At 44.8% G+C, this 70,202-nt stretch overlaps 5 protein-coding genes and 1 long non-coding RNA gene across 10 annotated transcripts in view; 2 read left to right on the forward strand and 4 right to left on the reverse strand.

Annotated features, from left to right (window-relative positions):
* The window catches only part of nek11 (NIMA-related kinase 11), a 43,747-nt gene extending 42,394 nt beyond the window's left edge, over positions 1-1,353 (reverse strand). The window contains exon 1 of the mRNA XM_080308656.1: positions 1,036-1,353. The gene's annotated coding sequence lies outside the window, so the exon portion shown is untranslated. The remainder of the gene's footprint in view (positions 1-1,035) is intronic.
* Positions 1,354-8,942: 7,589 nt separating this feature from the next.
* On the forward strand, positions 8,943-10,292 carry LOC113032663 (uncharacterized). The gene is made up of 2 exons (XR_003273917.2): positions 8,943-9,071; positions 9,659-10,292. It is a non-coding gene; the product is annotated as an uncharacterized LOC113032663 (long non-coding RNA).
* Positions 10,293-12,980: 2,688 nt separating this feature from the next.
* Positions 12,981-23,762, reverse strand: cmtm7 (CKLF-like MARVEL transmembrane domain containing 7). Its single transcript, XM_026185436.2, has 5 exons — positions 23,535-23,762; positions 20,411-20,587; positions 19,295-19,393; positions 18,980-19,058; positions 12,981-18,173 (listed from the first exon to the last, which is right to left on the reverse strand). Exons 1-5 carry the CDS (start codon positions 23,643-23,645, stop codon positions 18,166-18,168), a joined length of 474 nt encoding a protein of 157 aa, XP_026041221.1. The 5' UTR covers positions 23,646-23,762; the 3' UTR covers positions 12,981-18,165.
* A 6,964-nt stretch (positions 23,763-30,726) lies between these two features.
* On the reverse strand, positions 30,727-39,816 carry LOC113031359 (sialic acid-binding Ig-like lectin 15). 4 transcript variants are annotated; one of them, XM_026183368.2, is made up of 8 exons: positions 39,388-39,815; positions 38,568-38,939; positions 36,119-36,514; positions 35,925-36,020; positions 33,163-33,255; positions 31,894-31,974; positions 31,385-31,424; positions 30,727-31,294 (listed from the first exon to the last, which is right to left on the reverse strand). In XM_026183368.2, the coding sequence occupies exons 1-7, from the start codon at positions 39,431-39,433 to the stop codon at positions 31,414-31,416; spliced, it is 1,095 nt and encodes a 364-aa protein (XP_026039153.2). In that variant the 5' UTR covers positions 39,434-39,815; the 3' UTR covers positions 30,727-31,294; positions 31,385-31,413. The 4 variants fall into 4 exon arrangements, 2 of the variants coding, with proteins under 2 accessions (XP_026039153.2, XP_026039152.2); XR_013912192.1 differs by having other exon boundaries at positions 31,385-31,974; positions 39,388-39,816; XM_026183367.2 differs by having other exon boundaries at positions 35,925-36,514; positions 39,388-39,816.
* A 4,105-nt stretch (positions 39,817-43,921) lies between these two features.
* LOC113032307 (sialic acid-binding Ig-like lectin 15) lies at positions 43,922-48,960 on the reverse strand. Of its 2 annotated transcripts, none has more exons than XM_080308602.1 (6): positions 48,886-48,960; positions 48,066-48,437; positions 45,387-45,813; positions 45,179-45,268; positions 44,827-44,885; positions 43,922-44,440 (listed from the first exon to the last, which is right to left on the reverse strand). In XM_080308602.1, exons 1-5 carry the CDS (start codon positions 48,929-48,931, stop codon positions 44,858-44,860), a joined length of 963 nt encoding a protein of 320 aa, XP_080164728.1. In that variant the 5' UTR covers positions 48,932-48,960; the 3' UTR covers positions 43,922-44,440; positions 44,827-44,857. The 2 variants fall into 2 exon arrangements, with proteins under 2 accessions (XP_080164728.1, XP_026040934.2); XM_026185149.2 differs by having other exon boundaries at positions 45,418-45,813; positions 48,886-48,959.
* A 5,980-nt stretch (positions 48,961-54,940) lies between these two features.
* LOC113032736 (sialic acid-binding Ig-like lectin 15) lies at positions 54,941-57,263 on the forward strand. The gene is made up of 3 exons (XM_026185807.2): positions 54,941-55,109; positions 55,847-56,236; positions 56,452-57,263. The coding sequence occupies exons 1-3, from the start codon at positions 55,055-55,057 to the stop codon at positions 56,874-56,876; spliced, it is 870 nt and encodes a 289-aa protein (XP_026041592.1). The 5' UTR covers positions 54,941-55,054; the 3' UTR covers positions 56,877-57,263.
* Positions 57,264-70,202: the final 12,939 nt, after the last annotated feature.

Raw genomic sequence — 70,202 nt, forward strand, 5'->3', positions numbered from 1 at the left:
ATGTCTCGATAGCCGGGCATTGGTCTACCAGGATCTCCACCCTTGGTCGCCACCCAGCACACTGCATGCAACCCCTAAGCCACCTTCTGAGGGTGGTGGGCCTACAGGATTGTGAGCCCAAGTCCTTTCCTGCCTGGCTCCAGGGCGGGACCCCGGCAACCCTATCTCAGACACGTTGAACTGTTTCCTAGGCTTTTCACTCATGAGGGTTTCTGAATAGCTCTTTGTCTGGTCCTTCACCCAGGACCAATTTGTCATTTGACAACATAGCCCCTGGGATTCCTGGGATACACAAAACCCTCCACCATGATAAGGTAGCGATTCACAGAGGGGATCATAGATTAATTTCTAAAGACAGAGTAAAATAAAATCACAGATGTGGTATTTCTTTCATTCTGAAAAGAAGAAGAAACCAAAAAAGTCTAAGAAACAATCAAATCCATCCCAGAGTGAGAGAAGTGAAGCAGAAAACTGTTAAGGCTTTCATCAGAGGAGTTATTTTATTTTGAAAACATTTCAGGAAATTGGTTTTATTTTGAAAATGTGACCGGACCCATAAATGCACACACTCAATCGCTTTGTCCGTTAATGGAACTCGGGTACCAGTATCATGTCTTTTTAAACAACTGTTTTCTCGAGCTTAGAGCATGCGCGGGTGGAGGATACGACAACCGGAAGCTTATCAGCTGTTTGTATCCGCTGCTTTAATCAGCTCGTTTGTTCCCGTAAAACCGACGGCGGAGACGAAAAAAGGAGAAAAAGAGCTAAAAGTGTCCGATAGTGAAGTTCTGAGGATCTCGAGTAGCGGAAAAGCTGCCGCGTCATCTCGCGATATTTGGGTTTTTAAATGAACCATTTAACCAGGTAAATAAACTGGAGCGATGATTTGTTGCTCGTTTGTGTTGTTGTGTTTGCACATCTCTGTTGCTTGTGGGGCTCGCACACAAGAATTTCACTCGCATGTGCTGTGCCAGTGTGCCTGCACATGTGATGTGACAATAAAAGTGATTTGATTTGATTTGTTGTGTTGTTTACCTGCAGCAACTCTGGATGGCGGACTTCCGTGTTTCCATGGAAACTAAAAACAACGAACGCGCAGGCGCACTGACAAATGCAGGGGAGGAGCTTACGTCAGGAGCTCTCACCAGGTGTTCTCACCTTGTTTACTTCCTGCGACCAATCTGCTGCTTCCTCTGTGGTCACATGAAGCTGAGGCGACACAAACTGAATATATTGCATACTGTTACTTCTTGCTGTCAGTAGCATTTAAGCTGACAAAGCAACAAGCTGTGTTGAAAGACCTTCAAACTATACGTCAGTTTTCACATTTTATTTTATTAGAATAAAAAAATATATAAGCGATGCTTTTCTCTGAATTCTATCGATACGTTTGTGCTGCAAGAAATTGTTAAAAAATGAAGCATTTTCTAAGGACAGCATGAAAAACAGTAAAGAAAGAAAAATGCTGCCTCTTTCCTATTGGTTGAAAAATGTACCATGTCGACCAATTGAAAAAAAACCCCCGACAACACGTGGTTGTTTAGGAAGAGAGAGAGAGGGCGGGATTTGTGATGTTTAGTGTGTTGGGAGTGTGTTGTGTGTCAGTGAGGGCACTAATGAATGTGACAAAGGCTGCAGTGCAAACACTGTCTCCAGGTGGAAACAGGAGCAGTGATGCACGTCCTGCTGTCAGGCCTGCAGCTTTGTCCCTGTGCTGTTCTCTGTCTCGTGGCCACAAACTCATTTTCTTCACTGACACCAATGATTCGTGCGGCATCTTATTGTGACACCTGCTTGTTCTCTCCAGTGGCGGTCCTAGCCTGTTTGGCGCCCCGGGCGAACCCCCCCCCCACACACACACACACACACACACACACACACAAACAGACACATAAAACATATTAAGGATTGTACATTAACATAAAACTGTTGTCGAAATTCACCAGAGAAACACAAACACACACACACATGAAGAGAGAGAGAGTATGCATTGTATGAGAACAGGACAAATCAACAACTGACAATCACTAATTAATATTAAAATCTGTAACATAATGTGTTGTTTGGAGTTTAGTTTGTTACTGTTACTATTTTTACCATTTCTTCTTGGAGCAACTGTAACGCACATCATTTCCTCAGGGATTAATAAAGTGTTCTGATTCTGATAGTTTCAGGATGAGCTGCCATCATCCAATCACACATCTGCTTACCTGCATCTTTTGCTCGTTTCTCCTCCTCTTCTTTTCTCTTTTTCTAAACTGAGCACCTGATGGCTTTGAACTTTTCTTGTCCATCTTCCATTGGTTTTAATTTTGCACTCCAGTATGAACACCCATCCCTCAACCCGAGGATCACCACAACATGATCTAACACACCTACACCTTAGTTCACAGATTCACTTTGTCTAAGACGCATTTCTGGGATTTCACACAACCCAGGATTCAAATCATGAATACATAATGGATTTGGATTTACATCATTATGAATGAAATGTGCTCTACTTGGAAGCAGCTGGCCCCTCCCCTTTTGACAGGTTGTGTGTGAGACTTTAAATCATCAAACTATAAATTATAAATTGTCATTGATCCTTTACCCCGAGTCCTAAAGTGTACATTTATTTTCTTACTGTTCTTATGTTTATTGTTTGTTTCCTTGCACTACTGTAGTTGGAGCCTCGTCATCTCGTCTCTATATGCTGGACTGTCTGTAGCGGAGATGACAATAAAGTTTACTTTGACTTCAGCAGCGAGCAGGCGCACCGAGGGCTCTCGCGCTCACTTCAAAGAATTTTGAAAAAACATCGGTGCAAATTATAAGTCTGCATCATGATGTCTGGTGTTTTCATGTTTGTTGTTTTGTTTTTATTTTGTTTTATTTTGTGAGTTGGTTATTAGATGCTGCTCCAGCCACCAGAGAATCCCCTGTCGCCCCGCCCTCTCCTCCCTGTGCCGCAAGCAGCAGGCGCACCTTGCAAACGGAGGGCGCCCTTACTCCCAGCAAATGGGCGTAAGAACACCGATCCCCACTATACATTATATATATATACTATACATTTTACTTTGGGTGTCAGATTCAGATAATTATTTATTAAAAGCTCGACATTTTAAATGAGAATAAGAAAGAAAAGTATGTCTTTGTGCCCCCTTTTCCCTGTTACTGCCCTATCGGCCCCCCTGGCTAAACCATGCTAGACCCGCCCCTGCACAGTTACGTCAGCTGCGTAGAAAAGGATCCTGGTGTAGAAAGTAATATTAAATAAATTCTAACAGCAGCTTATCAAGCTTAAACGTGCTGCTGTTGTTCAGCTGCTGGTTTCCTCTTTCTGGTGCAAAGTGGGCCAAAAACAAACAAGAGAGACGATCAGCTGATCATTGATCATGATTGAAGCAGCAACAGGAGAGGGAGGGGGAGGCAGTCGCTCCGTATATCAGTTAAGCTTAACGTGGGAATGCTTTACAAACATTCAGAGATGAACTTACACACTTGCTTTACTTCTCTCTGCGATAACTTTGTCGGAGATGAAATGCCGGGTTGGTAGCGAGGCTCCAAATCAGGGGCGATTCTAGGATCAGAGCTTTGGGGGTGCTGAGCACCCAGACAGCTGCCCAGCCAGGCAAGATCAACTTTACTCGTCACGATGAGACGTCTTCCCCGTCTCTGTCAGTCCCTGCATCCTTAAATGTCTCCAGTTGTCCAGAGTTGTCTCTGAATGTCTCCTTGGTGCATTTAAACCCCTGCTCCTCCCTGTCCTCATCGTCTGTTGTCTTCGTCTCCATTATCAGTCATCATAATTTTACCATCTCTGTGCAAGTCTGCAAATTTCTTTATTAAATCATAAGATTCTTAAATTCATCAAGTCTCTCTGTGCCTGGGTCCTCGTCACAAAACATGACATCACTGTTTTGCACATTTGAACACAATTTAATCCACATTTGTGAAAGAAAAGAAAAACACTTTTTTGAAAAGTCTGTAACAAAACCATCAAATCTGATAAAGGTTATTTAAATGCTGCTAAAGAAGAATGGATTGGAATAGAAAACATACATATGCTAACCTTAGTTACTGGGAGAATAATGAACGATGCTCATAGTGAGTAAGAAGTAAACAGTATAATACAGATACATAAAAAAACAGAATAAATTTTTACAAATAAATTATTTCAAAATATTAATAAAAACTATAAAAATAGAGGCAACTTTGCTGTGGTAGAATGAATAAAATGTATGAAAACATCTTTACTGCAGATGCTAATTTTACTCATTTAGTAAAACTAATTTTGTGTTGTAAGAATTATGACTTTCATGCTTTCATGGTGGTGCTTGGGAGAGCTTGACCTTTTATCAGGTGGTCCACACTGTAACAAGTGTGAGAACCACTGATAAGTGTGTGTGTGCTTTTGGAAAACATTTAAAGCTGCTGTACAGAATCTTTGAAACAAGCTTAAAACGTTTTTAGAAACAGAGCATCTGCTTCTCTTTACAGCTGCTCGCTCCACCAGGGCTGTTTGGCTCTTTCTGATAGTGAGCACATGTGATGCACGTACTGCGGCAGTCATACAGACAACTGGACGGTCCAAACGTTGGCCGACCTGTTACTGGCTGAGGTTTTAGCAGAGCTGTGGCTGAACCACATAAAAATATATCATTAATGCTTCAGCACCCCCAAAAATGGGCTAAAATCGCCCTAACTCCAAATGCTCAACCAGACCGCCGTCAGGTCTCGCACGCTACAGCCGCTCTATCACGTGACACATACTGCTCCGACGTGCTCCGAGTTACGCCACGTCGCAAGTTTTGTGAGGTACTTTCATTATATTTAATGGATCGGATTACATTTTTTTATTTCTCTCCGATGTCCGATCCAGTAATTTAGGTCAGTATCGGACCGATTCCCATACGTCATGTCGGATCGGTACATCTCTAAATGAAACTGAACAGATCTAAAGAAGGTGTTCCTGAAATTTGGCTTTATTAGAACAGGACGGATGGATGAGCACAGCCCTCTCAGCACAGGGCTGACAGGACTTATAAACCATAATGTACATCAAATACACAGTGACTTAAAAGAAATCAATAAATACACAAACACTTCAACCGCTGCTTCCTCAGACTGCATGAGTAACAGGAACCACTCACTGTCGGATCTGTGAGCGCTAAAATGACTCTGTTACTAGAGCCATCCAGTCGTTCTCTAAAAGTGAACATTAACTTTCTTCAAAGTGCTTTAAAAGTCCAAACACCCACAGCTACAAACATCTGGCTGGCACTACCCCCTCTAGGTCTCCTGACCACAAGGGGGCAGTATATAACGGTATGCAACAAACATAAATCAACAAAATCACTTAAACAAAAGCTGAATTTGTGTCAAACAGTATTTGCCTGCACATAGAGCTTACATCTTTGTCTGTATATGTCATCGTTTCTGTGGTCAGTAGTAAAGTAACCGAGGTATTTCCCCTTTTTGAAAGAAAAAATGTGTAACCCCTGGACTAAAGAACAGATGCTCCAAGTGGGCGAGGTGCTAATTTTCAGATGGCAGGTCTACATCTAGAATCAAAATGAGCACAAACATCAACAACCAAAGTGAAGCATTAAGACAAAACAGAGCAATGTCACACAGGATCCACACATTTGGGCCACAAAATAGATGTAAATTGACTAAAGTAAGACACAAATCAGACAAAAACAGATGCAGCAGGATCACAAACAGACACATGTTGGCTACATGTTGATGCTAAATGACTAAAATCACACGTGCAACACTTTCTACATATTTGACAACAGAAGAAGAACACAAACAAAGTTGGAATGTATTTTTAATTATTTTAAATTTTTATTTTATGCCAAATTAGATATTTTGCATAATCAAGCACCAAATCACAAAGTCTCCTCCCTGTTTGTACTGTAAGGTCAAAACCCTACAGTACCACAGAGAACCCCAACAATCAAACGATCCCCCTCTGAGCAAGCACGAGGCGACTGTGGGGAAGAAAAACTCCCTTTTAACAGGAAGAAACTTCCAACGGAACCGGGCTCAGAAGGGACGGCCATCCGCTGCGACCGGTTGGGGGGGATGGAAATCAAAAAGGAGACGAGATGGCGTGAACTACAGTTGTTAGAATTTGGATTTGGTGCTAAAATTCTGCTTCAAGATGTTAAAAGAAGCAGGGCGGCGGGGAAAAGCCAGGATGGTCATTTCAATCATCTCTGGCTTTAGTGAACCACCTGAAGGGTTTTCGCAGAGTTTTTCCCAACGCTGAAAAAACCCTGGAAATTTTGGACTTTTTGGGAGGACCGGGGATGACTCCGAGGCGCATTTTTAGATGCTTTGTCAGAACCTCATCAAAAGACGCATCCTTTGCCATCGCAGCCTTTAACACAGTGTCTGGGGAGCCAAACTCCTTGATGAGGCATTTGGTCATTTTCTTGATGAACTTTTTCTTGTCCTTCATCAGACTTGTGACGGACTCTGTGCTGCTGAGTTCAGGCTGCATCAGATCTCTCAGACGCTTGAGGATCGCGTCAGGTTCTTTTGTAGTACATGCTGCACTGGCAAAAAAGTGTTGAGTTTCAGGGTTAGATTTTCTGATGACTCTCATCATGAGGAGAACGGCGAGGTCACTGGAAATTTTCTCAGCATCAGAAGATGACGCTGATACAGACCTCATCTCTGACATGTCAGAGGAATCCTTGGGTGAGCCTGAAACACTGGCAGAGCGTTTTTGTGGGGAAATGCTCCCAGACTTTGGTGTCTGATCAGGTGACTGATCAGGTGAGTGATCAGGTACCAGAAAGCATTTTTCTGGGGTACTGCTCCCAGACTTTGGTGACTGATCAGGTGTCTGATCAGGTGACTGATCAGGTGACTGAAAAGGTACCACAAAGCATTTTTCTGGGGTAATGCTCCCAGACTTTGGTGTCTGATCAGGTGACTGATCAGGTGACTGAAAAGGTACCAGAGAGCATTTTTCTGGGGTAATGCTCCCAGACTTTGGTGACTGATCAGGTGACTGATCAGGTGACTGAAAAGGTACCAGAGAGCATTTTTCTGGGGTACTGCTCCCAGACTTTGGTGACTGATCAGGTGACTGAAAAGGTACCAGAGAGCATGTTTCTGGGGTACTGCTCCCAGACTTTGGTGTTACAGGTGTCGGAACAGATTCTCTTCCACTTCCATCTGAATCTGTGCTGGTTTCCTTTGTTGGGATCTTCGTTCTTTTAATAATGTTCTGGATTTCTTCCACAGCCACAGAAATTTTGTCCTCAATCAGGTGATCTTCGTCTTCGTTCTCCACCCAGAGTAAAAGTTTTTGTACAAACTTTTCTACTGCGTCTTCTACGAGCACATAGAGGACTTCAGCAGAAAAGGGAGGCTTGGATCCATGTGCTGGTTGTGGAGTCCTGCAGATGACGGTGTCAGACAGGGATCTACCCATTACAGGTTCGGGGACTTGATACAGTCGATCCGTCATAAGTAGATCAAACATTTTTGCCGTTAACTCCACAGTGAAATCTCTGGTTGCTCCACCAGTTCTAAAGTTTTCCACTGTTTTGTGGATGCTGAAGAGTTTTTCTTCCTTTGTTAATTTCTCATACAACTGATTAACGTCTGATCTAATCGCGTCGAAGTCGACGGGAGAGGAGCGTATGTAACGGAGCAGTGTGTTTCGGCTGGAAACCGTACTGTTATCAGAGGGCACCGTGTCACCTTTGGGGTCCTTGCAAATGTTTTTCAGACAAACAAGAAATTTTCTGTTTGCCTTTATTACTTTTCTCAGGTCTTTTTTCGTTGTTTCAAATTGTTTTCTGGCAAACATGGAAAAGCGCTGTTTGCGTGCTTTGAGCCGGGAGTGAGAGGTGGATTGCAAACATCTGGAGAAGAAGTCTCTCAGCTTGTTGGTAATTAATCCTGCATTAAAGGCAGGACTCCTCTCACAGGGCTCTTCGCTGCTTACATCCATGTCGCCAATGATCTCATTTACGATGTCAGCTGCAACCACTTCTACTGGGGTTGCAGCCCGGAAACTTTGGCTTCCTGCGGCTCGTTTTGTTTCGTCCTTTTCTGTTAGAGTTTCTTCCTCATCTTCATCTGTCATCTCTCCATCTGAGCTCCTTGATGACAGAATCACAGAAATCTCTTTGATTGCTGATTGCACGGACATCTTTGAATCCGTACTTTCTGTACCGGAATCAGAGCCGCTCGACAGCTCACGCGCGTGCCTTTTAAGGCACGAGGCAGCGTGGCAAACCATGCGGTGCAGCTTTTTAATATCACTACATTTGCCGCTGACATAAACGGCGGGGTCTTGCGGGAGATCGGGGCTTTCTCTAACGAGTTTGACCGTTGAGCTGACCTTTTCGGAGATCTCTTCCTCAACCATCCGTGTCAGCTCGTCAGTGCTCTCAGGTCGCTGTTCCAGGACGTTAAGAGCGCCGGCGATGGCAGCTGAGATGGAGTCTCCGAGGGACGGGCTTATTTTCCCCGCACCTAAAGGCTCCGGATCTTCCTTCATCATGCGATCCTGAATAACAGGAAGGGCATTTTTGAGGATTCTGCTAGAGGCGGTCTGAATGATTTCACAAATCATATCAGCGAGCACCGCTCGGACGCCTGAGTCGCATGTGCCACTTTCTATCATGCTCCACTCAGCTCCAGAGAGCCTTTGGAAGCACCTGTTGAAAGGTGGCATAATCTGGTCTGGTGTGACCACGACTGTATTTTCGTTTTCGCTGCGTGTTGACATGGTTGTATCGCACATTAGATTTTCTGGGTTTGAGAGAACAGCTGGATAATTTCCTTGTTGGGAGAACGCCGACTGTTGAACATTTGCAAACAGGTGAGCAGTGATGTTTCTGTGTGAGCGCTCCTATTTAAAGCTTTCCCTGCCTGTGACGTGGCTGTGACGATCAAAGCAGAAGCTGATTCCTTTGATCTGCCAGTGACGCCACACAGAACGCACGAGCGCACGGATAGAAGCCGCGCCCTCACCATATCCCAGGATTCACTGCGAGTCAGCGGTTGAAGAAAAATGGCGGACGGCCGAAGTGAAGCGCAGAAATACCGTCTTCAAAGTGAGCGCGGCGCTTTTGTCCCACTGCAAATATACCGCGGAACAAATGTTAGCATAATGAAAAGTCTTAAAGTCGCATTTAGCGACCCTTCGGCTAAGTTACGTGACGTTAGTGAGGTCGCGTTTAACGCGCTCTTTCTCCGTTAGTTCGTTCAGGTTTCTGCCGAAGCTCCGTCTGTTTGTCGCCGTGAAGCCAAACGTACTTAAACGGTTCAGGAAACACCGAGCAGACGGTTGAGCAAATATGTGGCCCGCGAACTGCGGTGAGGACGCAGACTCAAGCATGCTGTGCTGCAGTTTGTCCTTAAAGAGCTCTCATCCTGTTTAAAGCGCTAACAATGAGACAGACAGTAGATGGAGAAGTCCTCCTGCTGTTTCCGTCAGGCTTATATCAAACAACCCGAGTCTGTCACCTTTGTTATAAAGACCAACACTCTGCAGGATCCTGTTTCTCTCTGATTCAAACACATAAAGTGTGTCTTTGTGACGATAAGAGGAAACGGTGTTTTCATCCTGCAAGTTCACACAGATTTGATAAACTTCTGCTGCTTTTGTTGCTGACTGCTGTGGTTGATTTCCTTCTGCAAGTGTCCAGAGTCAGAAGAGCCTGAGAAGGTGAGAGGAGACGGAGGCTCTCCACCCCTGATGAGACACCAGGACAGATCCAGGACAGTGTGAGGAGGAGGAGCCAGCAGCAGCTGAGAGATGCAGAGGAGAGCAGACAGCTCTCTGTAGTTGAGGGACTGCTAAAAACACTGAAAACACTTTTATATTTGCTTCCTGTATCTGCAGAAGCATCTCCAACACAACCTGTAACAGCTGCATACAGGAACCACTCACTGCTGTTCGTCCTGCAGGATCTGACAGGGAACCAAGGAAAAATAAGGGAACCACAGACAACTTTGATAATGCTTTGATTTATCCAGAATATATGTAGTTCAAATGTTGTTTTCATCAGTGGGATTGTGCTGGTTTCAGTGGGGAAAGTGTGCAGCTCATTTAGACACAAAGTTGTCCCTTCATAAGATAAGATAAGATAACCTTTATTAGTCCCACACGTGGGAAATTTGTAAAGTGTGTCAGTATTTTCTAAAGATGTTTCTGTATCATCTCTCTGCTGTTAGAGCCTCCAAACATCAGCCTGCTTATGCTCTCACATCTGCAACATCTGAAGTAAATTATGCTGCACAGTTTTGTCATCAATAAGAGAAGATTTACTGCATCAGTTTGTCTTCATTTCATCTGAAACACACACGGATCAAATCTCTGACTTTATTTTTGGGATATTGCCCTTAAATGTAACTAAAGCTTTCACACAGGGCTCGTAAATGATATGAAATAGAAACAAATACCTTGAATTTTGACTGAAATGTCATATTTGATTCCACCACTGAGCTTTCTTTGTGCAGAATCAGAATGGGTTTTATTTCCAAATGTTGAGCAGCTTTACAACATTAGCAAATTGCTGCTTAGTGCAAAACATACTGTCAGACAACGCTGAAAGAAAGCAAAACTGAAAAGTGCTCAGTAGATATATACATGATAGCAGGTGGTGCTCAGTGCAAGCATGGAGTGATGCAGTGAACAGTGTAGGCTCACTGTGTTCTGTATCTAGTAAATATCAATGATGTCACTCCTGATACGTTTGTACCATCAAACTGAGCATCAGTCTACACATCTGCTTTAAACACAACTGTAAAAAACACGTATCTGACATTATTCCGTCAAACTGTCACAACACGTGTTTTATTTAGGACCATTAACTCTGCTCCGACTGTATCGAGGCCTCGTCTGCAGCCTGTGAACGGTTTGTACGCTGTTTTATTGAGAAGGTCTCCTCCACCAGGGCTCAGATCTTTCATGACCTCTCAGTCTCTGCTTCCTGCTCTGCTGTCTTTGAGCCGGTGACTCTGTCCGCTTTAAAGGAGACTGTTGGTCATTTTAAGCCTGCAGGGTCTCCAAACGATGCTGCCCCTCCTCGACTCTTAAAACACGTGTTAACTGCAGTTGGACCTTTGCTTTTTGAGCAAACCACAGTTTGATGTCAGGTGTTGTCCCTAAAGATGTTAAACATGCTGTAGTCAAACCCCTGATTAAAAAACCTGCTCTTGATCCTATGACTCTTGTAAATTACAGGTCTATCTCCAAACTACCTTTTCTTTCCAAATGTCTTGAAAAGAGCTCACAGCCAATGAATGGCCTTCCTGGGAAAGCAAAATGTTTTAGATGTTTTCCAGTCAGATTTTAAACCCTTTCACTGAATCAGCCCTGTTCAAAGTTTTAAGGACATATTTTTAGCTCCTGACGCTCGGGACTGTGTTGTTCTGGTGCTTTTAGATTTGACAGCTGGCTTGATACAGTGCATCACGCCATATTACTCTCTGGTTTGGAGCACTGGGTGGGCACGAGGGGCCCTGGAGTGGTTCAGGTCCTGCTTGGCAGGGTGAACTTTTTCTGCCGTGCTGTCCTCTGTGGTGTGGTGTCCCACAGGGCTCAGTTCTCGGCCCCCTCTTGGTTCTGTACTGAGTTAACTCAGTTGCATTGTATTCCCCTTTTATGCTGATGACTGAACACATACTCCACACAGCCACTACTTCAGTGTCTTGAAATTAAGGCTTGCATGTCTCTTAACTTTTTAAAATTCAATGACAAAAAGACCGAGGTGATGGTTTTTGGTAGCCCCACTGAGACCCCCAATATTTAGATTCCTTTGCCCAGCATGTTAAACCAGCTGTCACAAACCTGGGGGTCAAAGTGACTGTGATCTGACGTTTGGCAGTCAGATTGAGGCAGCTGGCTAAAGCAGGTTTTTCACAGCTATCCACGCCTTTGTTAGCACTCGGCTGCATTACTGTAATGCACTCTATACTGGGGTCAGCGCATCATATATTACTCGTCTACAGAGGAGGCAAAATGCCGCAGCTCGTCTTTTAACTGGCACTCGACAGTTTGAGCACATTTCCCGTTTCAGCTTCACTTCACTGGCTGCCAATACTTTTAGGATTCATTTTAGAATTCTTTTATTTGCTTTTAAAGCTCTCCACGGCCTCGCCCCATCTCATCTCTCTGAGCTGCTACAGCCTCATACACCCACCTGCTCTCTCAGGCCAGCTGATCAGCTGCTCCTGCATGTACCCCGGACAGGGCGTAAACTTAGAGGAGATCGTGCTTTTGCTGTAGCAGCTCCCAAACTGTTTTTAGTTGGTTCTATGTTGTTTTTTAATACAGGGCTGTTTGAAATTTTATTTTTTTTCTTAACATATCTGCTGTACAGCACTTTGGTCCTGTGCTGGCTGTGTTAAAGTACTTTATAAATAAAGTTGGATTGGATAAAGTGTCCAAAGACATCCAGCTTGTGGGGACAGGTTGATTGGATAATCCAAATTGTCACTAGGTGTGAATGTGTGAATGAAAGTGAGCACGAATGGTTGTCTGTCCCTGTGTGTTGGCCCTGCGACAGACTGGCGACCTGTCCAGGGTGGACCCCGCCTCTCGCCCTATGACAGCTGGGATAGGCTCCAGCGCCCCCCGCGACCCTGAAAAGGATAAACGGAAGCGAATGGATGGATGGATACAGTGCTGTGGGTTTTCCACAGGGACAACTTTTAGGACTCTTTATCTTTCTAATGTTTGCTAATAATCCACACGGTTCTCTACATGCCGCTAACGCTTTCATGTGTTTTCAAAATGTGCCTCAAACATCAGATTAGCGAAAACTGAAAGCATTTATTTTACACACAGATTTTTCCACCCACAGCAAAATGCTAAACCTCTACACACACTGATGACTGTTTTACACAAAGACGTTACTAAACAGATAAATGCATCATTTTGTTAACTTTAATAATACTTTGTTTCCATTTTTCATGTGTTTGTTCCTCGTGTTCTATGAAACTAGCAGAGACAGAACTGGTGCAATGAGCCTTTAATTCACAACATGCAATAAATCACAACTTGTAGTTTGAACACATTTTAAAAATGTAGAAAAACAACTCGTGTTTGTGATGTCACTCAAACACTGTACACATCTTTTATTGTAATATAATAAAATCACAAGTCCAGCCTGATCGTGGCTCCTCACAGAAGTCAAGTGACCAATCCACACCCACAGAACATTAAGGCACTTTGGAGAAAACACTAAATGAACTACCAGGTGACCGTGTCCACTGGGCTCCTCGCTCTCATGTGTATACATTTATCCTAGTCTCGATCTCAAACATTCGATTCACAGATTCGGGAACTTTAAGAAGCAAACGTCCAATCAGAATTTAACGTTGGAGAAAGAAAACCTTTGAAACAGCTGTTAGGACGGCTGCTCCACGACCTGCTGTTACAGCTTTTCCTGGCGCCGCCCCGTGTGTCATCACAGGAAACAGCAGTGACGGGATTCAGCTCAAACAAAAAGATTTAATATGAGCTGAATAATCGACCAAATGTATGCAGGACTTTAGTCTGTAGTAGAAACACAATCAGTGGCATTAAAAATGAAAGAATAGACCTGAGACTAAAAGTTGCTGTTGAGTAAAATGTTTCCATGTGTGAAGCTTTGTTGGTCTCAAATGAAACAAACAGACTCGAGATTAAAGAAAGTCACGTTTCTCACTCACTATGTGTTCACAGACTCTCTGCATCGAATCATATCTGTTATTAATCTCTGTCTCTCCTCCACAGCATGTCTTCATCCTGTCTTCCTTCTCTCACCAACCAATCACAGTGATTGGCCCCGCCCCTCCCTGAGCCTGGTGCTGCTGTAAATGAATCTGTGGCATGTGTAGAAAACAGGGTCAAGACTTGTACAACTAGAAGACTTCCAAGTCTTGCCCAATTGCATACGAGCTTTGGCTGCTTTCCACTAAACTGGAACATTTGTACAAACAAATCTCACCTGGAGACCGAGTCGTTTCCCTCCGACAGTGAAAAATGTAATGAGCAGTAATGTATTATCAGCGGTCCAGATTCATAGCCAGTCTAATGAATGTTTCTGTCCCCCAGTGGACACGCAGCCATACATCAGGTCACTTTGCATCAGTGAGAATATCATCATCAAGCTGGAGCCAAAATAAATAATGTAAACAGTGTGGTTTGTCTATGGTGGAGCCCGGATCCATCAGAGTACTCGAGGCATGGAAATAACTGTAAACGCTCACAGCAACGCCTTCAAATAGCCTTCAGGAAAACCACATCGCTGTCCCACTCTGACTGACAAACACCTTCGTTTTGGATTCACGCAAAACATCCAGACGGAAAATTAAAGCCCAGCTTTAGGGTAAAAAAAATAAGTCCAAGGAAACAGAAACAAGAAAAGTTTGAATTTTATCCCAAACTGGAAAAACAGCATAGTAAAAGTTCAACCATAGAAATAGTAAATACATACAAAACTCAAATGTAAATCTTTTCACGTGTTGTGATTTAACACGATGATGTAACGGCCTGCTGCAGTAAGCTTATCAGTGCATAAGAAACCAAACTCTTACAAATGAAGCTGGTGCAGACAGGAAACCAAAGAGGCAGCGAGCACAGCAAGTGAGCATGGTGCACCATTACGAACAGCATCACAGCGTGAAATAAAGCTTATGAGACACGTGACGTTAATGGGACGGGAACCCCTCCACACTGTGCGACCCTCAGGGGTTCAGGCCCTGACGTACCGGACTCACTGGGAGCAGGCAGGATGTGATGTCACTGTTGTGAAGTCAGTCCCTGCAGCCTATCAAACAGGACCGTGACTGTATGAGGAACTCGCAGTCTCTACCTGCAGGGTCACATGACTTCATGACCAGCTTCAGATAACGAAGAGCTGAGTGACCGCTCTTATTCAGTGTCTCAGTCAGTGGCACGTTTTACTACTGAAACCCTGTGGGCGGGGCTTGTACCCTGGACAGGTCACCCCACCTACGTCTTTGGACTGTGAGAGGAAACCCAGACAGGGAGAACATGAAGCTCCAACCGCTGCACCGCTAAGCCACCACAACCTAATTATGCTTTTTAAAGTTAGTTTATGAAGTTGTCTGAAGCTGAAAGCATTCGTACAAAAAGCTCACATGCTTTCATCAAGTTCCTACACCAACTAGAACATCCTGACGGTTCCCACAGACCAGTCGAGCAGGAACCCGTTACGATGTCACACAGTGTGTAGAGGCTCCAGGATCAGACACTAACGGGTATTTAAATGTACTACAAAGTACTGTGTAAACCTTCCACAGTTTAACATTCAGTTTGAATCCAATTAGAGGTCAGGCCTTCATTTGGTGCTCTGAGCTACTTCAGAGGAAATTTCAGACACATTCAGTGCACAGTCAGAAGCATCGCACAGTAAGGCAGTAATCTCAGGATTATCGTTACACACCGAATGGTTTTACTCGTTTGTTAACGACAGGTGGCAGAAAAGGGTCTAACTTTGAGCCTTTTTATTCTAAGAATTAAAGCGAAACCAGTTTGGGTTCTATGAAGAACACGCAGCAGAAAAACTGGAAATGTGTTTTTCCTCCAAGACGTTCACAGCAGTTTATCTGCACACCTGTAAACTGGGATTAATCGCTAAAAACAATCAAACAATAAATGGCACTTTGTTATTAAAGACCAATAAGACAAGCAGCAGCTGTCATGTGAACACTGACATGTTAGCATGAACTCCCCTCCTGTCCAATCAGATCGGCAGTGCAGCCGAGAAAAAATGGGCGTGGCATCAACAATAGTCATGCTAGGTCACGCTTGTTAGCTAGTGCTGCTATATTAACCTCTTCATTAAATTCCATTTAATAAAATGTTAACTATGTATCAGTAATGCACAGTCAACAGAAAACATAAGCATGGTTTAACCATTTTCAACAAACTCTTAATTCTGTCTCTTCAATTTGTTTTAATAATCACTTAGCTGTAAGCTAACGTCTCGGCTAACGTTGGCTACCTGCCACATTTGGCGTCTCTGTCTCGATTCGTAACGATTGTTCACGTTAAAGTTTTTAGGTTCAGAGGTGTGACTTCATTTTCCACGTAAGTTCAACTGAGCGTTGAGTCAATCAGAGATGTTTGCAGAGCTGACAGCCCAGAGGTGCTGCATGCGGTCGGAGCTAGCAGTTAGCGGGAGTGGACGTCACCGTGTGCAGATTAATAAAAGTTTTCTGTCACTGAGTGAAAGCACAGATTAAATAACTATGATCAGAACGAACGGGCTGGGAGAGGTACGCAGAGATTGTGCTTAAACAGTCGGACGATTGTAAAACGGCTAACACGCTGCGCTCAGTGCAGCACATTGAATATTTACAGCATCTTTTCATTGTTAGCTCGTCTGTGCGTTCACTGATGTGGCGTTGCAATGACTTCTTTTGGAAAACACACATTCTCCAAAAATGTAGCTTCCAACATATAATTATAAATCCAAACACTTTTAAATGGATGATGTTTAATATTTACTACAATATGTCTTCGTCTGTCCATAGATACACACTTTTAATCTCTTTGGTTCATTTGAATCCATCTCAGCGCGTCTGAACGAAGTATCATTGATCATTAATCACGTGAATATTTGGATAATCTGAATGAATCCATGTCATTACATTTATTAATCTGCACAGATTTCCACACAGTTCATTTTTAATCCTGATATAATTTATACATCGCTCTCTTTTGGCATCCTCTAAAATAATCACAGATGTGCTTTTTAAATACAAAATTCAGACTGAATTTTAAATTCAAATGGCTAAAAGTTTGGTTCTTTTAAGCACCGAGGACAGCTGAACAAAAAGAGTAATTACAATAATCTGCAGTTCCTGCTGAAACGTCTCTAAACTGTTCAGTTACAGATTGAATCCACGTCAATGACATATTACATGTTCTTCCTCCATAACACAGACGCTGTGCTTTGGCCTTTATTTCTCTTATTGTCAGTAAATCCCACAAGCAGACATCAAACACTGGAGCTTCCCACAGAACACCTCTCGACACACAAAAACATTCAGGTTTATCTCCTGTACATGTGTCTACGGGACACACGGCTCCCAGCTGTGGTCTGATTTAACGCGACACAAACTGAACCGCGTGTTTTCTGATGTATTTGTCGGGTTTTCGAGCATCTCAAGCAGAACAGCTGGAGACGTTTGTCTTTAATGTAAGTGGGCGTGTCCATGAGTCAAACTGGTTCTTATATTTATCTGCAGCTTGTTTTGTAATATAAATGAACAATGACATCATTACTGACCCACATAATCAATGTGAGATTTTTTCAATCATTAAAACTTGCAACCTGTTTACATGCGTGTGGTTTGCACTGTTTACATGCAGCGTCTTCAGCTTCCTTGAATCTTTAAAAATGACCCAGCTGGCTAAAACAAACTGAACCTCCAGCAGGTTAGACTCCGCCCACGGGCTTCCTGACAATCAAAGAAATAACGATTTCTGCCACGTGTCTTTACTCGCCAAAAATGACGATGTTTTGTTCTTTTGCTTTGTTGGCATGCCGACGTTTTACCTGTTTCATTTGTTAGCATGCTGCTGTTTTACAGCCCCTGAGTAAATTTTTAGCATGCTAACAACAACATTAGCATGCAACTCGTGTTTGAGTGATAAAAATATTTCAACACTAATATTTTAAAGTAGAACTGCTGTAATTTTAATGCATCTGTGGTCCAAACTGCTTCTGCAGAGCTCGAGGAAGTTTCAAAGGAGCAGAAGGATGGGCGCTGTAAACCGTGAGGACACGCTCATTTATGGCACACAGCAGTGTGAGGGCGCCATCGCTTTAGAGCCCACGCCTCATTCTTAAGGACAAAGAAAGAAAACAACAGGAATGATGGGAAATATAATAAAGGTGACAATTCCAGGTGACTGTGCTGTCGTTCATGAATGAGGATTACCGATGGTTCAAATGTGACCCAGAGCACCGTTACCATGGAAACGTGACCACAGCGGTCCGATTTAACGAGGAAGTAAAAGAATGACACTGACTGCTGTCCAGCCCAGCCGGTGCTGCGTCGGCGCTCCTCTGCAGTAAGAGTTATGATCACATCGATTTATCCAGGTGGTCGCTTGGCAGAGAAGAACCAGGACACAGCAAACTGCCAACACAGCCATCTGACTCCATCATGACGGGACGCTTTTTACATGGCTGCAGAAAAGCATGATGGGAGAAACATGCGGGGAGAGAGTGTTAGAGTCTCAGGGCAGTGGAAGTAATTGCTGTCATGTGGATCGGCCTCACATCTTTGGATGTGGCTCGAAGAAAACAGTTGGCTCACTGTTTGGAAAAAAAAAAGCACTTTTAACTGATTAGCATCGTTAGCATCGTTAGCATTCCTCAGGGAAACCCTCCTCTTATCACAGGGAACTCAGCTCGAGCAGGGAGGTGCACGCTTGCATTATTTATATGATAACAATGTTTTAAATGTGGTACGCAGCCCCCTTCAGTCCAACTGTGGACAAATATGCACCAGTCAGGTGTAACATAATGACCGTGTGCCTAATGTTGTGTCGGCCCCCCTTTGGCTGCACCCATCGAGGCTGTGCTGTGGGTGGAGCCTCTGCAGATTGGACCGTTTGTGCAGCACCTCGCCCTGATGCTCTGACTGAGGTGGCCCGTGACCCCGTGCCCCCTGCTCCTTCCTTGGAGCCCCGCAGGAGCTGCAGTGTCGCAGCTGCTCTGAGCCAAACTGTCACAAATCCTCACGCTCGTCCGATTTCCTGCCTCTAACATCGACTTTGAGCACAAAACGCTTACTAGTCCCTGAATGCACTGCAATTTAACAACATGCTTCACTTGAAACGTGCTCATAAAAAGCAGATGAGGCCATGAAGGTTTGATTCTGCAGCGCGTTAAAAAGACGACACCCTCGCCCAGCGCTGGAGACGTTTAACCCAAAACCACGTGAGCAGGTAACAGGCTCAGACCAGAAGCAGGTGAAGGACAGCACCTACCAGACTGAGGCCCACAAGCCACGCTGTAAGACGTCCACAAGTTCACGGCCATCAGGAACGTCGCTATGAATCCAAACACCTGTGAACGAACACACAATGCGTTACAAACACCTTTCAAAGTAAAGCTGCTCAAGTCTACTGACGGATCGCACTCAGCTCAGAGAAGTTCAGGCAGGACCAGATTTCTGTTCTCAGGAAAGAACTTAATGTGACGTCCTGCGTGATCAGAGGGAGGACTCGGTCTGCAGGAGCCACACACAGCTGGTCTGCTGCAAAGTGACACAACGCGAGTCTCGCAGTTGTGCGCTTACGTACCGATCCGGCCACCAGCGCTGAAACTCCACCGCTATTCGCCGAGGCGATGATGGAGGCGATGAGGATGAGGATGCATCCCACAGAGTAATGGAAGAACTCCTGAAACAGCAGAGGAACAATAAACATTTCTCAGCATCTGTCAGCACCTCGTGTCCACCACAGAGGAGCTCCGAGCCTTCCTCAGAGCTCCGCTTTAGTGAAGGCTTCAAAGTCGGGTCTGCTTCTGAAACCAGGATGCAAACATTCACTCTGCCGGAGCTTCAAGTCCCGTTTCACTCACACGAGTTTTCATAGATTCATTAATAAATACCGCTGGACAGGAAGTGCTTTTAATTTCCAGCACGTCTCTCATCCTGCAGCCGGATGAGCTCGCTGAGAGTTCAGCACAGGAACCAGACCTGCACCGCAGCTGCTGGACTTTCAAAATAAGAGCAAGGGCCTGACCGCTGCTGAACAGATGTGCGTACAGATGTGCAGAGGATGCTGGGGGTCGGGTGACATGGAGGCAGGTGCTCTGCTGTGGAGCTTTATTAGTACTGCTTACAGCTGAGCAGACTGCATATATGTGCAGCGTCCACATGAAGATCAGCAATCATCTCACAATGTTTAACATTTCTCTGGATTCAACAGAACAGGAAGAGGAAGTCTCGCCATGTGTGGAAGCATAAATCTGAGCCGAGCGACTAACAGCTGCAGGGTGATGTTTCGTCTCAGGCTGAGATCTCCCAGCACGTTTGGTGCTCATGAACCTTTTCAAGGTCACAAAGCTCTCAAAAGGTTAAGGAACAATTTGCAGCAGCTGATTTGTTTCATTTTGATCAAAAGTCTGAGATTTGCTCTGAAAATCACCTCTGCTCACGGCCGACTGGTCAGGAAGGTAAACGAGGGACTGCTGGTGCACTGCAAGCATCCGCACATCAGAAGCTCTCTTCCTTCCTTGAACTCCACAGAGAAGCCAGAGGAACATTTGGGTTCTTCTGGCTTCTCTGCGTTGCATAACAGCAGCTTCCTGTTACGCTACGCTGAGAATCAAACGCTCAAGTCTTCGATGCAGAAGTTTGGCTGAAATGCAGAAGCGAGACCGACACAGACGGATGGAAGCGTCGCTCCTCTTACCGTCAGCGGCCAGTTGATGCAGGGCATCCTCGTCTGCAGCCTGCACAGGTGCATGAGGAAGAAGATGAGGAAGGCTACGAGGAACCACAGCGTCACCACCTCGAAGTACTGGAAGGCCGGCCAGCTGGGCCAGCCGCGAGTGCAGAACACACACAGGAAGGCGATGAGCAGGGAGATCTGGCAAAAGGGAAATTCAGTTTAATATGTGCTTCCTTTGCATTAGAGGCGAGCAGCGGTTTGAGGACGTGCATCACATGTTTTTGCATCTGCTTGTTTAAACAAGCAAAAGAGAAGAAAGCGATGCGCCGCGTTCACGGCCGACGGTTTTCAGAATGAGTTTTTATTTTCACACAATAGATAGATAGATCATTTGGTTCTGGCAGCTTCAGCTCAGGTAAACGCTGTGTGGGGATGTGTGCAGGCTGTGGCTCTGATTGGCTCTGTGGCTCTACACTAACTTTTTGCCACTAAATGTTTTTCTTAGGCGCATCAGCACAAAAGTTAGGCGCACCCAAAGCTTTCAACCACATCGCCTAACGCTGCAGTTTTACATGTGCACTTTTAAAGGGGAAACTGATGTCACAGACAATATTCATTTGCAAATGATTAACTAACAATCTTATGCTTGTCCTTAAAGTGCGTGGCTCTCTTTGGTAATGCTGTAGGCAACGTTAAACGTATTCGTCACATCGGCTCCTCTGACGACCTGCCTGCTGCTGAAAGGCAGCGGGGGAGGGGGGGGGGACACTTGGGCATTTATTGCTCTCATTTACTGTTTGGTGGTTGCTGAAATAGTTTGTGAGCTTTAACCTGAGATTCTGGTGTTTCTGGCAAAATACGTTTATATTTAAAAGTCCATTCAGGACTTAATGACTCGATATCCATATCAGAGAGGTCCCGCCCCTGACTGTCTCTGATTGGTTTAGACCACGATAGGGGCATGATGTGTGTCTGACCACACGGAGACGTTCAGAGTTGCAGAGACCTTTTTTTTCTTTCTAGTTGCACCATTAAAAAACTGGTGGCACTCCAGAGCCCTGCTCTGTTGCCACAGAAACTCTGATATTTAGCTCACATAAGCAGGAGTTGCTCCTGATGTGACGGCACAGCCTGAACCAACCAGGCCAAATGTGGCAGAAAGCTGTAAACATGGTTGTTCTGGGTCAAACAGCTGTTGGGTCTGAGTAATCGTTCAGCAGCCGATTTGTGTTTTTGTTTTAGTTCAAAGAATATTAGAATATTACCAAACCCTCCAGCGTCGTGGTCTCAGAGGAACACGTTTCAGACTGTTGACAGTACACGTGTTGGAGTACACGTGTTGGAGTACACATAGGAAACTGCATACAAACCACCGTGTTCAGAAATAATGAAGGAGGCGAGCTTCACTCCTGCAGGTCTGTTCTGAGACGGCGTTAAATGGTAAATGGCCTGTATTTGTACAGCGCTTTACTAGTTCCTAAGGACCCCAAAGCACTTTACATATCCAGTCACACACACATTCACACACTGGTGATGGCAGCTACATTGTAGCCACAGCCACCCTGGGGCGCACTGACAGAGGCGAGGCTGCCGGACACTGGCGCCACCGGGCCCTCTGACCACCACCAGTAGGCAACGGGTGAAGTGTCTTGCCCAAGGACACAACGACCGAGACTGTCGGAGCTGGGGCTCGAACCGGCAACCTTCCGATTACACGACGAACGCCCAACTCTTGAGCCACGATCGCCCTTTAAAGGTTTTACACAGACGGTCAGACTCACCGGACACTTTATTAGGTACACTTGTTCAGCTGCACGCCAACACAAATATCAGCCAATCACATAGCAGTGACTCACTGAGACGACCTGCTGAAGTTCAGAATGATGGAGAAAGGCGACCTGAGTGACTCTGAACATGGTTGTTGGTCTGAGTGTGTCAGAAACCAATTTCTGAGCTGACAGGAAGGCACCAGGACCTCGAATACAGCACGATCTGGCATCCTCGTGTCGGTGTTGTTCCCACATCATCATCATAAATGTTCCAGGTTCAACATTGCGAGTGACCAATCACATTGTTGTGACGTCATACTTTTGCAAGCCGAGCGATTCATTCATTTACGAAATTCCAATGTTGCAAGGACAACATGCATAAATCTTACCGTTTGTTACAGAACAGCATCCTGAAATGCAAAGATTCAAATCGCTGCATCGGAGGACAGAGGCCGTTACGCAGACTTTTTTTTACAGCGCTTTTTTTTACGAAGTCGCAAAAGTGTGACATCACAACAATGTGATTGGTCACTTGCAATGTTAAACCTGGAACAACATTTATGATGATGATGTGGGAACAACACCGACACGAGGGTGTCAGATCATCATGATGAACACTCGTTACGACCATCGCATGCAGAGCATCAATGAACGTGTGGAACATCGAGCAGATGGGCTACGGCAGCAGACGACCACACCAGGTGATCAGAGAAACGCTGCCTGGTCTGATGAGTCTCAGTTTCTGCTGCAACCGTCAATGATGGAGTCAGAGTTTGAGGAAGCAGCATGAAAGTGTGGATCCACTCTGGCCTGTTTCAGCGGTAAGAGCTTCACCGAAACGCCACAGCCTGCCTGAGTGTGGCATCCCTTTTTGACCAGAGTGTACCATCTTCTGATTGGCTGCTTCCAGCAGGATGACGCTCCATGTCACAAAATCATCTCACTGTGATCACATGACCAAAGCCCCTGAGAAATGTTTCCAGCAGCTTGTTGATTCTGAGCCATGAAGAATTAAAACATCTCTAATAAAGTTGCTTGTGAGTGGGTCTAACGGTGCTATTATAATAACACGAGGACACGTAAAACAGCTGGAGAGGTCCCCTGTAAAAGCCTGGGGGTCTGTAGCTGTCTCTGAGCCCCGGGCCCCGTTTTCTGTTCGCCCGTCCCTGTCTGGATGGAAGTTTTTACGAAAATCAATATTTCTCCATCAGGAGCCGATCACTCCGAGCATCACAGGCCGATCAATAACAACAACAGTCGTTTAAATATTTCACAGTTAAAGTTTCTCGTGTCTAAATCTTTAGAAAACCAGGCGCACACAAACCCGGGTAGAACCGGGTAAAGCCCCGGGGTTTGTCCACCGGACTGACTCTTACCAGCTGTCCGATCTTGAGCAGTCCCGGGATGGTCTGGGTGTAGCCCAGGTTCAGGCCGCTCTCCCCGGATGTCCTGGTGGTTGTTGTCGTGGTGATGACGGTGTGAGACATGATGCCGGTAAACAGCACGGTAAATGAAACGTTTAAACGAGTTTAACCGCAGCGGAAAGTCACCGTCGACCGCGCGACACGGCACAGCCCCTGTTTTTATCGCTGACGTCAACGCGCAGCAGATAAACGCGACTGCTTCCGGGATATATTTCATAATAAAAGCACCGACAAAACCCCGTCCTCTCAAAACACTTCAGTGTGTATTCATATATTTTCAGTATAATAACATTAGCATGTTTTTAATTTCATTTGTTTTTTGAGTGTATTTTTCTGAGTGTGTCTGAAATATCAATTTTTATGAGTTCCATAGACTGTATATAAAGATGGACACCACCACTTTGACGTCACCCCCTGGTTTTGGACATTTTAGAGCCTTGTTTTCTTATTAGTGTACATCCACACACACATATGTCTGCTAATCAGTGTTCAATAACATCTTATCACTCTCCTCCTTCACAGGTGAGCCACTCTGACAGAAACTTTGCGTGCACATCATTGAGATTGGGTCATTAACATTTATTTTAAATCACAGTTCGTTCGATTTTCGTGTAAATTCTGGTCATTTCATCATCCTCTGTGAATAAAATGTCGTGTTCTGCTTTTGCGTTTCTTTCATGTGTCAAGCTCAACATACATCACCCGTATATGACTCAACAATCACCAAAGCTTTGGTGTACCCTCAGTGAAATCTTTGAATTTCAGTCACTAAAAACTGGAGCTCCGCCTTCTTGAACACTCTGTTAGTATAGGACCTCACAGCAGATATGTTATTGGCCACATGATGTCATTAAAAATTCTCCAAAATGCTCCAGCGGCACAAACACCGTGCAGAGGTCCAGTTCAGGGACTCCAGCCACACCCTGTGACCATCCAGCTGTTAGTCAATGACTGGCCACGCCCATAAATTTAAGTCTCAAAACTCACAGATAAAAAAATCAATTACTCGGTTACAGTTGTTATGAAGGGGGAATCTGTAGAGACCAAGCAGTTTATATCTTTGCTGTAAAGTTTAACATGGGAGTCTATGGGGACTGACTCTCTGCTGCCCCTGCTGGACATCACAGGAACTGCAGGTTGTGGTGATTTTATCTCATTTATTTATTGTTGCTTGTTTTATAATAAATGAAATTTGATTTATAAAAATAAGTTAAAATGATCAATTAAAATTATATTAAAGCTGAACGTCAAGTTTGATGTTTGAGGTGTTTATTCTAACTCAAACACGGCTCTCGTTTTGTTGGTGAATTTGCTTCTTTTAATTTTCCATCAGATACTTCATGATCCATCATGATTCAGAAAATAATGTGGGGAGATCTCTGATAAGACCATAGTTTGTTGTTAGGATACCTAACAGGAAATTAAACAGATGCTAGAGAGTCAGTAATATCACCGAATCCCATCTTTATTTATGTCATTGTAATATTGTGGTTTCTGTTATTTCCCTTTACATGTGAGAGTCATTTATAAGATAACTTTAATCAGTCTGAGACGGCTGCAGCAGACACACACAATCATGAGTGGTGCCTGATAATGCTGGACTTGATGTTGTTTTCTGACTGAAACATGCTGTGAGTCTGCTTGTGTTTGTTTGGCCTTTATTTTGAAGCAGACATCCTGTGTGTGCAGGTTTTTGGGTGGCTGAGGTGTCAGCGTTGACCTGTGGGCTGAGTGGAGGTGTGGTCTCTGTCAGGAAGCACTGCAGCAGCAGCTTCCAGAGAGGCACGAATGTTCCCGAGCAGCAGGACAACAGAGCTGCTGTCAGGACGTTTCCCTTTAAACTGAACACACGCACACACTCACACTCACGCACACATGCACGCGCACGCGCACGCGCACACTCACGCACACATGCACGCGCACGCACACACACACACACACTCCTCCATTCAGAGCTCAGCACCATTTTCTCTGTTTTCTGTTTGAATATTTCACGTTTAAGCAGGAAACATGAGATTAAAACCTTCGTTTTAAAGAGTGTGCAGACGTGCAGACCAGCTCACGAGACAACAGTGAGATAAATATAGAGGAGTAAACTACGTCAGTCGTCTGAACACACACAGGGCGGTGATGCTCGCCTGCATCCTGAGGTAACAGAAAACGAGCTGAAGTTCATTAATCACACTCTCTCAGGCTGAGCTGCGAATACGAATTTTTCTGATTTCAACTCGATCTTCGTGGACACACAGAAGGACACGAGGTTTCTGCGCTTCTGCGATGGATGCAGCTCAGGTTCACTACATCAGCTCTGTACATGACCAGAAATGGGAGGAGCTACAGTTGAGCTGTTGTGCTTTAGAAGTACAAAATCAATCATTAAGCACATCACGCTCGCCAGCTTGTTTCTGTGCCGCGTTCACGAGTACAGATCGTGTTCCTGTGCAGGTGATAAATGCTAAACTTCTGTGCACCACAGAGCTGAGAGGTGGTGCCTGTTCCAGTCACCATCCAGAGCTCCCAGTCAAAGGTGAGGGTGGGGGCGTGGATCGACCTCTGAGTCGACAGCTTTGTTTTTACCACCACAGGCCGGTACGGCGTCCACGTCACTACAGAGGCGTCACCAACTCATCATAGAGGAGGCCCCGAGACACTTGAACTCGGATCCAGCTCAGACTGGAAGTACTAACTCTCAATCCCAACACTGCACATGTAGCTGTGAACTCTCAGTGCAAGCTGGACGCCACCCGGAGAAGCCGGGCGAGTCACAGAGATGCTCAGACCACCACAGGGAAGCACCACCCGGCTCCACGAGAACACTTGACAAGCTGCAGCATCACGAGCCGCTGATGCGACAACGTTACTGTGTGACGGCAGAACATCGCAGACAGACGTGAGAATGCTTTTCTATCGCCGGCTCTAACGAGTCCGTTTTTATCTTTCTGTTTAGTCTCAGGCTGGTTTTGTTTCAAGGACTCTGTTTGTGATCAAACGGTGACGTCTCTGTTTCAGAAGGCGGGAGCTGGAGGAGTCTTCGACTAAAATGCTCTCAGAGCATCATTCATAATTCAGACAGCGGCCTCAGAAGCAGTAAACCTGAAGGAGAAGGAGACGCACATCAGCACAGCTGAGCTGCAGACTGAAGATGCTGCTGTGGTCCGGCCTGCTGCGAGGCTGCAGTTGTTTCTGTCACTTTCATGTCCGCAGCAGCTCTTTCTTGAGTCTAATCTGACAGTAATATAAAGTTTTATGTGAGGACTATTGAATTATACTGATGGGAAAAGTCCCACACAGAGGACATGTTGAACACGGCAGGATTAGAGGATGTGTGTTTGCTGCCGACGTGATGTTGGCGTGGCCGCTGACGCTCACTTCCTCTCCCGAGCCTCATATGAGGTTTGCTTTTTGTAAATCCTAATAAGGTGTGTGACATCATACGTGGTACGGGGCGATTCTGTGGATGCTTCAAAGCTACGATATAAAAGCGCTGCTGATGCGAGCCAGCGTGTTTCCGTCTGGTCCAGCGGTCTGTAGGTGAGCAGTGGAAGCTTCTCTGTGTCTGTGGGTGGGCCGTCAGCTCCTCTGCTTCCCTTTCTGTAAATTCAGCGCACGTCACTGCAACAGAAAATGAGAATGCCCTTTCACAGGTGAAGACTTCAGGCGCTGTCTGAGATTACTCCCACGGTGGGGGTTATGTGGGGGGTTGCTGAGAAAAGGATAAACCCCCGTCGCTGTCTCAAGAGTCTTCGTGATACTTTTACCTCTAAAATACGTCATCCTTCTTGCCGCGCTGGTCAAAGTAAGCATTAAGTGACTCACTGACTGATATAGAACAGACAATGACACAATAACCACAGACAGCTTCGACTTCCTGTCTCATGTGAACATGAGCGCAGGGCTGAAGCACAGTAATGTTCACGGAGGCGCTGCTTCGACCGAGGTACGCCTGAGCAGCAACTGCAGCACCGAGCATGAAGTTTCACAAGCTGCAGTCCCTGTGATGGAGCTGCGTCTGCCTCCAGCAGCGTCCTCAGAAACGTTAAGACAGTGGTGTCCAGCTCCAGGCCTCGAGGGCCGGCGTCCTGCAGGTTTTACATCCCACCCTGGGTCAACACACCTGAATCAAATGGTTAGTTCATTAGCAGCATCTGGAGAGCTTCAGGACATGTTGAGGAGGTCATTTAGCCTTTAAATCAGCTGTGTTGGATCGAGGACACGTCTAAAACCTGCAGGACGCCGGCCCTCGAGGCCTGGAGTTGGACACCTGTGCTTTAAGACGTCCAAGTGATCGACGTACGGTCACGCCGCAGCGTCACACAGCCGGAGGGCAGAACTGTTCGTGCTCTGTAGCTCAGGGGTGTCCAACTCCCGGTCTCGAGGGCCGGCGTCCTGCAGGTGTTAGATGCGTCCTTGAATAAATCACAGCTGATTTAAAGGCTAAATTTCCTCCTCAGCATGTCTTAAAGTTCTTCAGAGGCCCAGTAATGAACTCATCATGTGATTCAGGTGTGCTGACCTGTGGGATGCCGGCGTTCGAGGCCTGGAGTTCGACACTAAATGTTAATGGACTGATTCTTATATAGCGCTTTTCTTCTTGGCAACCAGACTGGAGCAGACTGGGATCAAACCATCAACCTTCTGGTTAGTAGATGACCTGCTCCACCACCTGAGCTGCAGCCAGCCTGGAGGCAGTAGAGGCTGCTCTTGTTTTACAACAGTTTGGCTCGTTAGACCGGAGCCACTTTCATGACGGCGTTTGTGCGTTGGAGTCTTTTTCATGTAACTATCTGACCACACGTGGCTCCACAAAACCAGCACAGGCAGAATCCATCTTCATCCAAATGCAGCTGATTTTCCATTTAGGGCGCGTCACACCTGATCCTGTTTGAATGGAAGCTGCGTGCGGCCTTTTCATGAATCTCCATTTGAACGATTACAGAAAGAAGCGATGAGACTGTCGGAGCTTCACCTTAAGTAACACATACGTTTTGTGCTGTGTTTGTGGGTTTTAACACTGACGTGTGCTGTCCTGCTGGCAGCGGGCAGGTGAGCGGTGGGTTTTTGTAAGCTGGTGTTGCTGAAAGCAGCCTGCACGGAAAGCGAGGCCCAGAACAGCCCGTGTGCCCCGACCCGGCTCTGCCAACAACACGTCCTTCATCCTGGGCCTTCGGTGGTTCACGGTCTGCACCGCCATGCGCCACTGCACGAGCTGGAAAATTCAAAGAGACAAACAAGCTGCAAAAACGACAAAAACGTCTTTTCTTCAACTCCGAAAGTGTTTTTTAACACCTTTCATGTTCCCATAGCGACGTAACAACTGTTGCTTCACACTTTCAACCACATCCTGTGGCCACAAGGTGGTTAAACACATACCAACATGAACTGAAACACACACTCGTTTTCATGTCTTACTGAGGACGTTTGATTGACATAATGCCTAACCATGAAAATAAACCGAACTGTGACCCTGCAGCTAAAACCACACTTTGAATCTCAAACATGCTTCAGACTCGTGGGGACTTTGTCCCCTCCAGTATAGTGGCACGCCAATTTTCTGTCCGCACAAAGATGTCCAAACAAGTACACACACACACACACACACACACACACACACTCACACTCACACATGCAGCAGCAGGAAGTGAAGCTCAAAGCTGCAGCATCTTGTGGAGTTCAGGTTGAAAACCAGCCGGGCAGAAACTGACCGGACGATGCTGCGCGTTGGTTTCACATGACGACAGCACACATGTGCCGAGGAATCAAACCCCAACCCAGCCTCACATGAACCACAACATCCGCTCTTGTACCCACAAAGGGTTTTGGCTTTTTATCTTGAAGCTAGTTTAACCTGCTGAAACAAACCAAACTACCAAAATAAAAGCACAGCATCCGTGTCACCCCTGCAGTACCGAACTCCTCTCTCCTGCGTCACTGGATTGTTGGATTGTAGTTATGTCAAGTGGTAACGGCTCTACTTTTTATCTCCTGACCAAACGCTCAGTGTGCTTCTCCCGCTCTGCTTCCTTACTGGATCTCTCTCTGACCTCTGACCTCTGTTTGGAGGAAAGGACCTGCCCCCTCTCCCCTGTCCTCACCTTAGCTGCCTGAAACCAAACCTCAGTGTTCTTGCTCTCAGCGTTGTACTGTACTTATGTGTTGTGGGAGTGTGCACGTGCTCGTGACTCATAACTGCAGAGCAAACCTTCCTCCGCATACAAATAAGGTGACACGAACTTCCTGCAGTTTCATTCCTGCGCTGCTGTAAATAAATCATCTCTGAGTTTTCATTTGACTTCGTTAAAATATTATGAAAAGCTCACATAAAACCAGTAAAATGTGTAAAAAGATCAAACCTGAAACAAAACCAGCTAAATGACCTGTGATACCAACTAAACTGTATAGTAACGATAATGATAATATGTGCTTTGACATGAACCACAGTCACAAATGTGACATGAATTGAAAATAAATGCTGTGAAACCCAAAAGGGTTCACAAAGCTGGCCACATAAGTCTGTGTGGTGTGGGTCGTCGGTCCTCTGTGGGATGAGTTGGAGTCACAGTGGGACTTCCTGCTCTGGGCCTTTGGCTTTGTGCTGTTTCAGTGCTGCTGCAGCTCTGATCAAACACATTATTGTTATTAACACTGACGCTCAGACGCATGACGGAAAACAAAGTGAGAGAGACCTCCGACCGTTTCCACTGAGCGCTCTGAGCCCGGTGTTTAAATCGATCTCTGGCGCCCCCTGCTGGACATTTGTTGGACGCAGACAAACGCCTCCTGGTTCAGAGCTTTAAAGGACATTTAAAGCAGGAAAAAACAGTAAAATACACAAAATGAACGACTCAGATCTGTAATATCAACTTTAATCTTCTCTTTGTTATCAGCAGCTCTAACATGGTTATCAGCCTGCAGCCATGTGAGCATCACACAGGCACACCTGTGCTGTTAGCGGACATTAGCGGAAGTGCAGGCTGTGATCATGTGACCTCGCGAGGATGATCTGTTGATATTGAAAATAGTGTGAATAATAAAGATGTGTGTGAGAATAAGAACAATAAAAACAAAGGAAACGAAGAGGTGAGCACAAACTCAGCATCAAACATTAAAAGCTCTGATGGAAAATAATAAAACAAACTTCTTGTGATTCTTATTTGAACAAAACTTTATTAACGAAAAAACATGAAACCTGATGTTCAGTGTTTCACGTTTTTACACATTTGTCTAACAATGAAAGACCCCCGCTCGATCCCGGGAGGAGACACGAATCTGCCACATCTAACAGGGTTCAGCTGCGAGGCATCAGCTGCGAGGCATCAGCTGCGAGGCATCAGCTGCGAGGCATCAGCTGCGAGGCATCAGCTGCGAGGCATCAGCTGCGAGGCATCAGCTGCGAGGCATCAGCTGCGAGGCATCAGCTGCGAGGCATCAGCTGCGAGGCATCAGCTGCGAGGCGAGTAACAGTAGGTTAGCTGAAAGCAGGCGATGGGGAGCAAGAACAGGAGCGGCGTGCGAGTGTTGGGTAGTTTGAGCGGTGGAGCTGGACCAGGTGAAGCGTGAGCGACAATGACGGAGGCTGGAGACAATGTCTGAATTAAAAGCTCCACGTTGCTGAGCAACAGAACAGCTTCGTGATGTTTCCAAGTCTGGACGAACGTCGAGGTGTGACTTTCAAAATTCAGGTTGTTTGGCAAGTCTGACTTTTTCTGCTGTTCCTGAAAATAAACACACATCTGAATCACACTTGATGCTCTTTGTTTATTCATAGTATATGTTTATAAGTTAATCAGAGATGTTTTTAATACCTCGCTCAGTCGTGGATGTTCATTGGAGATTACAAGTCGCCTGAAACAAAGAACAGTTCAGCCGTTAAAGTCTGATCTCAGGTCTGTTTGACACAGCGTCCACACACCAGAATGACCACGGGTTGTGTTTCATCTGAACCACACGGTTAAACCATCTGACGCGTCTAGAGACCAGTTGGCATCTGGTTGCTGGAGATTGCCGGCTGTCACTGGGTGAGAATCGGTTGCAAACAGATTTATGCTTTTTCACCAAAAACCTCCTTGTGATTGCTTCGGTCACTGGCAGGTTGCTGTTGTCGTGTAGTTTGCATGCAGGAAGCTGATTTATCTGAAAATAGCTGCACTAAGTGAAAATTCGAAACAGTACTTTGAAGTATTGTTTCAAAGTAAAAGCTGAACTCTGCAGGAGTCACAATAAGTCTGGGAGCAGCTTGTGTGAATGAAGCTGCTTCTGTCAATGACAAATAAGGTCAGCAGAGATAATAACTTCCTGTTCTCACAGGACTCACAGGATATAGAAATGGCCTCTGAATAAACCTCCTGAAGCTCCTCTTCTCTTCCTGCTGAGACCTGCCGGTGATGATTTTCCACTTCAGGTGCAGAGACGAGAACAGAAAAAAAATCAGGTAAATATAAAAGTTATGAGTTGTTGAAGACAAACAGCAGCAATTACAGAAAGTTTAAGCTAAAGTAGAAAATGAGCAAACACTGAGCAAACTGTGTTTGTTTTTAACCTTTTCTGGAGGAAAACCACAGACTGTATATAAAAGATGGATGTTTCCACTGTGACATCACCCACTGGTTTCTGACTGGTTTTAATCGTCAGCATCAGTCTTTCGGCTTTAACCGTGCTGGTTTTTGGAAACAGAAGTGACCATGTTTGGGCGAGAAGGTGGAGTGTTAGCTTAGGGTAGCTAACTTGATGTCAGGCTGCATGCATTAACTGTGTGGATAGCCACTGATACCTGCTAATTACTGCCAGGGCAGCTTTGCATGATTCACAGTGGAAAATAATCCTCCTTTATCCCATACTGGGCTTTGGTGAAGCCCTTCAGTCGATCTCTCTGACAGCATAAAAGATGGACGTAGCTCCCGAGTATGAAAAGTGTCTGAAACATGGATTCTTTCTAATTGCCACCAGGGGGCGATACATGTATTTGGAAAAAGACTTAAATTCCTAAAGCAGACTACAGGAAAATGACCCTTTGCCTCACCAACTGTGATGAGTTTATGGGCTCAGTCGCTCATACTAAGACAGACGTTGAGTCCTTTAAATTTCTGATCATATGCAGACTAGATTATCCATTTAAATAGTTGTTTTGGCCTCTTTCAGCTTTATTTGATAGACACGGAGAATAAAGGACAGGAAAGCGTGGGCCAGAGTGGGACCTGGGCTGGCTGCTGTCAGCTGTATGGTATGTAGTCGCCCGCTCAACACACTGAGCCAGTAGCGGTTTTAGATACGGGCGACACGGGCGGTTGCCCGGGGTGGCATCGTGGTGGGGGGGGCATCACGGGCATCGGCAAAAAAAAAAAATGCTCGTACTCATGCTGCCCCGACGTCAGTGAAACATCGTTAGTATGTCACTGATATTTTCACTGAAGCAAATATATTAGTAAAACGCTCCCTCAGACTAATGTGACAGAACAACAAATATAATCATGTAATAAAGAATGAATAATAAACATAAAAAAGAAAAGGTGCAAAAATGAAGACCGTTGATAAAGTAATTAACCACATTATTAAAAGGCAGCTTTGTTTCTCGGGCAGAACTCACAGGAGGCGGGTTCGTGCACGGTGACCACTGAGTAAACCATCTGCTGCTCTCGTTCAGCTGGACAGGCTGAGACCCGCTGACCATGATTTTCCACTTCAGATACAAACACAGAGAGCAGAACAGAAGACAGAAGGTTTATTTATATAGCGCCAAGTCACAACAACGGATGGCTCAATGAGCTTTATATTGTAAGGTAAAATATTGTACCAATAATACAAACAGGTGCTAGAGCAGCTTTGCATAATTCATAGTCCAAAATAATCCTTCTGTATCTCACACTGGGCCTCAGTCATCCTCCGCGGACGATCCATCGTCCAGTTTGCATTTCTGTTTGAGCGTTCTGATAAAAAACTATGAAACCTTTAATAATCGGTGACTCGTTTGAAGTTTGTGATATTTTATATAGTCACGATTTGACTGGACTTTTACTGTGTTTTGACATCAGGTGGTTCATTTTTTAAATATTTGGGCCTTGAGATTGTGATTTTATAAACTTCTGAATAATTTTTCTAATACATTGTCAGGGGCTGCGTCTGTGTCCCAGCATTTTTTGAGTTATTTTGGTGTTTTGATTGTTTATTATATACAGAGATAATGTTAGCTTATGTTTCATCTCTGTGTTTATGAGTCTTTTCCTTTGTTCTGTGTTCGTCTGTCTTGTCCTCTTTGTTTAACATCTAGTGATTCCTGTGCGCTCGTCTCCTTTATCTGTTCCCGTGTGTCCCTCCTTGTTCCGTGTCTCCACAGTCTGTCGTGAGTTTCATGTCTGTGTCCACGTTGTCGAGCTCGTGTTGCCATGTCCATGTTTCCTGTTTAGTTTTTTTATTTTGAGGCTCTGCCGCTCATGTTCAGTGTGTTTAGTTTTACTTCCCCTGTGGCGTCATGTTTGTCAGCTGTGCTTCTCAGGTGTTTCCACTTCCATCATTACCCTTCTGTGTATTTAAGTCCTCTTTCTTACTCTGCTCAGTGTCAGGTTGTCTGTTTGTCTGGTATCATGTACTTTACGTCTCAGGATTGCTTTCGTGCTTCGGTTCATGTTCATTTTCAGTTTTCGCATGCACCTGTTCTCATTCATGTGGGAGCTCTCTTCACTCTCTTCACTCTCTTCGCTCTGATCCTGAGGCTCTCTGGTTGGATACGTCCTCTCCGTGTGGTTTAGTGCACCCTCCGCCCTGCAGGTGAGCTCCTCCTCCTCCAGGTTCGGCACACAGCTGGTCACATGGTACGGGCTGGACTGTGAGGACTTAGTTTATCCCAGTTTAGAGTTTCATTTAGTTTTTTCCCAGCTCGCCTTGCCTTGTTTTCTGTTTGATATCAGCCTTAATAAACAGCTCGCTTTTCTGTTATACTTCGTTTTCTCTCCCGTGTCTGCTTTTGGGTCCACGCCACAACACCCCGGCTGCTCAGCCATGACAGAACATCCTGATTCCAGACTGTTTCCCAATGTTGAAGGCTCAGAATCTACTCAGTGCGTCGCTACATCTCCAGGATCTGCATCTGAAAGTACAGTCTCAAATCTACCTGTGAAAGGCTTGTACTCTCTGTCCCGGGTTAGTAGACCTCAGAATGGCGATGTTAGTCCAGAACTCTTGTTGCAATTCATACGACTGGAATTTCTGACAAGACGGCTTAACAACTGCATAACAACTCGTGTTGTTGAGCCAGCCATGACCATTTCTGTTGACTCCTTATGTGAGTTAAGTTATAGACTTGTGTACAGTTGGTAATGCTAATGGTGGGACAGAACGAGCCACCCAAGAGACAGAAACTAACCACGGACTGATAAATCATGCTTTCAGGGACGATCATGTTAAAGATGTTTTTTGTGTGGATGAACCGGCTCCTCCGGAGATAAAATCTCTGCCCGGGGCCTCGGAGAGGCTGAGCTGGAGGCTTCAGTAAACTCGGACCCCTGGGAGTAACTGAGCTGGGGCTCTGGAGAGCCGTCCAGCATCCCGCCATGCCGCTGGCTCAACCGCGGCTTCACGTCGTCATCTACAGCCCCACCACCTCTTCAACGTTCTGTAGCTACCCACGCTGCCCTCAGCTCAACGCCTGCAGCTGCCACGCCACTACCTGCTCAACAGGTTATGGTTTCCATTCTGCCATCTGGCCTTGCCACGTCCCAGCCAGAGGTCAACGCTTTGCCAGATACTGCTCATTCTGAGGTCAACGCGTTGTCGGGACTTGTCCAGCATGCCAGGCATCCTCCAAGATCCATCCGGCGCCCACCAAGCCGCCAGAGGATCTTTATTTTGGGTCCACGCCACAACACCCAGCCTCAGCCGTGACATAAAAACTGGCTGATGATGTTTCTAAGTGATGTAAGGTTTCAGCCTGCGGTGTTATGGTCATAACTTAATAACATTTACTTATTTTAATATTTGTGCTGCTTCTCTAATAATACAAACACTGCTTATGAGTTGTGTTTCGTTCCAATCAATGAATGAACTTCAGTCAGTCAGTGCAGAGCAGTTAAAAGGAGCTCCAGACGTCCAGCTACAACTATCAAACATTTCCAAAATAAAAATGCAAGTGAGCAAAACCTGACTCAAAACGTTTTTGAAAAATAAAAATAAATAAATAATAAAATAATATTGAATACTAATAAAAAAATATATGAAAAACATTGAATCAAATTAAATCAAGAGTCAAACAATTTAATTAGTAAATATGTAGCCTGTGTTAGACCTGCGACAAACTGCTCCGGCCCCTCGATCAAGACGAGGATAAGTGGAAGAGGATGGATGAAAAACACTCACAGGAAGTGGAGTCGGGCGTCGCAGCCACTGAATAAAATGCCTGAAATTCTTCTTCATGAGCTGCAGACTGTGAGACCTGCTGTGGATGATCGCGCCCTTCAGACAGAACAAACGTGACAAAGGAGGAAAGAACCGAAATATGAGCCGGAGTATGTGAACCACAGCAGCTGTGCTAAAGTGAAACAGGAGCTCACTCAGGCAGTAAAAGACGATTCCTGCGATCAGGATCAGGAGAGCGATGACAGCACACACGATCAGAGGGATCTTCAGAGAGTCGCTCTCTTCACTCTCTTCACTCTCTTCACTCTGATCCTGAGGCTCTCTGGTTGGATACGTCTTCTCCGTGTGGTTTAGTGCACTCTCCGCCCTGCAGGTGAGCTCCTCCTCCTCCAGGTACGGCACACAGCTGGTCACATGGTACGGGCTGGACTGTGAGGACTCACCCTTGTTCTCTAACATGCGTCTGGAGGCCAACAGCCACACAATCTTAGGCGGCGGGTTACCTTCAGCTTGACACTGCAGCCTCCGGGGGGCGCTGTCTGAGCCACAGGGCATCTCCACCACAGAGAGGTTCAGGATGTGAGGCTCAGCTGGGAACAAGAAGCAGAAAAGTGATCTGATTAAAAATGGTTTTCCATCATGTGACACCTTAAACCAGCCTGGCATGAAACGCTCTCTGCTCCATTCACCCTGTTTGTTCATTGGCTTCCAGCCATGAGCCTGCGGCTACGACCACACGAATGCGTTTTAGTTTGGAAACATCGTTTTCTCTCCATTTGCCCTCCCGTCCACACTGAGACGCGTTTTCCCCGAAGGAATACGAAGCATTTTGAAAGCGATGCTTTCGCGTAGCAGTGTGGACAGCAAAAACGGAGACTTTTGAAAATGATGACGCATGTTAGCCATGTGATGCAGTCATGTGGCCAATTATTAGAACATGCTGTAGGTATTACAGGTACTGCACTGCAGTGGTTTGTATCATATCTATCTAATAGACTCCAGTTTGTGCATGTAAATGGAGAGTCCTCTTCACACACTGAGGTTAATTATGGAGTTCCACAGGGTTCAGTGCTAGGACCAATTCTGTTTACATTATACATGCTTCCCTTAGGCAGCATCATTAGAAGACATAGCATACATTTTCACCCAGCTCTATCTGTCCATGAAGCCAGATAACACACACCAATGAGTTAAACTGCAGGAATGTCTTAAAGACATAAAGACCTGGATGGCCGCTAACTTTCTGCTTCTTAATTCAGATCAAACTGAGGTTATTGTACTCGGCCCTGAAAAGCTTAGAAATATGGTATCTAAACTAGTTCATGCATTTATTACTTCCAGGCTGGACGACTGTAATTCATTATTATCAGGATGTCCTAAAAACTCCCTGAAAAGCCTTCAGCTAATCCAAAATGCTGCAGCAAGAGTCCTGACAGGGACTAGAAAGAGAGAGCAGATTTCTCCTGTTTTGGCTTCCTGTTAAATCCAGAATTCAAAATCCTGCTCCTCACATACAAGGTCTTAAATAATCAGGCCCCATCTTATCTTAATGACCTTGTAGTACCATATCACCCTATTAGAGCGCTTCGCTCTCGCTCTGCAGGCCTACTTGTTGTTCCTAGAGTATTTAAAAGTAGAATGGGAGACAGAGCCTTCAGTTTTCAGGCCCCTCTTCTGTGGAACCAGCTTCCAGTTTGGATTCAGGAGACAGACACTATCTCTACTTTCAAGATTAGGCTTCAAACTTTCCTTTTTGCTAAAGCATATAGTTAGGGCTGGACCAGGTGACCCTGAATCCTCCCTTTGTTATGCTGCAATAGACGTAGGCTGCCGGGGATTCCCATGATGCATTGAGTTTTTCCTTTCCAGTCACCTTTCTCACTCACTATGTATTAACAGACCTCTCTGCATTGAATCATATCTGTTATTAACCTCTGTCTCTCTTCCACAGCATGTCTTTTATCCTGTCTTCCTTCTCTCACCCCAACCGGTCGCAGCAGATGGCCCCGCCCCTCCCTGAGCCTGGTTCTGCCGGAGGTTTCTTCCTGTTAAAAGGGAGTTTTTCCTTCCCACTGTCGCCAAAGTGCTGCTCATAGGGGGTCATATGATTGTTGGGTTTTTCTCTGTATCTATGAAGCGCCTTGAGGTGACTTTTGTTGTGATTTGGCGCTATATAAATAAAATTGAATTGAATTAAACAAAGATAGTGGAGGGCGTTATACAGCAGTTGCTTTGTTTGACAGCCCTGTTAAAGATTAATATCAGCCTGCACACGCTCCAGAGAGCTTTTCTTCGAATTCTTTAATTCTCACTCGCTTTTGCAACTTTGTACTTTTGTGTTACTCGCAGCAACAACTCCACCTCATTGTTAGTCCATTTAACACACTCGCTGCTTTTCCTCGACATTTTGCCGCCACGTTTCAGAGAGCGGGAAAGTAAATAAGCGGCAGACAGAAATGAGGCAGGTCGAATCTTCTTGCGTTTCACGCATGCACAAGAATAATTTACAGTCCAGTGTGACTCAAACCTCGGCAGAGTCAGAAGGTCGCTGTGTGGCTATCTTTCATTACAGTCTTTGCACCACAGAAGAAAGTGACTCATACGACTTTGATAACTTTCAGTAAAAGCTGAACTCGACCTTACCTCCAACATAAAGCTTTGTCTTTGCTTCCTTAGAGTTCTTCCACCCGTCGAGCTCCACTCTGCAGAAGTACGTGCCGTTATCAGTCACCTGTACATCCCTGATGAGGAGCGACCCATCCCCCCATCGAGGGTCTCCTTTCAGGGAATGTTTTAAATCGGAAAATGCACAGGGATTGGCTCCATGCACGGAATCATTTTTTACTGGACAGTCCAAGAACGGAGGAGTGTTTGATGCTGCGAACTTCCATGTGACCTTGATCATTCCTGAATAATCCCGTGTGGGGGTGAAGAAGCAGCCGAGGACAGCATCTTCCCCTCTGGAGACTCTGACCCCTGGAGAGACGGTCAGCTTCCATCCAGCTGAGACAGAACCTGACAGAACACATCTGGATGGTTATTTTCATGTTTGAACTCACTGCACAGCTCCAACCAGCGACACTGGGACTCTAGCAGACCTCTGAAGATGCTCTGAGACACCAGCAGCAGGTTCTATAAGACCTGCAGAACATCCTCCAGCCTGCTGCGTCTGGACCAGGAGCCCCTCGGCCTTCAGAGACGCTCCTGGTCCAACGAGGACACGTTTATCCATCTGTGGCCTGGTTTGAAAAAGCTCTAACCTCTGTGCTGTGGTGTTCACCACCGACCGCCGTGACTTTCAGTGACGGAAATACAAAGCCGTTCCTCATTAAATTCTTATGTCCTGTGTGTCTGAATGAATGACTTAAAGGAAAATCCAGATCTAAAGTCAGGATATCTCTACTGTGAGTCTTATGATCCTCTCTGGTGCCATCCTGCTTCAACCCAGATTCAAAGTTCTTACCTGAGACGATCGCACTCAGAATGAGGGAGAAACGCTGCGGCCACATCCTCAGACTGACAAAGAAATGAAGCCGTCAAACAACAAATTCAGGAAGTGTCAAATGTGTCATTTCTAAATTGATCATTTCCTGTTAGTTAAAGAGAAGAATAAATATGTGAGCGAGCCCAGGGCCACCTGCAGGGTTTCACACATTTTACTGCCTGTTTTCTTTGTGTTTTCATGTTTGTCAATCAGGACGTTTGCTGGAGTCTGGTGGTCTTCATCAAAGCCTGTCTCTGTGACGAAGCTGCTTTTCACAGTGTGCTTGTCACTGTGATGATTTCTCTGCTCGATTCTTGATTCATTTGAGTCTGTGGTTCCTGTTTTGACTGTCTTCTAGTGAATTATCCTGAATATAGTCGAATACAAAAGAATAGAATAATCCTTTAATTGTCCCACAAGGGAAATTTGGTTATATCAGCAGCAAAAACACACATATACAAACAGAACAGAAAAACATTTTTACATATTTACATCATGGACCATAGTTACCAAAGCAGAGTACTGTACAGGTATTAAAATTAGAATACAGGTGAGTGGCAAAGCCAGGCTGTAGTGTGCAAACAGAGCAGGATACTGAAAGATGTTTAAATAGTTGAGAATATTTAGAATGATTAGAAAGGTGCAGATTGTGTGACCGTACCTGTGCATTAAAAAGTAGACCCTAAACAACCAGAGGAGTCTGTTTAGCGACAGGTTGCTTCTCCCGGAGTAAAGGACCAACACACTTCAAAACTCCTTTGTCCCGGAGTCTGGTGACGTAGGCGCAACGTTCCCTCTAATGTTTCACGTGTCTGAACACACAAACTCCCTGAGCGGACACTCGGACCACTGTGAGCGACAGCAGACGTGCACTGTGGTCACGCCAGCATCGAATCATCCAAGTCACATGTTTTATTAAACTAATCAAATTACAGCATTTATGTTAGACTACTTTTAATTAACTGCTTTAGCCCACTTACAATGAAATTTAAAAAATAAATCTTGTTCATGACCTGCAGCATGTTAACACTATTGGAAGCAAAAATAACTTCAACTCCAATAAAGCTCTGACTGTATTCTGAGTCTGAGTCTGGGAGAGAGTCTGTAACTCTGTCTGCAACATACAGTAAATAATGACCAATGTTGGGCAGTTAATGATACAGTTACTTCTTCAAAGAAGTAACTGAGTTTTTTGCAGCTGTTTACCTGAATATGCAGCCAAGGGTTTTTTTAAATAAACATTTCAAACTATTTACAGAACAATCAGCTGTTCTGTTATTTTTTGATTGGTCCACATGGTACATTTGTCCACCAATAGGAAAGGCTGAGGTTCTTTGGTTTCGTCTTTGCTCGCAGGCTTTCGAGCGTTATCCTTATCAAACGCAGTTTTTACCGTTTCTTCCTGCAGTAAATATAAACAACGACAGTATTCAGGAAGAAAAACAAACATTGCAGATATTTTTATCATAACTCTGGTTTCACGTGGCCGATCAACACAATTTACAAACTGGTATAAAGTCCACACTTTGTCCGTCAGTTGTTCCGTCTGTCCTGCTCACATCTCCAATGGTTGTACACGTTGTCATTAACGTGGCTTCACTCCACATCAGCCGCTTTGCTAAAACACCGGTGTCGCACATAAGGACGCTGTCATAGCCTGTCAACCACGTGGATCAGGTGCGTATATACGAGTGTGAATCGCATCATTGGCTGGACTGTGGGATAAGGTGGCATCGTTCTGATCCCATACGGGAGCAGCCAGTCACTGACTCACACTGCAGAACAGGATTGTTAAAGTTTAAATTTCAAATCAGGTTGGATTTTTTTTGTGCGCAATGCAGATTTTCTGTGCGCAGAGACGTGCCAGTAGTGCATAATTGCGCACGCGCAGCTCAGAGGGAACATTGCGTAGGCGGTCAAGATGGCAGCTTGAATGGGGAAGCTCCATCACAGTGGCAGCTGATTTGCTTTAGATTTAGAACAGTACGCAGGAAATATCGCCTCAGGAGAGCGGGAAGCTTGAAGAGTCTTTGTGAAAGCTCATATTGCCGAGTCACAGACAAAAACGTACGCTTCGACAGCAAAATGGCGCTAGCAAGGAACCCTTGGTGAAAGCTAATGATGTACATGTTTGAGAAGGCCCTGGGAGGCCTGGGGGTCCCAGATTTACTGTTTTACCATTATGCTTTCAGTCTGAGACACATGGTTCACTGGCCCTCCCTCCAGAACGAGCCCCCCCATGGTTTAGTCTGGAGAGTACTTTGTGCTCACCACTCCCTCTGATGCACATTTTAACCACCAAGCTCTGAGCAGATATACAAACCCACCCCTTCTTTCATTCCTGCAGACAGTCTGGAAGAAGGTGGCCTTTTACTGAATTTTAACTCCCACCTTCATACTGAAGCTCTCACGGTCCCTGGGTCTGTGACCCAGTGTTTTGTTTTCTGTATTGCTACTGAGATAGATTTTTGTCATGATTTATCAGTTCTTGGTTTGGGGGTATTTTAGGGTTGAAGTTCTTAGTCTTCTGATTTCGGTGTTCAAGAGCTGGTCGATTTAGAGACCGTTACTCTCTCCAGGGCCTCTCCAGAGGCTGAGGTTCAGCTCTAGGTGACTCTGGACCCTGGAGACGAAGAAGCCAGTGCAACCTGTTTTTCCTGAGAGCTTTACTGGGCTGTCTCAGCAGCCGTCCTCTGCTGGAAGCTATAGTGAGTTCATTTGGCCAGCTGAGGACTTCATCCTGCTGTAACTGCCTGGGCAGAGCCATCTCTACCAGAGGTCTTCGTACCTGCTGGTCCTGTTTCTGCCTCTGCCGGAGGGTCTGAGGGGCCCGTCCAGTTGCCTTCTGTTCCCACTGGGGGTTCAGGAGAACCGCGCCAGCATCACGCCACATCAGCTGGGGGTTCTGGTGAGCCTGGCCAGCATCTCCTCGTGTCTGTTGACGGCTCCGGTGAGTCTGTTCAGCCACCAGCTCCCATGCTGCCATCTGGTCCTGTTCATGCCTCTGTGTTTAAGCCTTGTGTTTGCCTCTGTTAGTTGGTTCGTCTGCGTACCTTCCCCTGTATTTCTGCTGTGTGTCTCTCCATGTTCCAGGTTCCACGTCTCAGGTTTTCAGGTTTCTTGTTGCAGGTTTTTTTGGTCCTTGTATTATTATTTTGTAGCTGTTCCCAGTTTAGGTTTGGTTAGTGCCGTTCCCTGCCATGCTCTGCCTTGGTTTGTATTTTGTTTTCCTTTATTAATAAACTTTGTCGCAGCTACGCTGTCGTCAGTGCTTGCGTTTGGGTCCACATCATTCATCTCCTGACGATCTGCCTCGCAGATTGTGACAGAGGTCTCCATATGACTCAGTCCAACACTCTGCATTAATAAGTCTCCATTTTCCTGGAGACTGTGGGTCTAGAGAGGGATACTTGTTCTTGGAGACCTGTATCAGGGGAGAATTCTCACGTCCTTTAATGACCTTAAACCACAGATTCAGTTTTGGAGGTATTTGCAGCTACAGTATTTATTGCTCAAAACCTTTGGTTCCCCCTCCACACCACCTCCAACTACTGACCATCTCAGCTACATCAAGAAAGTGTTCGGGGGAGGTCGTGAGGTCTCTAATTAAAAATTTGTTCCCAAAATCAGGGGATGCAACAGGCATGAGCTTACTGCAGCCTTTATTTCATGTGTTTTTCCTTTCAATTTAATCAGCAGCAGCACTATGTATCTATTTGTGGACGTCCCCATGCCCACATTTAACCTCCATCCACTCTGCCTCCACTAATGGCCCGGGGTGAACAAGGGTTTGGTGGACCAGAGACTGCATGCAGCCCTTGTCCAATCTTGACACCTTACCAGAATGCTGTATGTCCCTCCTGGACCGGGGGAGGGTCCAGAATATTAAACAAATTAAATCTATATGGTTGACATTTTACTCTAAACTGTAAAACTTTGTAATTTTGGTATTTTCACTGTAGAGGATGTGCAAATATTAAGGGTAACCAACTGTTGCAGTGCTGTAGAGGTCCTACAATAACACAGAAAACTGACAAAACATCAACGATCACGTTTCCCAATGAGCAAGCACTTTGGCGACAGTGGGAAGGAAAAACTTCCTTTTAACAGGAAGAAAACTGCAGAACCAGGGAGGGGCGGGGCCATCGGCCACGACCATGTTACTGACCTGATGCCAGTTAGTCCGGTTAGTTACAAAAATGTTCGTCCAGCTGTTTCACTTTAGTACCACTTACCTTTTTTTAAACGTTTCTGACATCAGTGGGCGTGTTTTTCTTTTAATATGGTAAATGTTCTTAGTTTAAAGATTTGATATGTTTGTTGTCGTTTATAAATGAAGTTCATGAGATTCTAAAAATTAGCGTTCTATTGTTACATTTTACACTGTGCGCCAACCTTTTCAGAACTTGGGTTTCAGAAAAAAACAAACGTTTTCAATTTAAAAACATGTCAGCTGTGAGTGTTATTGTTGTGTTTGGATGTGATTGTAGAAACAAAACAACACGAGTCGAGCTTCACATGTCAAAACAGATTTAATGATTTTTAATTGAGTCATTCGCTGACAAGTTTTACAATAAAACTCACCACACTGGTGAGTTTGTGTCGTCTGACCAATCACAGACTGTGTTTGAATGTTTATTTTTTTCTGTCTTCATTACAAGTTTTCTCCACAACACTGGAAACAAAATCAATCTCTCCTTAAAACACAGCAGAATAAAGGAATGATGTAATGGTTTGTGCAGTAGCTCAGTAAAAACAATGTGACTGAATATCTTAATTGTGCTTATAAATGTCAGGAACTCTGTTGCTGTTTGTGCTGAAGACAAAGCTTAAATGGAAAAGAAGAGAAGACTGGCTTTACAAAGCTTTGACAGGATGCTGCTGTACTTCTGTGGACAGTAAATCATTAAAAGTCTTCAGGCTCTTGGGAAAAACAGCCGGGCCTCGTCTCACTGGGTTGTTCCTGAGAACAGGACAATGTTTTCTGACTGGTGTTTTTCCACACCTGGAGTTCCTCAGATGGCACATGACCCTGAAACGAAATGAAGAGTTCAGCCATTAAAGCCATTATCAGATGACAATATCAATATCATGGTGCTGCAGAGCTGAAAGTGACTTTAATGCCTTTTATACTGTACAGTCATATTTTTGGTTTTCATTGGCGCAGATTCAGATCATTTCTTATTTCGTCAGAATAACGAAGGAGCAAAAATGAGACATGTTTAGCCTGACCAAAATAAAGATATCATCTGTCACAGCATGATTATCAAATGATGCGAGCATCAGGAATGTGGAGGTTCTGCTGTTTCCATTAGTAACAGCTCAGGTGAGGAAGACGAGGCAGGTGTGAAACCAGCTGTTACCTTGCTGTGTTGTTTATGTGTGGACACTCAGAGCACTTTTACAGTATGGTCTCACCTGGTCGCTCTGTCAGCTGTCAGCTCCTCACTCACCTGCTTCCTCGTTGGTTTCTGGAGCTGAAAGAAAAAAAATCTCATCTGAGGTGAAAACAGCTGCTTTGCTCACAGGATTCGTTTCATTTCCAGTCGAAACAGCAGAGAATCCTCACGGATGGACTCGCTGCTACAGGTCCTCTCAGGTCTGTGCATAAAGGTGACCTGCTCTGCTCGTTCCCACATTCACTGTCTAAAATTATTCTTCTTGGTCTCATGCTGGCCCCTCAGCGTTGTTGTTTCACATCAATGAATTCTTTATTGATTTCTTTTCACATCCATGAAAAAGCTGAAACTTTAGAAGCTTTGGGACTCACGGGAAGTGGAGTCGGACATGGCGCCGGCTGAATGAACTGTCTGAGGATTTCCTGCTGCGGAGTCTGAGACCTGCTGCTGACAACTGTTTCCTTCACACACAAACAAGATGACAACAATGACTGAAAGACTCCAGCTGCCTCAAACTAAGCTCTGAACAGGCCACAGGTTGTTTTATGTTGCAATATCTGGAGTGACCACTAAGAGAACCTGGCAGCACTGAGTAGAAACAGGAGCTCACTCAGGCAGTAAAAGACGATTCCTGCGATCAGGATCAGGAGAGTGATGACACCACGCACGATCAGAGGGATCTTCAGAGAGTCGCTCTCTTCACTCTCTTCACTCTCTTCACTCTGATCCTGAGGCTCTCTGGTTGGATACGTCCTCTCCGTGTGGTTTAGTGCACTCTCCGCCCTGCAGGTGAGCTCCTCCTCCTCCAGGTACGGCACACAGCTGGTCACATGGTACGGGCTGGACTGTGAGGACTCACCCTTGTTCTCTAACATGCGTCTGGAGGCCAACAGCCACATAATCTTAGGCGGCGGGTTACCTTCAGCTTGACACTGCAGCCTCCGGGGGGCGCTGTCTGAGCCACAGGGCATCTCCACCACAGAGAGGTTCAGGATGTGAGGCTCAGCTGGGAACAAGAAGCAGAAAAGTGATCTGATTAAAAATGGTTTTCCATCATGTGACACCTTAAACCAGCCTGGCATGAAACGCTCTCTGCTCCATTCACCCTGTTTGTTCATTGGCTTCCAGCCATGAGCCTGCGGCTACGACCACACGAATGCGTTTTAGTTTGGAAACATCGTTTTCTCTCCATTTGCCCTCCCGTCCACACTGAGACGCGTTTTCCCCGAAGGAATACGAAGCATTTTGAAAACGGTGCTTTCGCGTCGTAGTGTGGACAGCAAAAACGGAGACTTTTGAAAATGATGACGCATGTTAGCCATGTGATGCAGTCATGTGGCCAATTATTAGAACATGCTGTAGGTATTACAGGTACTGCACTGCAGTGGTTTGTATCATATCTATCTAATAGACTCCAGTTTGTGCATGTAAATGGAGAGTCCTCTTCACACACTGAGGTTAATTATGGAGTTCCACAGGGTTCAGTGCTAGGACCAATTCTGTTTACATTATACATGCTTCCCTTAGGCAGCATCATTAGAAGACATAGCATACATTTACACTGCTATGCAGATGACACCCAGCTCTATCTGTCCATGAAGCCAGATAACACACACCAATGAGTTAAACTGCAGGAATGTCTTAAAGACATAAAGACCTGGATGGCCGCTAACTTTCTGCTTCTTAATTCAGATCAAACTGAGGTTATTGTACTCGGCCCTGAAAAGCTTAGAAATATGGTATCTAAGCAGATTCTTACTCTGGATGGCATTACCTTGGCCTCCAGTAACGCTGTGAGGAACCTTGGAGTCATTTTTGACCAGGACATGTCCTTCAATGCACATATTAAACAAATATGTAAGACTGCGTTCTTCCATTTGTGCAACATCTCTAAAGTTAGAAATATCCTGTCTCAGAGTGACGCTGAAAAACTAGTTCATGCATTTATTACTTCCAGGCTGGACGACTGTAATTCATTATTATCAGGAAGTCCTAAAAACTCCCTGAAAAGCCTTCAGCTAATCCAAAATGCTGCAGCAAGAGTCCTGACAGGGACTAGAAAGAGAGAGCAGATTTCTCCTGTTTTGGCTTCCTGTTAAATCCAGAATTCAAAATCCTGCTCCTCACATACAAGGTCTTAAATAATCAGGCTCCATCTTATCTTAATGACCTTGTAGTACCATATCACCCTATTAGAGCACTTCGCTCTCGCTCTGCAGGCCTACTTGTTGTTCCTAGAGTATTTAAAAGTAGAATGGGAGACAGAGCCTTCAGTTTTCAGGCCCCTCTTCTGTGGAACCAGCTTCCAGTTTGGATTCAGGAGACAGACACTATCTCTACTTTCAAGATTAGGCTTCAAACTTTCCTTTTTGCTAAAGCATATAGTTAGGGCTGGACCAGGTGACCCTGAATCCTCCCTTAGTGATGCTGCAATAGACATAGGCTGCCGGGGATTCCCATGATGCATTGAGTTTTTCCTTTCCAGTCACCTTTCTCACTCACTATGCATTAATAGACCTCTCTGCATTGAATCATATCTGTTATTAACCTCTGTCTCTCTTCCACAGCATGTCTTTATCCCGTCTTCCTTCTCTCACCCCAACCAATCACAGCAGATGGCCCCGCCCCTCCCTGAGCCTGGTTCTGCCGGAGGTTTCTTCCTGTTAAAAGGGAGTTTTTCCTTCCCACTGTCGCCAAAGTGCTGCTCATAGGGGGTCATATGATTGTTGGGTTTTTCTCTGTATCTATGAAGCGCCTTGAGGTGACTTTTGTTGTGATTTGGCGCTATATAAATAAAATTGAATTGAATTAAACAAAGATAGTGGAGGGCGTTATACAGCAGTTGTTTTGTTTGACAGCCCTGTTAAAGATTAATATCAGCCTGCACACGCTCCAGAGAGCTTTTCTTCGAATTCTTTAATTCTCACTCGCTTTTGCAACTTTGTACTTTTGTGTTACTCGCAGCAACAACTCCACCTCATTGTTAGTCCATTTAACACACTCGCTGCTTTCCCTCGACATTTTGCCGCCACGTTTCAGAGAGCGGGAAAGTAAATAAGCGGCAGACAGAAATGAGGCAGGTCGAATCTTCTTGCGTTTCACGCATGCACAAGAATAATTTACAGTCCAGTGTGACTCAAACCTCGGCAGAGTCAGAAGGTCGCTGTGTGGCTATCTTTCATTACAGTCTTTGCACCACAGAAGAAAGTGACTCATACAACTTTGATAACTTTCAGTAAAAGCTGAACTCGACCTTACCTCCAACATGAAGCTTTGTCTTTGCTTCCTTAAAGTTCTTCCACCCGTCGAGCTCCACTCTGCAGAAGTACGTGCCGTTATCAGTCACCTGTACATCCCTGATGAGGAGCGACCCATCCCCCCATCGAGGGTCTCCTTTCAGGGAATGTTTTAAATCGGAAAATGCACAGGGATTGGCTCCATGCATGGAATCATTTTTTACTGGACAGTCCAAGAACGGAGGAGTGTTTGATGCTATGAACTTCCATGTGACCTTGATCATTCCTGAATAATCCCGTGTGGGGGTGAAGAAGCAGCCGAGGACAGCATCTTCCCCTCTGGAGACTCTGACCCCTGGAGAGACGGTCAGCTTCCATCCAGCTGAGACAGAACCTGACAGAACACATCTGGATGGTTATTTTCATGTTTGAACTCACTGCACAGCTCCAACCAGCGACACTGGGACTCTAGCAGACCTCTGAAGATGCTCTGAGACACCAGCAGCAGGTTCTATAAGACCTGCAGAACATCCTCCAGCCTGCTGCGTCTGGACCAGGAGCCCCTCGGCCTTCAGAGACGCTCCTGGTCCAACGAGGACACGTTTATCCATCTGTGGCCTGGTTTGAAAAAGCTCTAACCTCTGTGCTGTGGTGTTCACCACCGACCGCCGTGACTTTCAGTGACGGAAATACAAAGCCGTTCCTCATTAAATTCTTATGTCCTGTGTGTCTGAATGAATGACTTAAAGGAAAATCCAGATCTAAAGTCAGGATATCTCTACTGTGAGTCTTATGATCCTCTCTGGTGCCATCCTGCTTCAACCCAGATTCAAAGTTCTTACCTGAGACGATCGCACTCAGAATGAGGGAGAAACGCTGCGGCCACATCCTCAGACTGACAAAGAAATGAAGCCGTCAAACAACAAATTCAGGAAGTGTCAAATGTGTCATTTCTAAATTGATCATTTCCTGTTAATTAAAGAGAAGAATAAATATGTGAGTGAGCCCAGGGCCACCTCAGGGTTTCACACATTTTACTGCCTGTTTTCTTTGTGTTTTCATGTTTGTCAATCAGGACGTTTGCTGGAGTCTGGTGGTCTTCATCAAAGCCTGTCTCTGTGACGAAGCTGCTTTTCACAGTGTGCTTGTCACAGCTGGGGCAGCAGTCGTGTGGTGGAGTTAAATGAGGACCCAAGATGCAGGAAACTGCTAGATGCAGGTGAGCGTTTTATTTACAACGTGTGAAATATACAGAGAAATGAGGGTGTCGAGGACTGCACGAAGACACGAACCTAAACTAGGAAAAACGAATAAACCTGAAACACGAGATGGAACAGAGAAACACGGAGAGATACCAACTAATGCAGAGAAACACAGACGACGCGACGAGGAGCACAGGCAGACACACACCATAAATACACACACCGGTAATCAGGACATGGCCCACAGGAACGAGACAACACAACCTACAAAGTAAAACAGGAAACACACAGACTGTTTTACTACATGACTCGGGGACATGAACAGAGCACAGAGGGAGACACAGGAAGGGCTGATAAAACACTTGAGCACTAAACACAAGAACCAAACCCTGAGAACTAACAGCAAAATTAGAATAAACACAAAACGCTCCAGGATCATGGCAGTGCTGATGCTCGGGTCTCTGACTCAAACCTGCTTCAGTTTGATTTCTGACATTTAAATAATGAACAATATCAAACATATTTAAGGTTTCTAAATACTCAGACTTTGTTTACTTCACAGCCCTTCAATGGCGTTTCTGTGAGGAGACCCGCTTCAGACACATGTGGCCCCGCCCACACAGCCCTACAGGTCACCCACACCTGCATGTCTGCTACGATGTAATAACAAGGAAACACCACACAGGAGACAGTAAGAAGGTGAAAGCAGCACATGTTTTACGTCTCATATGTGATATAAGGCTGAGAGAAGGACGTCGCCATACTGTATATGAGGCGCTTTTAATTCAACTGGAAAATAAAAGCATGGCATCATTTCAAAAACGCTGATAAGCCGACCATGAACTGAAGCTTGTGTGCACCTCCCAAACCTGCAGCACAGGCCTTTAAAACAGTCATTAAGAAACGTAGCTGAGCATCAAGCTGAGCATCAAGCTGAGCATCAGGCTGGTGCAGACCTCATGAAGCTGCTCTTGGACAGCTCTCTTCATTCAGCCGCTGTAACATAGCTGGTACTTATGTGTAGCACAGTTGCCTGTGCAGAGTTTGACTTTTGCAGCTGTGAGTCTGTTTTATGGTATTATTTGTTACCCCACTGTGGCCCAGGCCTGGGCCCACTGTGGCCCAGGCATGGGCCCACTGTGGCCCCACACCATGCTGCCCCACATCTGCAAACATTTGGTTTAAACTGAATAACACCAGTGTTGGTCAAGTTACTTGAAAAAAGTAATCAGTAACTAATTACCGATTACTTCCCCAAAAAAGTAATCCCGTTACTTTACTGATTACTTATTTTCAAAAGTAATTAATTACTTAGTTACTTAGTTACTTTTTAAAAACACGATTTACAACCTGAGTAGGTGATAAAGCGATAGATCTTTCAGCCCAATTCTACTTTTTCTGCATAATCCATCATACAAAATGTAATCAAATGGAAAAGTCTCTTTTTAAAACTTGTTTTATTAGTTTTAATCTTTTAACTTTATGCATCAAGCAAACATTTAATTATATGCAACATTCTCTGACTGGAAGAAATTAGTTTAACATTTAAACCTATTTTCTGCACATTCCAGCACATAAAATAAAATATTTTTTGTGTTTGCACTCAGTCTTTCAAATAGATGCAAGTAAAACACAGCAGAAAATAAATAAAGTCAAAGACTCAGCGGTCCTGTTGCTCTATTTTCACCTGTAAAGCAGGAGTGGGGCAGGCGGAGGTTTACCCTGGTGCAGGTGTGCCGCGGTCAGTGGAAGAATCCGCGAGTTTCTCTGTGAGTTTCCCATTACGTCGTAGCTACTCGGTGCTTGTTGGAAGTTTAGGGGTTTTTCGCTGTAAAAAGAAGTTTTCTTCCCACGCACAGCGGACACTAATGTTTTTGTCACTTTTTATGGAATCAAACTCAAAGTAAGGTCAGTACTTCCACGCTTTAAACGCTGCACGCTCATACTCTCTCCTGCACTGGATATATGATCCACTGTTGATCTGCACACAGCTGTTGTCACTAACGTCACACTCGCTTACGTCACTGTCATGAGACACTCGCAGGAAAATCACGGTTTTAGTAACGCAGTAACGCAGCGTTCCTACGGGAAAGTAACGGTAATCTAATTACTGTTTTTGCAATAGTAATCCCTTACTTTACTCGTTACCTGAAAAAAGTAATCAGATTACAGTAACGCGCCCATCTCTGAATAACACTGATAAGATACGAGGGCTGTGATGCATGTAGCGGGCCTCATCCTCAGACTGACTGCACACAGAGAGTAAAACAGGAAGTTCTGAGAAAACCGTCACCTCTAAACTAAGTGTTTCCTGTCACGTAGACGAAGCAGAGAAACAGAGACCACTTCCCAACCAGTTTTACACCTTTTATTTTTACTTATATTTTATGTGTCTTTACAGATTGAATTTAGCTCCACATGTTGATGTGCTGATGGAGCACTCACTGTGTTTGGACTCGAGTGATCCCGATCTGTGGCTGCAGTTTAAAATACCTTTGAATGTTTCTGAATCCTCCACATTTTCATTATTTCCAGGTCAACGTGGAAATGTGAGGGTCAGACTGGGACATTAATGGGACTGTTTTAAAATGAAGACGTGTTTCCAACTGTGGAGCAACATTATGGAATCATGAAGTGAAAGCTTGCATGAGGCACATGAACAGTTTCAGTTCATATAAAGAAAACAGCATCACAGTCTGAGTCACATGCTTCCATTTATCAGGTTTTTTTGTTTGTTGTGTTTGTTTTATGATGCGTGCTGATGTGCACAGGAACATTTACGTGCATGCAGAGAGACATTCTGTTAGTACACATATACGCACGAACAGCAGCTTCATGGGATTTAGCTACGTCCAAGTCTGGAAATCATTTTCATTTTATATTCAAACTCTGGACTTTTGCTCGTTTCAAGCTCTGGGACTGCAGTAGCGTAGCTTTGCATCACAAAAGCAGAATAAACACAGAGCAAAACTTAACTTTAAATTTTCTTATCGGAAATTTGTGGTTAAATATACTTTTTGTTTTTTCTGCCTGTCCCGTTTGGCTCTTTTGCATCAGAATTGTTGTCTAAAGGCAAAGAAAGATGCCCAACGGATTTACTTTACCAAATGGACCATCCCAGCCGTAATGGTCTATTTGATTCACCTTTTATTGTTTATTTTATTTATTTTCACTTGCTAGATACGGGACAGACTTGACTGGGGAAAAGAAAAAGGAGAAAGAAAGAGGGAAACAAAAACAGCAGGGAAGAGGGACGGGGGAGAATAAGCAGACAAAAAAAAAAAAATGCATATATCAATCACCTGGATCACCTGCTGAGAAAGAAAAAAGAAAACAAGCAGAAGAGAACAAGAGTAATAGAATAAACAACATCACAATGATATATGGGAATATGACAGTAAATACTAAATGTTAAACATTATTGTGCAGCACATAAGATCAACAGAACACAGTGTGCTTTGAGGTAGGAGCCAAAAAGGGTGTAGTTTGTGGGTGCGATCACCCGTGTGTACACCTGTGAGCATGGACGCGCTTGTTTTTTTAAAAGGTTCCTTCATGTAATGATCTGCTAGAGGGTGTGGGGGGGCCACAGCCCCGTCCTCCAGGGCATGAAGCAGGTATGGAGGAGATCAAAACTCCAGACATCCAGAGGCCCCCAGAACACAAGAGACCAAGGAAGACCAACAGAGGGGCAGCTGCGCCACTGTCCCAGAAAGAGCTGAGGAGAGTCCCAGATGAGGGCTCACTCAGCAGCCGCGGAGCAGAAGCCAGGGGGAGTTGCAGTGACGCGCCCGTGAGCTCCGCCGGCAGCCAGCTGCGCCTGAGTGACCGAGCCCCAGGCCGAGAGGCCGGGGGCACCCCACCTCCGAAGTGGCCCGAGCGAGCCCCAGACTCCAGGCCCCGATAAGCGGCCGCCAAGGAGTGAGCCGGTGTGTACCTGGACGCCCACCCCCGGACACAAAGAACCTCCAACGCACCGACACCTGAGGGAGTCCGCCACTGGCAGGGGGAGTGGTGGTGGGGGGAGATAGGCCTCCAAACCTTGGAGGGCCTGAGATGTCCCCAGAGAGGTGGCGCCTGACATCCAACCTGACATATAGACACAGACATACAGGCACACACAGACACAAACATCCATTCCCACCCTCATGCTCTCATATGCACTTACTCCACACTCAACCAACGTGGAGACAGACATTGTCACGGCTGCCGAGGCGAGCCGTGTGGAATAAATGAGGATCCAAGCGCAGGCAGTCGTAGAGGAGTGAAGGTGATTTATTGAACACAAAAGAATGTGGACAAACAGCAAACGGGGCTCGAACTAAACTAAACTGGGAAACAACTAAACTACAGAGCACAAACCTGAATGAAAACGAGCAGAGGAGGCTGACGATGAACAGCAGGGAGAAGGCACGGTGGATACACAGACTGACACTGAGTAATACAGACGAACCGGCAACAGGCAGGAGAACACACAGGGCTTAAATGCACACACCAGTAATCAGGGGATGAGAGACAAGAGGGCAACACAGCTGGGAGGAATCTGGGCTGACGGGACAGGGGAAACGTAAACTGATCACACTCACATACGACACGGACCTTCACAATAAGACAGGAAACTCAGATACATGGAACCAGACAAGACATTGAATTAAACAGACAGATTCACAAACAGATGGGGAGACACCATAGACAGACAGATACAGACGCAGACTTAGAGGCAGATCGAAAATAACACAGAACTTAAACAATCATCATCTAGAAAATGATAACAAACTAAAAGCGCTGGGTCACCGACCCAGGACCATGACAGACATAAAGAGACGCTGTACACACGATCACACTCCCCAAGCGTACTCTACAAACCGGGTCTAGGTACCCTTGCCCCTGGAGGGGGGAACTGCACCCAGACCCAGGTGGTGTTACCCTTTTCCCTGCGGTGGGGGAAGGCAGACCGCCCCGACTCCACAGCAGCAGGGAGGCCCCGCATGCAGGGGGAGCACACTGCCCCCAGGTGGCAGAAATGTAATCAGTCAACATTTGAGGACTTTAATTTCAAACAAACAATGCTTCTAACCTGCCGACTGTTGACCTCACCCGTCCACTCGTCAGCTTTTCAGCACGTTCTCTTTATCGATTTGATCTAAAATACAAACTGTAATATTTTACTATTAACCGTTTTATCTTTACTTACAATCAGGATGTAGAATCCTGAGGACAGAACACAGGATCCAGTTCAGTACATAAAATATTAAAAATAAAACAGTAGTTAAAATAATCTAAAATTTCACTAAGAAAGGAAAGAAACATAAAATAATACAACATTGTGAGACTGCAGAGTGCAGGGATGACATGCGCACGTTCAGTATGTTACTCGTGTATTTCTTGGAGTATTTCTACACTATTGTACTTGTTCACGAGTACACGGTGTGAATACTTTCATCCAAACGTGTTGAGCTGATTTTATTTCTGCAGCTCAGACCTGAGTTCCTCTTCACGGTTTCAGTCGTGCAAACACAGCAAAGTTCAGATCACATGGAAGCTTGACGGGGTATAAATAGAGAAACGGAAAATCATGAGCGACGTCCTGGGAGGGACTGACTCACACACACTCACACAGACACAGACTCACACACACTCACACAGACACAGACTCACACACACTCACACAGACACAGACTCACACACACACACACGCACTCACACACACACACACACACACTCACACACACACACACACACACTCACACACACACACACACACACACACACACAGCCGTCCTGTTTCTTTGTCTTATCTGGTCGGATCATGGACGCCCGGCTGCTCTGCAGCACTCTGACCCTGCTGCTGTCCGTCACACGAGGTGAGCTGATTTACGCACGTTGTCTTAATGTGCCAGGATGTGATGTCATTTCTGTGCTTTAATACAGACAGAAGCATCCTCACAGATTCTTTCAGAGAAACGGCAGAACTTTAGAAAAGTGATGAGAAGCTTAAAAATGAGCCAAATGTATAATAAGTGTGCTTTATTTGCCATTTGTGCATCTGTTGTGTCTCTGAATCACATCAGTGCTTCACAAACCCAAACTTGTATTTGTAATGACCACCAGGGGGCGACTGCTCCGGTTCTAAGAGGTCTGATTACAGGTCTGTGAGTCATCTGACGGTTTTTGTTTTCAGGTCTTAAGTAAAATAATGATGTTAGATTATTGTGACAAAGGAGGTAAAGCACAATGATTCAGTGGTTCAGGTTTAAGGAAAAGCTGCAGGGAGCTTTTGTATCCTTGTTTCCAGACGGTGAGTGGGCGTGGTCACGACTCTGCACACTCATAGCCAGTCGCCATGAATCATTGTGCTGTTGGTCATTTTGCTAACAGCATTACAGAGTTCAGGGACTCCAACAGCTCACTGAGCACTGATACCCTGCTGCAGCTACAGCACCAGCTAGTGGTAGGTGGCTGCATAACAGCTGCACTTAGCCTCTCAGGTGACGTCAGCAAACAATGAAGTTTAAGCTTCTTCTGTGGTTGTCCAGCAACAACAGCAACATTCTGCTACTTATAACAGATTTTTACTTGAACTACTGTTTTTTCCCATCAGCCCTCAGCTCTGCAGAAGACGGCTGGTTTGTGAAGGTTCAGCCGGAGGTACGAGGCATCGAGGGCTACCCGGTGGTGCTGCCGTGCACCTTCGGCCATCCGCAGCACTCCCAGCATTCCTCCCTGCAGGTCGTGTGGCGTCTGGGCCACGGGCAGGGAGCCACCGTCCTGTACCGCTGCACCAGCCGGTCCGGAGCCCCCACCTGTGAGCCGGGGCCGAAGCAGGACCAGCGCTATCGGCTGGAGGGAAACCCGCGGGAGCACGACCTGTCGCTGCGCATCAGTAACACCATCCTGCAGGATAATGGACGCTACTACTGCCGAGTGGAGGTTCAAGGACGAGAACACATCAGCTTCGAGGACAAGATGGGGACCAGACTGAGAGTGGAAGGTACCGCCCAAATCACTCTGCCCACAGCTGACCCAGAAACAGTCCAGCACTTGTTCTTCAGCTTGGTGTACTGAAGCTTTGTGAAACACAGTCAGCTGATTTTAAGGGTGGATTTTCTATTACAACAGATAGCTCGCAGCTAGAACCTTTAATCTAGTAGGATTAAGATGCATGAAGGCTTCCACAGCATCTGACTCCTCTTCCTCCTCCTCCAGCTCCTCCAAAGATCCTGGGCCTGTCGGTGGAGGGCACTGAGCAGTCCGGGTACAGAGCGCTGTGTCGGGTCCAGGGCTCCCCGCTGCCGGACGTCCAGTGGCTCGGCCCGGACGACCTGCTGGAGGGCTCTCTGCTCAGGCCGCTGGCTCAGGGCTCCACTGGCCACTACCACACCGTCAGCCAGCTGAGAGACGTGGAGCCAGGCCAACAGTACACCTGCAGCGCCTCCAACCCACTGGGTAAAGAGCAGGCCACCCTGTATGTCCTGCCCCCCCAGCCCCCTCTCTCTCTGGCCGGGGCTTCACCTCCTCTCCTGCTCCTCCTGTCAGTGTCTCTGGGGGCAAAAGTCCTCCTGCTGGTGGGGATGGGGGTGTGGATGGTGCAGGGCGGAGCTCTGCAGGGGCTCAGCTGCTGGAGGAAATGACTGATGCCAGTCATATAATCATGGTAAAAATATATGTAATCATTGAGTTAGAACAGTATGATCTAGAAGCTGATCAAACAGTAAACATAAACATGTCTTCATGCTGATGAGACAAATGCATGCCTCGCTGCTGAGGTCATAAACGTAAAAAGATCTGTGTATGATTCCTGCTTCGAGCTGATTGGGTGAACATGACGCTGAGGAGTCCTCAGCTTCACATCATCACGGATCATAAGCGCCTTACAGATCTGTGCCATGGAGCAAAAATGGGTGTGCCTAAAAAAGTGGCGGCTGAGAGATGTATTTGCTCATCATTAGCCACATTTGATGTGCATTTACTGAAAGTTTCTTTATTTAAGCAATAAAACCCACTAGAATTAAGTAGAATGAGAATTGTTTGCTTTGTTTTTGCTTTGGACGTGGACGCTTCATCTCTTTGCTCTTGAATGCTTTGCTTCTTATATTGATTTTTATTGATTTTTATGCTGATTTTTTCCCTTTTTTCCGTGTGAGCTTACCTGCGATAACTTCTGGACACTTGTAGATCATTAGGACTAGAGTGTTCTTAACAGAAACAGCAACATTTTATGGTTACCTTATCCTCAGCGCTCCGTGTGTCTGTGGCCTAGACACAGCTGAAGCCTGATTACAGCGTCTGGGCACCGAGCAGCCTCAATAGCCTGGAAAGGTGCTAACCGCTAGGCTAACTAGCAACAAGATGCCTTCCCTCTCCACAGATGACTACCACAGCCTCCTGCAGAAGATTGCAGTACTGGAGACAAAAATTCATCGCTTAGAAGTAAACGTGGAGGTAAATGGACTGTGTGGAAATGAAACAACCTTGCCTTTGATTCAAAACAATGGCGATGAGCAAGCTAGCACACAGCTAAGGAGCACAGATAACATGACCAAGAAAGTAGACTCTGTGCATTATTATAAATCCTCAAGTGATAATCCCCCCTTAGACTGTCTTGGTGCAAAACCAAGACATAAATCATGTCTCCTGGAAGGGGGAGGACGTATCACAGGCAGGGCACAGCGAGCTGAAATCTCTGAAACCGACTGGCCTTCACTTCCTACGAGACAGAGAAGCTCTTCTACCCCTGTATACGGGAGGAAACAGGACTGGACAACCGTGAATAGGAAGGTTAACAACAAACCTCCAAAACAACTGAATGTGAAACTGCAGAACAGATTTGCTCCACTATCAAAGGACCCTGGATCTATATCGGACAACCATCCATCTAAAAGCAGCGAAATAAGGTCTGAAAATCTGTTGAAAAGTGAAAGGCCACAGGGAAAGCTAAAGGCTAGGCCTGAAACTCTGATTGTGGGTGACTCTGCCGTAAAGGATGTACAAAGGATGTGCGGTAAGAACACTAAAGTCCTCTGCTTTCCTAACGATATGGTCAACAACCTGAAGGAGAGAATTCTTCAAATTGCAGATGAATATCCAACTGTGACAAACATTGTTCTGTATACAGGGTCAAACGATGTGTCCAAACAACAGTCGGAGGTTCTGAAACAGGACTTTACTGGATTATTAAATACTGTAAACTCTCTGAATGCAGCTGTATTCATCAGTGGACCTGTACCGCCGGTCAGAGGAGGAGACGAGAGATTCAGCAGGTTGTTTACACTGAATAAATGGCTTATATCAGCATGTGCTGACCACTCAGTGCATTTTATCGACAACTTTAATATTTTTTGGGAACGCAGGCATCTGTTCAAAGCAAATGGATTTAATTTTAACAAGTCAGGGGTGAAACTGTTCACCTCCAACTTGTTTTATTCCATACGTCATCCATCCGTGCTTGGTGCCAAGGCTGAGATAAACGAGGAGTTATCTCATAAAGAGGAACAAACAGTACTCCAAGAACAGACAAAGCCCAGCAGAAACCTTGAGGAGGAGCTCCATCTGCCCCCACCCGGGAAGAGCCTCAGAAAGGAGAGACATCCATGGCATCTGAGGAAGAGCCTCAGAAAGGAGAGACATCTAAGGCATCTGAGGAAGAGCCTCAGAAAGGAGAGACATCTAAGGCAAGAAGAGGGGTCCCTATTTGCCTCCAACTCTCTCAACAACACCAACGACCAGGACCAGGGACCACGACCTTCCCCAGTCCCCCAAACCCCTGACAGGCCATCACCCTCCTCCCCCTCCCTTTCTCCCTCCTCCCCACACCTGAAATTCACTGAGGAGATGATGGAGCGGGTCAATGCTGGGCTCAGATCTACCCCCCGTCCCAATCCCTTTTTGTCCCCCATAAACCCCCCACCAGAGCGGCCAAAGGTTCGCCATCGAGCCCCACCCTCAACAGAGCAATCGAAGTCACATTGCCCAGCCTCGCCCCCCTTAGTTCCTCTTCATGCCCTGTCTCCGCAGTCTGATGTGTGATGTGTGGAGGGTCCGGGCTGTGAGGATTATGGCAGTGGTGACTTTTCCCAGGAGAAGCTGGGACCCTGTTTACTAGAAGGTTTTAAAATTTCTGTACTTTTAGGTAACAGGAGACATGTGGCCTGGTCAAAACACAGAGAGCTGCACTCTAAAAGATCTTTAAACATAGTAAACATACCTTGTGTGCCACAGACTGCTCCCAAACACGAGGGGACAAGTAATACCTCTAAAACACTTAAGTTGGCTTTATTAAACATTAGATCTCTAGCTGGGAAAACATTTTTAATTAATGATTTAATCACTGAGCACAGCCTTGATTTTATGTTTTTAACTGAAACTTGGTTGGACCAAAGTAACAGTGGAGCTGTTCTCATCGAGACGACCCCTCCTAACTACAGTTTTATCAGTGAGGTCAGGGTGAGCAGGAGAGGAGGAGGGGTTGCTGTCTTATTTAATGAACCATTTCAATGTAAGCAGCTATCTCCTGGAAGTTTTCAGTCTTTTGAATATGTGGCTTTACAGCTGAAGGCCCCATCCAAAGTTGTGTTTCTTAATGTTTACAGGCCTCCCAAATACTGCACAGACTTTTTTAATGACCTCAGTGAACTGCTGTCTGTGATCTGTGTTGATTTTGACTGTGTAATTATTGCTGGGGATTTTAACATTCATGTGGACAACCCTCAGGACAAAGGGACTAAAGACCTGAGTAACACTCTGGGCAACTTTGGGCTGACTCAGCATGTAACAGAGGCCACACATAACAGAGGACACACTCTTGACCTACTGATCTCCAAAGGCCTGAGCATTTCAAAGGTTACTGTGTCTGATGTGGGCCTGTCTGATCATTACTGTGTTTTCTTTGAAAGTAAAATCTCAGCCCACACAAATATATCAACAGCAGTGATCACAAAACGGTGTATAACTGAAAACAGTAGTGCAATTTTTAACCAGGTCTTCCCATTAACACCTGACCTGTCCAGAGGGTCAGTCAATGAGCTCGTCAATAGCTTCAATGCTAACATGTTAAATGTAATGGACACTATTGCTCCCATTAAGGTGAAGGTTATCTCTGGAAGGAAAAAGTCTCCATGGAGAAACTCCACACTGGTGAAAAATGAAAAAAGAGAGTGCAGGAAAGCTGAGCGCAGATGGAGAAAAACAAACCTCCAGGTTCATTATGACATTTATAAAGAGAAACTTCACAATTATAATTTACAACTGAGGAGTGCAAGAAGGTCCTACTTCTCTGACATCATCACTAAAAACAGCCATAATGCTCGGGTCTTATTTTCTACAGTTGACAGGCTAACAAACCCTCCTGTGTCTGTGGCAGCTGAACTTCATTCGACCATGGCCTGCAATGACTTTGCCAAATTCTTCACTGAAAAAATCCAAAAAATTAGACAAGCAATTGGTACATCAACAGCAGATCCAGGATATGTACTGTGTCCACCGAAAAACTGTTTAAACACCATGAAACAGTTTCAACCTATTAACAGCAAAGACCTGGAGGACATCTTAGGTCAACTGAACTCCTCCTCCTGCTGTTTAGATGTCCTGCCAACAAGTTTTTTCAAAAAGGTCTCAAAGACTTTAGAGTCAGACCTGTTACAGATCGTCAACTTTTCTTTATTATCAGGTGTGTTTCCAGAATCACTAAAAACTGCTGTAATCAAACCTATACTGAAAAAGGACAATCTTGACAAGACACAAATGAACAACTACAGGCCGATCTCAAATCTCCCGTTTTTAAGTAAGATCATTGAAAAAGCAGTTTCTCAACAGCTCAATTACTTCTTAAAACAGAATAATTGCTACGATGCCTTTGTAAAATTATGATATTATTTTATGCCATGTTATACCCCTAATTAAAGATTGTGAATTATTATGTAGTTTTAGTTTGCATTATTCTCCTGAATTAGAAGAAGCTGATAACTATTGCATTAGTTAAACTGATTTGCATTACATTAAATTGCTGACTTGTTGTGAATGAATGATATTGTTTTATGATGCATTATATTGCTGAGTTATAAGAAATACTGTTCGCAGAAGGTTATTGTCTAATTTGTCTGAGTAGAAGAGAACAGAGTGTGCTGGAGTTTTCTGCCCCATTTCAGCAGGAGCAGATAAACAGGGAGCCAAGGTCGTAGCTTAGGCGCTGTGTGAGAGAGAGCATGTGAATGTTTAGGCTTTTTATGATAAGGTGGAGGCACCAGAGGTTATAAAAGTTTGAGCAATGCTCCACCATTTTGAGATTTTGAGGCTGTCTGCATCAGTGTCCATCTCCCACGTGTGTGATCATTAAATCATCGTTTGACTCAACCCGGCCGGACCAGTGTTGTTATTGTGGTTTTTTCTCTTGTCTCCATCCCCAATATTTTGAACCTTAACATTTTGGGGGCTCGTCCTGTGGTATTGGGGTGGAATTTAAAAGTTTGGACGGTCCGAGGTTGTCGAACGGACAGGCACGAGCCAGTGGTCTGATGTGAGTGGACAAAAGCCGGCTTATCTAAAGGTAAGGCACTACCTGTTGAATTATTTCCAAAATGTGCCAAATTGGATATGACTAAATTAAAGTCTACTCACTGAAATTACTGGTAGAGTGTCTGTTTTGATTTTGATGAGAATCACCGTGTGGTATGCAGTTAAAGTTGCTTAAGAGTATTTAATGAAGTTGAAGAAATATGAAACTGTTCCCAGAAGTAACAGAGAATGTTGGGTTTGAGTCCCTGGATATTGAGCTGAAGGCTCAGGTAGTTTGGTAGGGAAATTAGGACAGAAACTGTTCCAGAAGTAACAGATACTGTTTAATAGTTTTACAAATTAGGTCAGAAACTGTTCCCAGAAGTAACAGAGACTGTTTAATTGGTCGTAAAAAAGTTATCTTTCTTCGGTGAGACCCGTTATGGTAAAATTTCTCAAAATCGGTTAGGTGAAAATTATTATAGGACGGCAGCCCAGAAGTCTGCTAAGAAGCACATAGCCCGGAGGTTACGCCCCCTCCTGGCCGTGGACGCGCGGTCTTGACCTGTCGGCGAACAGGGGTAGTTCAGTTTGGCTTTAACTGTGGGGTACAGGGCATCCCGAAATAAGCTAGGAGTTAGAATCTCCTCACCGTTTAAATGGTGTGATGTGCTTGTTTGGACAAAGTTAAATTGAGTTAGGGATTTAGAAGTTAGGTCAGAAACTGTTCCCAGAAGTAACAGATACTGTTTAATTGATTACAAAAAAGCGAAGCTTTCTTCGGTTGGACCCGTTATGATAAATTTGTCGAAATTGTTTAGGTTCTTTAGAAATCAGGCCATAGGCTGTTCTGGAGGAAACAGATACTGTTTGATTGACTACAAAAAAGTTGGACTTTCTTCGGTGAGACCCGTTATTTTAAATTTGTCGAAATTTGTTAGGTGCTGAATCTGTCAGGCCTGTCAGTGATTGTAAATATAAGACGTCTTTGTAATATAAAATAAAAGAGTTTTGTCTGAGCTTTGTGTGACCCTGTGTGTGACGTGCAGCTGCAGCGCTGCGAGCTATTTTTAGACGGTGTGTGAACATGCAAATGAGCTGTGACGCGCACAGAGGACTTTGCTTCCTGTTTAGCGTGTTTTTGAGTTTTATAATTTTGATTTGCAAACAATGATACATGCCTGTAAGTAAAACGCTGATTTTGCTGATTATGATACTACAAATAAGGTGTTGAATGACTGGGGTGTGAATGATGTTGGAGTTTAAAGCTGAAACTCAGAGAGGAGTGTGTTGGGAGACTGGCATGTAGTCTGCAGTGCAAAGGTGGGCGTCTTGCCTGCTAGTCTATTTAACAGTAATGAAAATGATATTAAATAAATCTCTCAGTGTGTTGATACAGGTGGCTATGGGGCTGGACCAACTGCCCCCACAAGCACGGCGGCCGAAGCAAAATTATAGTAATGGAAACCAAACTCAGCAAGAATCAGCAGCTGTGGAAAAGACAGCAGCTAGCAGAGAATTAAAGGAGAAATTAAGAGAAGTTTTACACATAAAATTGCGGCCAACAGACTTGTGGAGGTTGGGAAGGCGCCTGGAGCATCACAACAAAAAGGTGAAACAAAAACACACACAAGCAGAGAAATGTGAGAGAGAGGCACGTGCTAGAGAAATGCCTCGTTTGAGAAAAAACGTTAAATTAGCCCATGTACAAACGCACATACACGCAATGAAGAAACAGCTTACACCCATGAACATGTGAAGATTTTCCAGCAACTTTAAAGCAGTGAAGCTTAACATTCACCCGCCGTTACACAATAAAGTTTATCCACTACTAACAAATAAACCCTCTGGGTTGCAGGATAACAACTTAACTTCAAAAAAAAAAAAAAAAAAATCACAACTAGTGATAACACGACAAATTTAGTGGTTAATAAAAGTCAAATTGTGACATGTTTTCTTCTGATTGATTAATACAAGTGATTACTAAATGAAAGAAAATTCCATTTTTGTGCTTTAAACATGATCTTAAGAATTTTAACATGTACCTGTGTTGTCCTGTCAGCTTGGTGGGTTATGAGAGGATTATATGGTGAGAAAAAACAAAAAAAAAGGGGGAGAGAAGGCTGACACAGGGCCTGGTCCCGTTGTTTTTCCCCTCTCTGAGTAACACAGCCAATACAACATGATTTTCCTGTTCGTTTGTTTTTGTTTTGTTTTGTTTTTTTTTTCTCTTTATGCTTGATTACAGGCTGCTTTGTCGGCCCGGAAAAGCCGAGGCTGACCCTGGACTCCTGCTCTCCCCTCTACCATCTTTGCTCTCTCCTCTACCATCTTTGATGTGACCCTGACTAAATGCTAAAGCAGCTGGACCCACAACAACTTGAAAATGTCAACAGTGCTGCAGGAAAATGATCTCATGCAGCAGAGACGGAGAGCGGTAATCCAAGGCCCGTTTCACTACACGGGGAGATTTCTGTCAGCGTCTTTTCTTTCTGAGAAGATTGAGAAAGGCCCGGCTCCCACCACCGATTCTGACCACCTTATATAAAGGAACTATTGAGAGCATCCTGAGCAGCTATATCACTGTCTGGTTCGGGAACAGCACCATGCCGGACAGACAAGCACTACAGAGGGTTGTGCAATCAGCTGAGCGCACCATCCGCTCCGAGCACCCTGACCTGCACTCAATCTACAGCAGGCGGTGCTGGACCAAGGCCAGGAAGACGGTGAAGGACCTCAGCCATCCCAGCAACAGACTGTTCTCTCTGTTGCTGTGTACGTGACAAATAAACATCTGGATTTGGAAAACGAGGCACTCGCAAAGCCACCAGCATTGTGCCTGATTGGACACACCCCTCTCACACACTCTTTACATTCTTGCCATATGGAAAAAGACAGCTTCAGCTGACAGAGCTGTGACGAGACGCCCATCAAGCCCAGATGAAAAGTGAGGCCGAGCAAAACCATGCTGACCTTAACCACTCTGCATTAAAACTGTGCAGGACAGTGACGGACCAACAATGACCATCGGGCAGCAAAAAGGGCGTGCCAGGGACAGGAGGAGTAACTGAGGTCACCTCAGAATGGACAAAACACCAGGAGAAAATAAGCTGAAGGCACAGGTGTCGGGGCTCGGCCAGGAGCTGACCTCTGAGAAGAGCCGAACAGCAGGCTCCAAAAGGCCGTGGAGCAAAGCAAGGAAAACATCAATGGACTTAAATCTGATTTCTACGGAAAAGACTCTGAGGTTTCTGCCCTCAATAAGACCTCGAGGCATCAGAGCAGAAACTGAGCATGGCCCAGGAGGAGCTAGCTGAAAATCGAACCCATCAGGCTTGGAGTCCAAGACACCGGACTTGAAATCAGGCCGGAGCATCCTGGAGCTAGATGAGCAGTGTGATTTGTCCGGTCTGCTATGGAGCGAACGTTAGGGGGATGGCTTCCTGTCGCCTCTGCCGTCCTCCGATCGCTCAGCGTCCTGGGCTGCCCAGCTCTGGACTGAACGCTCGGGCCGAGACACCCAAACAACCATGGACTCCATTCCCGTGGAATGGGACCACGACTACGACCTCAGCCGTGGGCTTGAGAGTGCAAGCAGGGATCCCAGAGAGCCTTGAGGCCTGTGTAAAACTAACAGAACAAAGATTGAGGTCTTCCACTGGGGAGGTGGAAGCTGCAGACTCTCCTATACACCTTCTGGATGTCAGCCGTTCCACCTGCAAACAAACGGACAGCAGTCGTACTTCTGCAAGCAACAAACGGACATCCAGACAATTGAGCTGCGTATCAAAACCCTGAAGGAAGACCGAAGCAAAAGGGTCAAGTTAAGGAGGAGCGAAATAAGGAGAAGATGCTGGACACTGGAGAAAAGGACTGCCTCAATTGGGGCCAGAACCAGTATGGACAGAACTCTGAGCAGCAGCACCAATGGATGCAAACAGACTGAAAAGGAGGAGGGCAGGACCCAGGGCACGCTTCAGGCCGTGGTTTACCCAGAACACTACAACAGGAAAGTGATGAACACAAACACCCACACAAACACACACATCTACATGCACCGACTCAGAGTGAAAAGAAACATACATATGAACATATGCACTCGTTGATTGAGGGAGAAATGACACACACACACACACAAATTAAAATGTTGATTCAATGAACTGAGAAGTGATCCACACACACACACACACGCTGATGCAATGAAGAATGCTTTACTAACAAATGCTGCACACAAACATCCAAATACGGAGTTGGTTACAACAGCAAGAACTGATTGATCATTTATTGCTTAAATGTATTTCATGCCACGCAGAGGGCATTTGTGTAGATTTAGAGGACATGGTCTGAAGCACTTTGATAATGAAAACAATGTCTGTGCGTGATGTCTGTTTATGGCTCAAAGCCTCCACTGAATTGTTTACTGTGCTTCACACAGTCTAACAAGGAGCAGTGGTACAGAGCGAAAATGATGAATGAATGGTGTGAGTTTTATTTCGAAGAGAATATGAAAAGGTTGTGTTGATTCAACTTAGTTGTTTACGTTTTTGCCAAGGTAAAGAGTTGGTGTGTAACTAGTGTCCACTATTGAGTCAAGTAAATCCAACATGTTTTGTTGGTGCAAAAAGGAGTTTTGGTTGATCTTTGGGTTTTGTTTGACACTAGGTTGATTCTATCAGTGAGGTTTGGATTGTTCTCTTTCTCTGAGAGAGAGAAAGATGGTTTGAATTTTGGACATGTTTGCAATGGGCCCCAGTATCTGTTATTATATGAGTGTTTTATTGTTTACGTTTGTTTTTTCTTTTGTTACAGTGCACTGAGATAAGAACATCTGAGAGGTGTGATCCACCGGTGGTGATATTTTGGTATTTTGTGAGTTCCTGATTTAACAAATCAGCTCTTTAATCCAGGCCTGAGAGATTGAACTTTAAAGCGCTATAAAATATTCTTATTGAAAACAGTCGCAAAGTATTTTTTCTCCATGATTATAATGAGCTTGGGAGAAAATTCACTTATATGGGACACTGATCCTGAAGCCTAAAAGGATTGCAGCGAGTCAATCCAGTCCAAAGAAGGAAAAACAAACAAGGAACTGTTTCCTTTAAAATGATGACGTCATCTTGCTGGTGATGGAGCCTCGAATAGGCTGCGCGTGAGACTCCATTATCAGCAACTTTTGGTATGAATGTGTGTGGATGTATGCATATGACTGACGACTAAAAGTCATGGACTGACGACTAAAAGTTTAACTGACTTGATACTGAGACAAAAACGGTGCTGACTTTAGGATTATTGAATGTCCACAGACAATTCACCCAGCCTGTAAAAGAAGGGTGGATGTTTTGTTTTGCTTTGTTTTGTCTGCAAGGACAGAAGAATGACAGAGACTAAAGAGCTGTAGCTTCACAGCAGTGTGAACTGCAGACTGAACCCTTTGGTTGCTAATGTTGAGCTACTGATGTTTGCATTAAGGAAATTGTGTTTTAGTAGCTGTGTTTTAATTAAGGTATTACATTATATTGTTGGGAATATTAAATGCTAAAGTGAAGAAAAGGTTTGATCCCACTCATGACTGAGCATGTTATTATTAACCATAGTGGGTCACTATAGAGAGTCAATAAATTTTAGAGAAAAAAAAAACAAACAAACAAAAAACCCTCCACCGAGGTCTATGAATAAGAGGGGAATGATAGACAGCCACACTCAAAATGGAGATATGTAATGATAAACACTGGTCCCCGTCTTTTGGGCGCTCTCTTGAAGTAGTCAACAATTTAAAAGTAAGATAAAATAACAGGGGCATGTGCTGAGGGGTGGTGCTGCACAAGAACAAGAGTAAAATAAAGAAAATATTGTTTTTAGAAGTGCAAATTAAAATGTACCATTACACTCAGAGGATCAATATGAAGCTTAATATTTGTTAATTTTGAATGAAGTACATGACTGGTGACTGTTCTGTCCTGAGCTTTTGTTTTTACAGCACCCGCTTGATCACACCAACAGTTTCTCGCCACCGAAGAGGGGTACTTGCAAAAAATAAAGAATGGGGAGGAATATCATCAAAACTGGAAACAGGTAATCCCCAAAGGGGGTGATAATGCCATAACTTTCACTATGGTCAAATTCTCAAAATTTGACCCTCAAAAATTCTTCAAACATTTAGACACAAAGTGGAGATTTAGATAAATATAATGTCGTAAACCACATAAGCATGAAGTAGTTGATTCAATAAGATGGTGAAATAACAAGCAGCAAAAGGTTGATCATGTTAATGGTGTTTATTCAAGGGTGCAGAGGAGATTATTATTATTATTAAAGACAACAAATGAAATAACGAAAAGTAGAACTGGAAAGAATTTGCGTTAACGGTAATAAAATCAAAAAAAAGAAATACTAACTAAAACTGTACTGAATGTTCACAAAACTAACTAAAATTAACTAGATTTATAGCAAAATGTGTTTGGTTGCATTGATGTGTGCGTGCCCTGCTATAGTGAAATTAAGGTAGTACGTTAGTCGAGTCGTCTGGGTTGCTGCTCCGTTCACCCGCAGAATCTGGTCAGGAAAAGTCGGGAGACAGCGCCAGAATAGAATTGAGGATGATTTTAATATGACTGTTTTGTAGACATAACAAGAGTCTTGTAGTGGAGAGGGACGTAATGTCCTCCTGAGACCCAGAGAATAAGAAAAAACAGGGAGAAATTATTTTCGTTTTTTCTTTTTTCTTTTTTTTCTTTTTTCTTTTAAATGAATCAAGTGTTATTAAAATAACAATCTCATAAGATGAAGATCAGGGACCAACCCAGAAGTCACTGACACTTCACTAGCTGTAAACTATTGGTTTAGGAATAAGTGATGGCACTGAACTTTCTATTTCACAAAAGTCAATTTATTTAGGATATCTGAGGAAGTACTGATTTTATTTGGAGACACAAAGGAACATTTGGCACCTCCCTCATCGCACATCTGTTTCATTGTTGTACCCAATCATTCTACAACTGAAATGCCTTGGACTGCTAACCATTTCAGGCAAGTGGAGTGAACCATATTTTGCTAGATTCTCATCAGATTGGGGCTTCCTTTTATTGATCTTTGGAGAGAAGTCTTCATTACTGGTATTATTCAGGTCTTGTTCACATGTTTGTCCCAGGTTTCTCAGCCAAGAGGAGCTTAAACCCCAGATACTGTGAGTTCTTTTCACACGTTGAGATCACTGATAACTCTCAGCAACGACGTGATCTCGTAGGAACAATTAGGTGTTATGGATTCAACTATAATTGCGACTCTTATTTTTTACTTTACTGGAAAACATTTCTGCATTTTACCCATATTTTATTTTTAACTCAAAATCAAAATTCCAGATTCTACTACATGTTGGTTTTGCACCAGATAGGACGACAGATTTCAGGTGGCCCTGTGTCTTTCTCTATTACATCTGCCACTGCATCTTGATAATCTTTGTGTGGCTTTTAGTGGGTCCTGACCCTCTCATATTTTGAAAAATCTATGTTTGAATCTCCCTTAATAATTGTGTTAAGAATTCTCTCCGCCTTTGTCAAAAGTTGGGTATTAGGAAAAAGTGAAATAAATATAAATATAAAGTCCCAATGTGTAGAGCACACATTAATAAATTAGTCATGTTCCCTGTGAAAGTAAATGAGCCTAATTCTTAAAGACCCCTGAAATTATTTACCAGATGTTTATTTTTTGAATAAAATAAAAATCTGAGTTTAACAAAACATTTTAATTGTAAATATCAAGCTTACCTTTCTTTCTTCCATAAAATGTGCTTGTGGGCACGCCAGCCATTTTGAAAAGGTGGGAAAAACAATTGGCAAGGCCACACCCCCACACATGGGATATAATTTTAAAGGTACTGTTGTCCTCTCTAAGAAACATCAGGACTTAGAGGAGTGGCAAGTAGAGTATGAGAGCTACAAGCAAAAAACTAAATGTGTACTACAGTGCGCAAAAATGAATTACTGGGTCATCAGGGGGTCTTGAGGGACATTTATAAAACAAAAAATCCCACAAACTTTAAAAGTGCACTTGAAAAGCTCACACAAGAAGGTTAACCTAGCTTACCTAGAAGACCTCATCAGGGGGAGCACGCTCCCCCTCGTTGAAGAGCTCACCCACTTAACTCGCATCCCAAGAAAATAGCTAACCCCAGATAAGGCAGCGTGATGTATCCCGAGACAACAGGACTGGGACATCTAAATAAAGGTGTGAAACAATCGCCTTCAAAAGGTTATCAATTCACTTCAACCAAAATTAGGAACACTCGGTGCGGCAAGAATTAATAGTTATTAGTCTCAACACCCAAGGATAATTAGAAGAGCATGACTGATATGATGCAACTGAGATTTTGTTACACTTAACTTTTGCAAAACACAAATAAAACTAAATTGAAACTAAGGATTTTCAGAAAATAAAAACTAGACTAAACTAGCAAAGAATTGGTAAAAACT

The sequence above is a fragment of the Astatotilapia calliptera genome, chromosome 11, assembly GCF_964374335.1.
Source record: "Astatotilapia calliptera chromosome 11, fAstCal68.1, whole genome shotgun sequence".
In the NCBI taxonomy this organism is placed as follows: domain Eukaryota; kingdom Metazoa; phylum Chordata; class Actinopteri; order Cichliformes; family Cichlidae; genus Astatotilapia; species Astatotilapia calliptera.

Bases quoted from the DNA above. Each gene is read 5' to 3' on its own strand.
- cmtm7 (XM_026185436.2), bottom strand. From the start codon at position 23,645: ATGTCTCACACCGTCATCACCACGACAACAACCACCAGGACATCCGGG. The intron at 20,588-23,534 runs GTAAGAGTCAGT...CCCTTTTGCCAG, and splicing joins TGCTCAAGATCGGACAGCTG to ATCTCCCTGCTCATCGCCTT. The intron at 19,059-19,294 runs GTACGTAAGCGC...GTTCGTTCACAG, and splicing joins CAGCGCTGGTGGCCGGATCG to GTGTTTGGATTCATAGCGAC.
- LOC113031359 (XM_026183367.2), bottom strand. From the start codon at position 39,433: ATGTGGCCGCAGCGTTTCTCCCTCATTCTGAGTGCGATCGTCTCAG. The intron at 33,256-35,924 runs GTGAGTGTTTTT...TTGTATCTGAAG, and splicing joins GACGCCCGACTCCACTTCCT to TGGAAAATCATGGTCAGCGG. The intron at 31,425-31,893 runs GTGAGTCCTGTG...TCTTTGTTTCAG, and splicing joins AGAGGCCATTTCTATATCCT to GCGACTTGTAATCTCCAATG.
- LOC113032307 (XM_080308602.1), bottom strand. From the start codon at position 48,931: ATGTGGCCGCAGCGTTTCTCCCTCATTCTGAGTGCGATCGTCTCAG. The intron at 48,438-48,885 runs GTAAGAACTTTG...GTGTTCTGTCAG, and splicing joins TCTGAGTGCGATCGTCTCAG to GTTCTGTCTCAGCTGGATGG. The intron at 44,886-45,178 runs GTGAGTCCCAAA...TTTTTCTTTCAG, and splicing joins CATGTCCGACTCCACTTCCC to CTCCAGAAACCAACGAGGAA.
- LOC113032736 (XM_026185807.2), top strand. From the start codon at position 55,055: ATGGACGCCCGGCTGCTCTGCAGCACTCTGACCCTGCTGCTGTCCGTC. The intron at 55,110-55,846 runs GTGAGCTGATTT...TTTTCCCATCAG, and splicing joins GCTGCTGTCCGTCACACGAG to CCCTCAGCTCTGCAGAAGAC. The intron at 56,237-56,451 runs GTACCGCCCAAA...CTCCTCCTCCAG, and splicing joins GACCAGACTGAGAGTGGAAG to CTCCTCCAAAGATCCTGGGC.